This window comes from Pongo pygmaeus, chromosome 11, assembly GCF_028885625.2.
Source record: "Pongo pygmaeus isolate AG05252 chromosome 11, NHGRI_mPonPyg2-v2.0_pri, whole genome shotgun sequence".
In the NCBI taxonomy this organism is placed as follows: Eukaryota; Metazoa; Chordata; class Mammalia; order Primates; family Hominidae; genus Pongo; species Pongo pygmaeus.
In genome coordinates this window covers 119,810,699-119,871,646 of record NC_072384.2, presented here as the reverse complement: position 1 = coordinate 119,871,646, position 60,948 = coordinate 119,810,699, and the positions used below count along the sequence as shown (strand labels likewise).

Sequence of the window (60,948 nt, the reverse complement as noted above, 5' to 3'; positions counted from 1 at the left end):
ACTTCCAGCTAATTTTTATATTTTTGTAGAGACGGAGTTTTGCCATGCTGTCCAGGCTGGTCTCGAACTCCTGACCTCAGATGATCCGCCTGCCTCTGCCTCCCAAAGTGCTAGGATCACAGGCGTGAGCCACCGCGCCTGGCCTGCTCATGCTTTTCCTCTGCCTGGAACACCCTCACCTCCACAGGGCATTTCTTACCACAGTGCAACACTTCTCGTCTCCCTCTCACGGCCAGCTCCAGCCTCATTTCCCAAGTTCTTCTCAGAGCCCAGAGTGGTTTGGAGCCCAGACTGGAAACAGACTACCAGAGACCCTGGTCTCAGCTCTTCCTCGCTGTGTGACCTTGGACAAATTGCCTTCTTCCTTGTGTCTCCATTTCCTCATCTGTAAATGAGGGTGATAATGCATTTCTCAGAGGGTGCCTATGAGGATTCATTGAGTTCCTTGATGTAAAGTGCTTTGAATAGTTCTGGGGACATAGTAAGTGCTATTTAAATGTTAAATGAAAATTATCTTTCCCTGCCTTGTATTACTATGACTTTATTTCCTCTAAGTTAAGACACCATGAATTGTGAGACACTTCATTTATTTAATAACATTATTTCAAGGGAAAAAAGAAACATTACCATGTAATGTACAAATTGTAAGTCATCTTCCAATTTCAGAATGTGTAAATTGTTCAGGAACAATAATATTTGTGTGGTGTGTGCGTCTTCCTGCTTATAAGAGAGTTCTCATTTCAGCTTTGTGTGCATCTATTACTTATGGTTGGTGCCCAAGGGCTTGAGTTCAAGTCCTTACTCCCAAATTTTATTTAGCTAAGCATTCTTGGGTAAGTACTTTGACTTCTTTAAGCCTTGATTTTTTTTTTCCTAAATAGCCTAAGTAACTCACAACAATTGTAGTGAATATTAAGCAAGTTCATATATACACGCACACATATATATAAGGTGTTTAGCGCCATATTGGATATTCAACACAAAAGCACTATCATTATGGTGATGATTTTGAAACTTTTGTTGAATTGAATCACATATCTCCAAAGACCTGGGACGCCGAGACGATCTGGTATTTCATGGTCCAAGTGCCCTCCAGTGGCCATAAGGAGAAGCTGCAGGCTTCCGATGCACTTAGGGGGAGCCCTTCCTTAGCCAGCCCAGGAAGTAATTCAGCCACGCCCACCCATAGTCAGGCTTATCCAGTTTTCCTGGAATTCTTCACATTAGATTTCCTTTTACAAAGACCTTAAAGGGCTTCTAAAAAGTAGGATAAGAGACTAAAAGGCAGAGCTTTATCCCAGGAAGGCTGCAGCCTGGCCATGTACTGTCCTCAAAGCCTGTGGGCCCAGGGCCCCAGGCAGGCAGGCAGAATGGTGAAATGCCATGCCGAGCATCAGTTCTCCTCTGACCCAGACACTGTGGATCTGTATAGTGAGAGAACTCGCTTGCCCACATCCAAAAATCCAGCAGAAAATAGCATTAGCCCATTCTAAGAATCTGCATCTGTGCTTTGACATATTTGTCATTTGTTTACCCATGCACTCCTTTCTTCCATTGTTCCTTCATCCGTCAATATTTATTGAATACCGAGCTTGGCAGCCTCACGTCCTAGGTGCTGGGGGTTAAAAAGATCAATTTAACACAGACACAAACACAGCCACCAAGAGTTGTTCATAATGTCCCAGACACCACACGCAGAGTTAATCCTTGTATTCGAGTGTTTACAGCTTCTCTGTGTGGCTGAGGGAGGAGGGAACAGGCAGAGAAATGAACATCAGATCCAGGCTGCCTGATTTCCCCTGACGAAACGTGTCCATAATGGGAGCTTTGTCTGGCTAGGTCAGGGAACTGACTTCCTCCTCCTGGGCCACGCTGCTGCTCTGAAAAATCCTCCCTGATCTCAAACACTGACCAAACTCCCAGCTGCACCTATATCAGAATCCCTGATCTCTCCTTCCCCATTGCCCTTTACCCAGAGCCCAGAGCTGGGAGTCAGGGAGGAGAGATGTGTTTTTAACCCACCTTGCAATGGATGGCCTGGCCAAGGCTGTTACTTACCATGACTTAGCAGCCACGTGCAGCTTAATGCCATCTCTGGCTCACTCTCCCTTGCCAAGGACTGAAATGAAGGAGCCTCACTCTAGAGCACTGCCAGGGGTGTGCAGGGGGTAGGTGGTCGGGGGGTGTCTGCAAGTGCCCAGGGTCTATCTTTCTGGAAGATGGCAGGAGGGAGAGGAAGACCTGGTGAGCGTCTATTACTGATTGTCCCTGGGACCCTGGTGGCCTCCCGGAACTGCTGCCTCCCTCCTTCCCTTCATGATCAAACTTTTCAAATGTCCTCCCCACACCCACCTTCAGTTTCCCCTTGCAGGCTCCTCATTGTCCCATTTCCTCAGAATTCTTGCAGCTGCAGTCACAAAGGCTGGGTCCTCTACTCCTAGACCAGTGCTGTCTCACAGAAATACAATGGAAGCCATGTATGTCATTTTGAATGTTCTAGTAGCTGCAATTTTAAAATGTAACAAAAACAGGCTGGGCGCAGTGGCTCACGCCTGTAATCCCAGCACTTTGGGAGGCCAAGGAGAGTGGATCACTTGAGGTCAGGAGTTCGAGACCAGCCTGGCCAACATGCAGAAACATCATCTCTACTAGAAATGCAAAAATTAGCCAAGCATGGTGGCAGGCACCTATAATCCCAGCTACTCGGCAGGCTGAGTAGCTACTCGGGAGGCTGAGGCAGGGGAATTGCTTGAACCCAGGAGGGGAGGGTTTGCAGTGAGCCAAGATGGTGCCACTGCACTCCAGCCTGGGTGACAGAGCGATACTTTGTATCAAAAAAAAAAAAAGTAATAAAAACAGGTGAAATTAATGTTACTAATATAGCAATGATAGTATATTTAACAATGTATCCCAAATACTATCATTTTAACCTATAAGCAATATCTTAAAATGGAGATATTTCATACATTTTGTACATAATCCAGTGGTACATTGTTTTATAGGTATAGCACTTCTCAATGTGAGAGGTACTTGAAGGTGTAGCCACATGTCAAAGGCTCAATAGCCCTGCATAGCTGGTGGCTGCTGTACTAGCCAGCACAGTTCTAGAGCCTTCATTCTCTACTTGGCATCCACGCTTTTGCTGAGTCCAGTAATTATCCCATTCCCATGTGGCCTGTCTCCCTTGGGAGATTCGAAACCCCTCCTCCCCCAGGGGCAGAGTCCTCATTTTACTCATCCCTCTGTCTCCCAGGGCACCATCAAACTGTGCCCCACACCCAGGAGGCCCTCAAAGCATGTTTGTTGATGGGAGTGAGTGTTGGGGATTGATTTTTGTGGTTCAGTTATGGCTGTAAATGGTGTTTTATAGATTGCTTCTACAGAAGCACCCTGCTGCAATATTAGCAGAAACAAGCAGCAGTGGTTGTCAGCACAGGCAGAGGCCTCGGGGCAGATGGGGCTCCCTGAATCAGGTGGGGGAAATCCTGCTAGACGAGATACCATTTCTCTGGTTTAAGAGCCTGTCATTGCCACAGCGCGCTCCTCCAAGCAACCCCATCTCTGTTAGAGCTCAGAGATAGCCCCTGTCGGAGTGCATTACACAAAGGATGTGTCTCCGGCAACCCGCCACCAGGCTGGCAGCTCCTCAGGGCAGAAATGGGAGTTATTCAGGTGGACAAGAGCCTGGCCCACAACAGATGCACCAAGCATGCATTTCGAGTGAATAAATGAATGGATGACCGGAGCCAGTGAAGCCTCGCATTCATGTCTTCATGCCCCAGAAGTCTTTATTGAGCACTTACTACATCAGACACTGTACTTGATACTGGGACACAGCAGGGAACAAGGAAACAGGGAGGGCCGTGTCCTCCTGGAGCTCACATTCTGATGGGAGAGACAGATAATAAAAAAGTAAACACGGATAAGTGAAATAATTAGAGCATTGGCTGGCAGGAAGCAAACAAAGGGGCCAAAATAGAGAATGAGGGAGGAGTTCTTCAAGGAAAGAAGAAAGTCTCTATCCTTAGCCTCCCAGAATACAAGACACCCCGCCCCCAGGTCAGGTGTCAACATTTAGACGTTGGCCACCATACGGCAGCCTGTGGCTTGGGGTGCCCTGAGGATGTTACTGCTTCAAATTGCACTGGTGATGTCATAATGGGCTCTAGGAATGACGGAGAGCCCTGGAAGTTGGGGCCCAAGGCAGGGGGAGGATCCGGCAACAAAGGCACCCGGTTCAGCCCTGTTCACTCAGACCCAGTCTCCGGCCTTGGGAGGAGGCGAGCAGGTCACCATGGCTCGGAGCCTCTCCACCATGTTCGTCCCCAACAGCTGGCTCAATGCCTACCACAAGGTAACCGGGGCCTGTCTAGTTCTGTGGTCAGCGGGAGTGTCCCAGCCAGTGCAGACACATGTTCTTGGGCGCCGGCCTTCCGTGAGCTATGCACTGGCTTAGGCATTATGGGGATAAAGAGAAGAATGAGATACGGTCCCCTGCTCTCAGTCTGCTAACAAACTAGACCTCGAGCAAGTGGCTTAACAGAATAATACTCATCATCTTGGCCAACTTTGGAGGATTTAATCTTTCCAAACAACCCTGTCTGGTGCCCTATTCTCTCCACGTTGCCCAACAACTGAGTTCAAGGGCAGCCCACCCATCGGCACAAGTGTTTTTTGATAATTTAGATTAGTGTTTCTCAGGGTGATCTAAAGATGGCAAAATTACTTGCAGCACCTGTTAAAAGTGGAGATCCCTGGGCCTCAGCCCAAATCTTCCATATCAGGAGTTTCAGGTACGGGGCTCATGAATCTGCATTTTAAATAGCACTCCGGGGGATTTGCACCCTAAACACTGCCTTAGAGTTTAAACACCTGCCAGTTTCCAAGCCCCATGCCTGGTGGACCAGGGTGGGTCGGTTTCTGTTTGAGATGGGTGTTGGCCTTTGATATTTTTATTACTGATGAGAAGCCATGATTCATAAGCTGCTGGTGGCCAGCTGTCAGCTTGGAAAGGAGTCAGAGGCCACTGAGAACAGAATTTCCTATCTTTTCAACCCATCTATAAAATGCCTACCTGAGCAGACACTGTTTAAAGGCCATTAAAATAGCAGACACAGAATCACCCAGTCCCTGGAACTTTATAGACATATTTATTCAAACTCAAGTGCTTGCAAAGAGTAAATAAACGGGAAGCAAAATGAGTAAGCATCCCTAGAAATACGAACTGAAAGTAAACAGCCCTGTTCACTAAAATAAACAAGACAAATCCGCGAGGATTAAATGACCTCTAGTCAGGTTGAGAGCCAGAAATGCCCCATCTTGGCTCCCGGAGGAAGGCGAGGGCCTGTGCCTGCCACCTGGAGGGGGTGCGTCAGAAGCTGCATTCCTTGGGGGCTCAGAGCCGGGCCTGCAAGGGCAGATATTACCCTTGGGTGGTAGGAGTGCACCCCAGGCCCCCCTGGCATCCTGCCACAGGGCCTAAAAACCCTCATGTTTAAAGATTAAGAAGTGTGTCCTAAAAGTCTTCTGAAAAAGTCCAGGTTTTCTAGAGGCATATTACCCCTAGTTACTTTTTTTTTTTTTTTTTTTTTTTTTTGAGATGGAGTCTCTGTCACCCAGGCTGGAGTGCAGTGGTGGGATCTCGGCTCACTGCAACCTCCACCTCCTGGGTTCAAGCGATTCTCCTGCCTCATCCTCCCAAGTAGCTAGGATTACAGGCATGTACCACCACACCCAGCTCATTTTTGTATTTTTAGTAGAGATAGGGTTTCACCATGTTGGCCAGACTGGCCTCGAACCCCTGACCTCAGGTGATCCACCTGCCTTGGCCTCCCAGAGTGCTGATATTACAGGCGTGAGCCACTGCGCCCGGCCCCAAGTTACTATTATTTGCCATTTATTCACTAATTTAGTAAACATTCATTGAGAACCTACTACATGTCAGGCCAGGCACTAAAGATATCAAGATGAGTAGCACAGAGATCCTTAAGTTGCTCACAGTTTAAAATAAGAGATAATACTAGCTTACAAGTACTGCCCACTTAACTATTTGAAGAACTCAGTGATGAGCACCCTACATGCATTATCCCATTTACTCCTCATAACATTATGAGGTTATGACTGTATTCCTCCTGTTTACAGATAAGGAAGCTAAGGCTCTAAGTCTGTGGTGTGATGGTAGATGTTTAACAGCTAGCTCTCTGGGCCAGGTGTGATGGCTCACAACTGTAACCCTAACACTTTGGGAGGCCAAGATGGGAGGACTGCTTGAGCCCAGGTGTTTGCCACCAGCGTGGGCAACATAGTGAAACTCCATCTAAAATTAAAAATTAAAAAAAAGAAAAGCATCCAGGCACAGTGGCTCAAGCCTGTAATCCCAGCACTTTGGGAGGCCGAGGCAGGTGAATCACTTGAGGTCAGGAGTTTAAGACCAGCCTGGCCAACATGGCAAAACCTTGTCTCTATTAAAAATACAAAAATTAGCCAGGCATGGTGGCACATGCCTGTAACCCTTGCTAATCTCCAATCTCGTGACTTTAAATAGCATCTGTATCCCGACAATTGTCAAATTTACATATCCTCAGCCCAGATATCTCTTCTGAACTGTATATAGTCTCACATATCCAATTGTTTTTGCACAGTGTCCGTGTGGGCCTAATAGGAATCTCCAGTGTATGTCTTAATCTGAACTCCTTGTTCCCCAAATTTATTCCACCCACATTCTTGATCATGTGGAGGCTACTTGGAAGGCTGAGGCACGAGAATCACTTGAACCCAGGGGGCAGAAGTTGCAGTGAGCCAAGATCACGCCACTGTACTCCAGCCTGGGCAACAGAGCGAAACTCTGTCTCAAAAAACAAAACAAAACAAAACAAAAAACCAACTAGCTCTCTGGAAGAAAAAAAAAATGCCCTGATTTGTAGTGTTTGCCAATCTCAGTAGTGTAAATACTTGCAGGCCTGTCTCAAGCTTCCTGCCTGATGTCTCTGAACGTGGAACAGGAAAGAGACGGGGGTGGGAGGGGAGGGGGCTGGCTCTGGCACAACACGGCAAATACGACCCACAGCTAATAAATGCAGGAGCCAGGATGTGAGCCATGTGTGTGGATCCCGGTGTCACTAACTATACAAGAGCACTGACATTCAAGGGGCATACATCTTAAGACCTTCGTGAAGTGCCAGTTTTACAGTGTTCCATAAAACTTGCAAGGTAACAAGCACTTTCCTATACCTCTTTGTTTTCGTCACTAACAGGAGCAGTTGGTTTCCCTTTGAGGGCCATTCTGAAAACCTTTTTATTTGGAAATAATTTTACCTTCCCAAGAGGTTGCAGAAATTGTACACGGAGGTCTGTGTGCCCTCCACTCAGTTTCCCCAGATGGTTACATCTTAGATAAACACAGCACGGTATTACACTCAGGAAGGTGACATAGGTAAAATGTGTGTGCATAGGGTTTGATGCCATTTTTTTCTAGGTTTGCCAGATTTCGCAAATGAAAATACAGGAAACTCAGTTAAATTTTGTTTTCAGTATAAGCATATCCCATGCAATATTTGGGACATACTTATACTGAAAAGATTATTTCTTATCTTTTTTTTTTTTTTTTTTTTGAGATGGAGTCTCGCTCTGTTGCCCAGGCTAGAGTGTAGTGGTACAATCTCAGCTCACTTCAACCTCCACCTCCCAAGTTCCTGCGATTCTCCTGCCTCAACCTCCCGAGTAGCTGGGATTACAAGTGCCCGCTACCATGCCCGGCTAATTTTTGTATTTTTAGTAGAGATGGGGTTTCACCATGTTGGTCAGGATGGTCTCGAACCCCTGACCTCAAGTGATCCGCCTGCCTTGGCCTCCCAAAGTGCTGGGATTAGAGGCGTGAGCCACCATGACCAGCCCTTGTTTATCTTAAATTCAAATTAAACTGGGCATTCTGTATTTCATTTGGCAACCCTAACTTTATCATGGTTAGAGTCATAACCACCATTATAATTAAGGCATAGAACTACCCATCACCATCAAGATATTCCTGAGCTACTCCTTCATAGTCATACACATCCCTCCCCAAATCCTCCCTAGCCCTGAGCAACCACTAATCTGTTCTCCATCTCTATAATTTTGTCATTTTTTTCACTCAGCATAAGGCACCTGAGATCCATCCACAGTGTTGCATTTAGCAACCACTTGTTCCTTTTTATTGCTGAGTATTATCCCATGAAGGCCCTTTTTCACCAAGAACAATTATTTTTCAAAATTTCTTTAATTCAGTAGTGTTTATTGTATATCCACTACCTGCCAGGCACCGAGGGTTGCAGCAGCAAAGTAAAACTGATTACACGTCACAGGCCAGCAGGTTACTTCCAGTTGACAGAGACTTCTTCCTGTGGATCCTAAGACAGGAGATGATACTGGCGCTAGGAGGGGAGGATTGGCCTCCCTGAGCACTTCCCTCTGGAGATGCTAGGGAAGGCTTTGTGAAGGAGCTCGGGAGGCAGGGTTTGCTGATGGATCTGACATGGGGTGCAAGAGAAAGAGATGCACCAAGGCTAACACCAAGAGTTATGACCTGAAACTGGAGGACAAAGTTGTCATTTACTGAATGTATGGTAGATGCACCTGACAGCAATAACCAAAGCACACCCTGAGAATGACCCGGAATGGCAGATATACTTGATGTGTGTTTGCAGTTTTGAGCTAAGAAATCCTGGAGTGGCCAACCTAGAGATCCTCATCTATGAGGAACCTTTGAGCCCCCTTCCCATCCTGTGGAACAAGGGCCATACAGGGGATTGAGGAGCTTTGTTTTGGGTTAAATGAAGGTTGCCAGGTGGAGGTTGTTAGGGAGCAGGTGTTGAGTGAAAATGCGTGCTTTCTGCAGGTGACAGCGGTTCTACTGTCCAGCTCGCCACCACTGGACCATCTCGTATGTAAGTTCTCCTCAATAGACCTCATGTCGGCCGGGCCCAGTGGCTCACGCCTGTGATCCCAGCACTTTGGGAGGCCGAGAAGGGCAGACTGCTTGAGGTCAGGAGTTCGAGACCAGCCTGGCCAACATAGTGAAACCCCGTCTCTACTAAAAATACAAAAATTAGCTGGGCGTGGTGGTGCATGTCTGTAATCCTCAGGAGGCTGAGGCAGGAGAATCACTTGAACACAGGAGGTGGAGGTTGCAGTGAACCGAAATCGCACCACTGCACTCCAGCCTGGGCAACAGAGACTCCCTCTCAAAAAAAAAAAAAAACCTTGTCTTGTTTGCTGGCTCTGGGTCTCTTCTTTGGCCTCTTGAACCTGGGGCCTTCCTTATTGGAGTGGACAGGGGTTCAGCACAACACTGAGACGGGAAGAATGTGGATGGAATAGGTTTGGGGAACAAGGAGTTCAGATTAAGACATACTACACTGGAGATTCCTATTAGGCACACATATGGAGACTGTGCAAAAACAATTGGATATATGAGAATACATATAGTTCAGAAGAGATATCTGGGCTAGGGATATGTAAATTTGACAATTGTCAGGGTATGGATACTATTTAAAGTCATGAGATTGGAGATTAGCAAGGGAGTGAGGGTAGAGAGATTTCTAAGCACTGAGCCCTGAGGCCTTCCATTTAAAGATGGGAGATGAGGCCAGGCACGGTGGCTCATGCCTGCAATCCCAGCAATTTGGGAGCCCCAGGTAAGAGTATCGCTTGAGATCAGAATTGGAGACCAGCCTAGCCAACATAGTGAGACCTCATCTCTATTTTAAAAACATGAATATAATAAATAATAATAACATTAAAGATGGGAGATGAGGAGGAGCCAGAAGAGACCCAAAGGAGTGGTGGTGAGGGTAGTAAGTGTCTGGGAGGCCAAGTGAAGAGAGTGTCCCCAGGAGAGCAAGCGGCTATGTCAAATGGGACCCATGGGTCAAGGACAGTGAGGACTGAAAATCGACCATTGGGTTCAGCATTGTGGAGGTTGTTTTTGACCTTGACAAGAAAAGTTGTGGTGGAATGATAGCTGTAAAACCTCATTCTAGAGGGTTTACAAGAGAATGGGAGAAGAGGAATCAGGAAAACATAAGATTAGATAGCTCTTTTTAAAAGAGGAGATTTACATAAAGAGGAGAAGGAAAATGAGGCCACCGCTGGAGGGAGACTGGGGATTAAGGGAGGATTATTTTTTCTTGGGAGAAATTATAGCACATGTATATGCTAATCAGCTTGACCCACCAGAACTGTGGAGATTGATAATGCAGGAGAAAGGGAAGAAGAGTTGACATGGTGCCCTTACGTAAGCAAGAGGGGTGGAATCTTGTGCACGAGTGGAGAGGGTGGCCTTGGATAGGAGCACAGTTGGTTCACCCACAGAAATGAGGACAGCAGAATATGGAGCTCAGATCCTGGTAGGAGCCTAGGCGTGGCAGCTTAAAACTTGCGGAAATTCTCTTTTGAAGGCTTCTATTTTCACAGTAAAATGAAAACCATGGTCCTCGGCTGAGAGTGGGGATGGAGGAGAACACTGGATGAAACTGTCCTCCAGGAGAGCAAAGCAGCAAACGGTCCAGGAGATGCAATAGGACCTCTGGGCAGTACAAAGAACACACTTAGGTTAGTGGTTGAGTTTAAAGCGAGCTTGTTTGGCTGGGTGCGGTGGCTCACACCTGTAATCCCAGCATGTTGGCAGGCCAAGGCAGATGGATCTCTTGAGGTTAGGAGTTCGAGACCATCCTGGCCAACATGGTGAAACCCTCTCTCTACTAAAAATACAGAAATTAGCTTGGCATGGTGGCTCATGCTTGTAATCACAGCTACTTGAGAGGCTGAGGCAGGAAAATCGCTTGAGCCCGGGAGGCAGAGGTTGCGGTGAGCTGAGATCGTGCCACTGCACTCCAGCCTGGGCAACAGAGCGAGATTCTGTCTCAAAAAAACTAAAAAAAAAAAGCAAGCTTGTCCAACCCACTGCCTATGGACCACATGCGGCCCAGGACAGCTTTGAATGCAGCCCAACGCATATTTGTAAACTTTCTTAAAACATTATGAGATTTTTTTGAAATGTTTTTAGCTCATCAGTTATTGTTAGTGTTCGTGTATTTTATTTGCGGCCCAAGACTATTCTAGTTCTTCCAATGTGGCCCAGGGAAGCCAAAAGACCGGACACTCCTGGTTTAAAGTGAGACCGGGCAGCGCAGCTTGGATGTTTCTCCAGCCATACAGGTTGGAGCAGGGGAGGAGCCGGTTGCAGTCATGGTTGGGGTTTTGCCAGGCAAGTCCGAAAATCTAGAGCAGGCACTTGAAGGTGTGTGCAAGGGAGTGAGTACAACAGTGGAATGTATGGCTCATCCTAGGTAGGAGAGACATGAAGACAGCAGTGAGGAATAGGGAAAGGTAGGATCAATAGTTTGTAGTTCTAGGCTGGGCGCAGTGGTTCACACGTGTAATCCCAGCACTTTGGGAGGCCAAGGTGGGTGGATCACCTGAGGTGAGGAGTTCAAGACCAGCCTGGCCAACATGGTGAAACCCTGTCTCTACTAAAAATACAAAAAATTAGCCAGGCATGGTGATGCATGCTTGTAATCCCAGCTACTCAGGAGGCTGAGGCAGGAGAATCGCTGGAACCCAGGAAAAGAAGGTTGCAATAAGCCAAAATAGCGCCACCGCACTCCAGCCTGGGCAACAGAGTGAGACCCCGTCTCAAAAAAATAAAAATTAACTGGGTGTGGTGGCGGGCACCTATAAACCCAGCTACATGGGAGGCTGAGGCAGGAGAATCACTTGAACCCAGGAGGCGGAGATTGCAGTGAGTTGAGATGGTGCCACTGCACTCTAGCTTGGGCAACAGAGCGAGCCTCCATCTCAAAAAAAAAAAAAAAAAGACATATGTATCTTATCAACTCACACTGAAGTGTATGTAACTGACTGCTATGTTCGCGCCAAAGTATTTGCACTTTAATATGTGTTAAACCAAAAAGATGAATGAATAATGGTAGCATTGTAAACATCAGCTAAGATCTGCTGGGGAAGATTTTCTCAGAAGGCCAAGCGCAAGAATGATTCTCAGAAACTTTTTCTTTCTTGATCCCTAGTCATCCCATGACTTTGCACCTGAACTCCAAATTCATTACCATTCCCTTATCCAGAGGTGACTATTATCCTTCCAAAGCTGTTTCTATCCATTTACATATGTATTTATGTAACATCTAGAAATATAAATTTAGCTCACTGTGTGAGTTTTATCTAAATGCCCTCACCTTACATTCTAGAAATTGCTTTTTTTTTTTTCACTCAGCAGTATATTTGGAATTCTTTTCTGTAACAATTCCTAAAGACTGACCTCCTTTTTTTTTTTTTTATCAACTGCTACACAGCACTTTAAAATACTGTGTCTCAAGCATTCAAATCATCTAGGAATCTTGTTAACATGCAGATGCTGATTCTATAACTCTAGGGTAAGCCCTGAGGTTCTGCATTTCTAAAAAGCTCCCAGATGTTATTGATGTTGCTGGTCAACAGATCACACATTTAGTAGCAAAGATGTACAGTATGGGTGGAGTAGTATGCTGGGGCCAACTTGGACAAGCTCATGAGAACTGATTGTCAATTTTCCAGGAATTTGGTGAGCTTGTTGTTAAACAGCAATCATTAAAAAAACTAAATTATATACACTTACAATTAAATAAATTATATTACAGATAATAAAAACCAAAAATCCATCACTTTTCCAAACATTTTACTGCCTTCTTAAATCTATGCTGTTGATGTTATTTCTATCTATTGTGTCTGCATGGTGGAAATCTACATAATGGCATGCTTCCGCACAGCTCTTCCCAACTCCGTTCAGTGACATCATCTCGACAGCTTGAAATCGGCCATGGGGAACATTTATACCACAGAAATTTGGGTATAAAGGTCTTCTGGGGTGAGCAGGTCTATGCAAACATACCCCCAAAGTTCAGGGAAGCTGAAAAGCCGAAGAAAGAGGCTGACATATCCAGTCTCTCAGAAAGAAACATTTCATAGGGACTTAGGAATAGAGGCTATAGTTTCAGAGATGAAATTGTGGATTACCCTGCAAACCCAGGGCTTACATACCATAGGGAAAGAATGCGTTGAACAATTGAAGTTGACCCCTCAGGCAAAGTCATGAATGCTATGTAAATCTGCCTAAGCGCAGGATTTATGGTAATAGTAGGTAAAGCAGAAAATTTAGAGTCATTCCTGGAACAGGTTGTTGAAAAGTCAACATGGCAGATTAGCTTCCCAGATGGAGTTGCTTTAGCCTCCAGAAAATGCTTGCATTACTCCAAGCCTTCTCCAACACTTGATATTACCCATCTTTTCCATTTTTGTTAATCTGCTAAATAAAAAGAAAAGGTATCTCATTTTTATTTTTTATTTATTTTTTTGAGATGGAGTCTCGCACTTGTTGCCTGGGTTGGAGTGCAATGGCACGATCTCGGCTCACTGCAACCTCCGCCTCCCAGGTTCAAGCAATTCTCCTGCCTCAGTCTCCTGAGTAGCTGGGATTACAAGTGCCCGCCACCACGTCCAGCTAATTTTTTGTATTTTTAGCCAGGCTAGTCTCAAACTCCTGACCTCGTGATCCACCCACCTTTGCCTCCCAAAGTGCTGGGATTACAGGCATGAGCCACCACGCCCAACCGGTATCTCATTTTTAACTTGCATTTTCGTATTTAAAGTGAGATTAGGTGTCTCACATGTTCATGACTAGAAATTTAACAATATTTCTTGCTCTTGTAAATAGAGCCTTTTTACTATTTTTTCTTTTTTACCCAAACCAAAAATGGTCAATAAGAACCTTTTTACTTTTATATTTTCTAGGTGATTATTGTACAAGAAAGTCAGTGTTTTTTAAATTAGGCTACCCTTCCTATCAGTTCTAATAATAGCTTGGTCATTTATTTTCTTGGGGATTCTAGATAATCATATAATCTATAAATAATGACCAATTTTACTTTTCCACATATACAATTGTTAATTTTGTTTTGTGGTACTGGCTCTGACTACAGCTCCACATTGTCTAGCAGCAGTAATAGCTCATCAGTGTCTCACTTCTGATTTGAATAGGAACACTTCTGTGTTTTCCTCCCGAAGTGCTGGGATTACAGGCGTGAGCCATCGCTCCCGGCTCACTTTCTAAGTTATGCATTTTGGTGATATTTGAATCTCTTACTCAAGCATGTACTCTTTTCTGTGATCAGAAAGAACATTAAAGGTGGTTCCTTATTCAGGTTGTCTCCTTCCCTTATACATTGTAGCCTTGTTTCGGCCCTTTCACTGTCCTCCTTGAATGTGTCCCCTCCCCAGGAGGTGGAGGACAAGAATGCTCTCTCCATGTCCTGCTCAGCATTAAGCTTTACACATAATGGTATTTATTTATTTATTTATTTATTTATTTAGGGACACAGTCTCACTCTGTCACCCAGGCTGGAGTGCAGTGGCACGATCTCAGCTCACTGCAACCTCCGCCTGCCAGGTCCAAGCGATTCTCTTGTCTCAGCCTCCCAAGTAGCTGCTGGGATTACAGGCACGTGCCACTACACCCGGCTAATTTTTGTATTTTTAGTAGAGACGGGGTTTCACCATGTTGACCAGACTGGTCACGAACTCCTGACCTCAAGTGATCTACCCGCCTCGGCCTCCCAAAGTGCTGGGATTACAGGCGTGAGCCACTGCGCCAGGCCCGTAAAGGTATTTCAACAAACGGTTAGGGAATGCCATGAAATCAAGCCAGCACCTAGTGGGTGAATTCTTGAAAACTCCCCTGCCATATCTACTAGTTTGAAGTGAGGGCTGCAGGACCTTTCCAGCCTCTCCCCATCCCACCCTGTCACTCCCCACCCCAGGTATATAAACGGCAGGTTGCTCCATAAACCTGTGATCTCTGGAATTTTGATTGGACCCCTGGTAGCTGGGCCCTGTTTTGGATCTAGAGGCCACCAAGAGTCCTGATCAGTTCCTGCAGCTAGGAAGATGCATGGGGTTTAAACGTGCTACTCACTACTCCTGACATGGGAATACTGGAACTGCCAATAATGTGGAATTTTTTTTTCTGTTGTTTTAACAAATGGAAAGGTCACAGATATCAGAGTCAAATCCCAGATCCACCCAAACAGCTATGTGATCTTGGGCAAGTCAACTTCTGTGTCCCTTGTGGACCTTCCGTGTAACATAACACTTACCAAAGCGCATAGAAAAAGGTCCAGAAAAGACCTGAGAGAAGCCTGTAGGGTTGTTCCAGGCCTCTGCAATCAAACTGATGGAGTTCAAACCCCACCTGTGCCGTTTATTATCTCGACGGATCACTCGTCTCCGTATCTCAGCTTTCTTTGTTCATGCATAAACTGGGGACAGTAAGAGTACCTAGCTGATGGGGCAGTTGTGAAGATTAAACGAGGTAACAGGCCAACCTTTATCATAAAGCTAAAGCTCACCGTGAGCGCCCCATGGACATTAGCCTTATTGCTTTTATTGTCACAAAGGTGGCTGTGGCGAGAGACAGCACTTTGTACCGTACCCGTCGGACCCGGTGAGCTGGAGGGGCGAGCTTTTTATTGGCCTCGAGGCCCGGGGCACGGGGAGGCGGGCCGTCCGCGGCTGTCCTAGCACCTCCGCGGCAGCAGAGGGCCCTGGCGGCGGCTGCGGGTCGCGCGGCGGGGGTGACGGGGTGCGGGGCGGGGCCTAACGAGCAGCACCCGCAGGGGCGGAGACGAGGGCGGGCCGGAGGCGGGGGCGCAGCCTGGCGAGGAGCCGGGCGGGGTGGGCGGCACGGCCTGACAAGGGGCGGGGAGCGCAAGGAGGCATAACGAAGGGTGGGACGGAGCAAGGGCGGGGGCAGGGCGAGTGGTGGGGTACAGCGAGGGCCGGAGCGGATGGGGGAAACCTGGTGAGGGGCGGGACAAAGCGGGGAGGGCGTTGCAGCCTGGCGAGAGGCGGGGCGGACGAGGAAGCTTGACGAGGGGCGGGGCGGGCGGTGCAGCCCGGCGAGAGGCAGGGCGGGCGGTGCTGCCTGGCGAGGGGCGGAGCGGGCGGGGCGGCCTAGGGGCGGGGAAAGGGCGGGGGCAAGGCGGGTGGTGGGGCCCAGCGAGGGGCGGAGCGGACAGGGTAAGCCGCCGAGGGGCGGGGCTGAGCGAGGTGGGCGGGGCGGTCTGCCGAGGGGCGGGAAGAGGTGGGCGGGGCAGCCCGGCAAGGGGCGGGGCGGCCGGGGAAGCCTGATGAAGGCCTACGAATGCGGCGCGGCCTGAAGGGGCACGCCGGGGACCTGCAGGGCTAGTGAGGGGCGGGGCAGGCGGCGCGGTGGGGGCGGGCCGAGCCCGGAGGCCAGATGAGCGGACACAGCTCCACGCACGGGGCCATGCAGGTAGGTGGTTCCCGACAGCCCCACTTGAATTTCGATCCCAGACCGGGTCCGGCGCCCTCCCGGGCCCAAGCTTAGCGCGGTGCTGCAGTGAGGCCGCCTGACCCAAAGCGAAACCGAAAGCCCCGCAGAGGGTGACCTGACGACTTTCCCGGGACTGGAAGGGGGAGTCCTGCGAGAGACTGGGTGGGTGGAGAGGAGTCAGGGTGCTCCTTGGGGTACAGGGCTTTGGCTCCGGGCTGGGTACGCGCACGTGATGCAGGCCGCCTCAGAGTATGGGGCCCGCTTGGGATCCTGGAGTTTGGGAGCAGAACAGGATTTCCTAGCTGGGCAGGGACAGGGGGGTGGGACTTAGGGAGTCGGGCTAAAGTTCGGATTAAGGGGCGGGCCTGGCTCATGATCCTGGGCCGGCGGGCTGAAGCTTTCAACGGAGAGTTTCAGCCCTGGGTTTGGGTCTCTCGGTGGGGACGGGCGGAAGCAGAGGTCTGTGCCTTAGAGTGGTTACTTCTGGGGGTGGGGATGGGAGAATCCTTGGAACCTGGGTGAAAGGTCAGGGGTCCCAGACCTTGTAAAAGTCTAAGCGCCCCCTCCCCTAGGTGGCCATGAACGGTAAGGCCCGCCAAGAGGCGGTGCAGACTGCGGCTAAGGAACTCCTGAAGTTCGTGAACCAGAGTCCCTCTCCTTTCCACGGTAAGCGGTGGCCAGGGCAAGGGAGGAGGGTGGAGGCTGATGTGCCCCTCACCAGCTTCCATCGCCGTGAGAGGGTGCTTTTCCCACAGCTGTGGCTGAATGCCGCAACCGCCTTCTCCAGGCTGGCTTCAGTGAACTCAAGGAGACTGAGAAATGGAATATTAAGCCTGAGAGCAAGGTACTGGGGGTGGGGTGGGGGTGGAAAGGCAGGTCCCTAGGCTGGGTCTCAAAGCCCTGTGTGCCAGCTGAGTAATGCAACTCACACCCCTGTCTTTCCTCCCCTTCTCCTCAGTACTTCATGACCAGGAACTCCTCCACCATCATAGCTTTTGCTGTAGGGGGCCAGTACGTTCCTGGCAATGGCTTCAGCCTCATCGGGGCCCACACGGACAGCCCCTGCCTCAGGGTGAGGAACTCGGACGGTGTTGGGGTGGGAGGAGATGTCAAAGGGAGTACAGGGCAAAAGAGAACTAGGAGGTACAAACTGGGGCCTCTATCCCCTGGAGTAAGGGAGAAGGTAAACTTGTTGGCCCCTTCCTCCACACCTTGAGTCTTTCATGTGACACTAATATTCGCTGTCTGTTACTTATGAGTAGCCAAAGTCTCATCTCCACATCTCGTCATGAAGCCTTCTCTGACTTCTTCTCCATCTTTACACTCAGGTGAAACGTCGGTCTCGCCGCAGCCAGGTGGGCTTCCAGCAAGTCGGTGTGGAGACCTATGGTGGTGGGATCTGGAGCACCTGGTTTGACCGTGACCTGACTCTGGCTGGACGTGTCATTGTCAAGGTGGGAACCGAGGTTGGGGATGGCGGAGCCTCCTCAGAAGACTGACTGCCACACTCCTCAGGGTACCCGTGGGGAAGAGGGGTGGGGGCAGTCTGGTCAGAGGACCACCCTGCTTAGTCTGAGTGAAGTGAAGACTGACCACTGGGGTGGGAGGCACCCTGGGCTGACCTGGCCTGGCTGGCCGCAGTGCCCTACCTCAGGTCGGCTGGAGCAGCGGCTGGTGCACGTGGAGCGGCCCATTCTTCGCATCCCACACCTGGCCATCCATCTGCAGCGAAATATCAACGAGAACTTTGGGCCCAACACAGAGATGCATCTGTGAGACTGGGGCGGGGCTGCGGTGGCTGGGAGGGATAGAGAATGGTACCAGGTGATTATTACCTAATGGTAGCAACAGTCACATTTTACTCTTGGGACCCAGTTAATTTCTAAGGGTCCTCACAGCCTCGCCATTTGGGGAGTGGGCTGGGAATTGAAGGGCAGAGGCAGTTGCCCATCAGGAGGCACCTGAACTTATGGATGCCGCACTCAGCTGTGCCCTCCTCGCAATCCCCCCACAACCCACGTCTCCCCACAGAGTTCCCATTCTTGCCACAGCCATCCAGGAGGAGCTGGAGAAGGGGACTCCTGAGCCAGGGCCTCTCAATGCCGTGGTAAGAGAGTCCCCTGATCGTGGGGAGGGCGGCAGAGTCCCCTGAGAAGGGAGGAGAGGAGGAATGGACTCTTCCCAGCGTCTTTCTGCTCTGCAGGATGAGCGGCACCATTCGGTCCTCATGTCCCTGCTCTGTGCCCATCTGGGGCTGAGCCCCAAGGACATAGTGGAGATGGAGCTCTGCCTTGCAGACACCCAGCCTGCGGTGAGGACTGGCTGTAGGAACCTGTGGGTGGAGGGCCTCCAGGATCCTGGCTACCCCTAGCCTGTCCTGCTGAAGCACCCATCACTTCCACCAAGCCCTCAGTAACTCTCATCCCCGTTCTTCCCAGTAGACACATCCCCCACTGCTTCTAGGGTGGTGGTTCTCAAAAAGACAAGTTCCCTACCCGAGACCTGCCCACTAGGACTATCTAGGAATTGGCCCTTTTTACAGATTCCCCAGGAGTTTCTTCTACAGGTGGGCCCTGTCTGCTTTGACCCACACTGACACTGAACTGCTTAGGGAAAGAGGCCTGGATGTGGCCATCTGTTCTCTGTCTCCCGGTTGCTGATGGTCAGAGATTGCTAAATCTTTGGATGCTGTGTCCTGCTTGAACACCTACTAAGTTTCTGTTTTTTGGCTGGTTTTCTCTGTTTACTTCTTTGGCCTTTTTGATGACAATTCAGCCCTTCCTTTTCTTGACCCACAGGAAGAGGTCAAGAGCTATTGGCCTCCACCCTTTTGTTCCTCAGCACCAGCCCAGCCCCCTTCTCCAATCTCTGCTTGGTCCTGCCTAGCAAGGAATCCCAGCACTTTGGGAGGCTGAGGCGGGGGGAATCACATGAGGTGAGGAGTTCGAGACTAGCCTGACCACCATGGTGAAACCCTGTCTCTAATAAAAATACAAAAATTAGCTGGGCCTGATGGTGCACGCCTGTAATCCCAGCTACTCAGGAGACTGAGGCACGAGAATCCTTTGAACCCGAGAGGCGGAAGTTGCAGTGAGCCAAGATCGAGCCATTGCACTTCAGACTGGGCAACAAGAGTGAACCTTCATCTCAAAAAAAAGAAAAAACAAAATAGTGCCCTAAGCCAAGGGTCAGGGAGAGGTTGCACAAGAAACCAAGGAGGCCCTTGGGAGCAAAAGAAAGGTGAGTGGGGGTGGAGGGTTGAAGGTCAGGCTGACTGTCTTATCTCTCTAGGTCTTGGGTGGTGCCTATGATGAGTTCATCTTTGCTCCTCGGCTGGACAATCTGCACAGCTGCTTCTGTGCCCTGCAGGTGAGGAGCCGGGTCACCCCAGGCAGCACATAACCACCAGCAGAGGTGGTATGTTTGGGGTCAGGGGAGCTGCCTAAAGCCCCACCAGGTTGTGAGAGAGGGCCATTGTCTACCCGCTCAGTCTGCTGGTGCTGGATGGACCAGGAGGGGGCCCTAAATGCTGCAGCCTCAGCATCGCCACCTTTGGTCTCTGCCCTTGCACTGTCGGGGTTGAGGCAAGAAGAAGGCTGAGAAGTTGTTTAGGGCACCATGGTCTCTTGTCCTAGCCTTGCTCCTGCTGCTTTTCCTGAAGTTAACAACCTCTGCCTCCGGGAAAGTCTTTATCATCCACAAGGCAGTGTCATCCACCTCCTTCTGCTTCCTACTCCACTCTCTAGGCTTAAGCCCCCAGCCTTCTCCCTGTTTCTTGGGATCTCAGTCAGGTAGCCTCTCTTCCTAGTCACCTTGATATTCCCCACCTTCTCTCCACCCTAGTCAGTTCCCTTTCTTTTTCTTCTCTTGCCCTTGATCTCCCTCTGCCTTTTTCTGCCTTTCCTTCCCTGTAATCCTGTGGCTGGAGATAGGCTTCAGGCTGTAATTGAGACCAGAGCTGGACCTGGGACCTGCATCTGCTTCTGCAGGCAACCAGCCAGTCATGTCATCTTGATGGAGTCTGTCACCTCTTTGAACCTTAGTCTTTTCCCTGAGGCCAGTCAGTTTATGTGATGTGTGTAGTCTTTTGGCTTTCCAGGACTGTCAGCTCTTCCTCTCTGTCCTCCACATCTTCCTACTGCCTTTTGCATGGGAAGGTAGAGAAGAACACCCAAAGGATGGTGTCTCCTGTCCCAGTTGAAAAGGTTTCTACCTAGCTATTGATTTGGCCAAAAAAAAAAAAGAAAAAAAGAAAAAAAGAAAAGGTCCCCACCACACCTTAAAGGTTTCTACCTATGTAGCTATTTATTTGGCAAAAAAAAAAAAAAAAAACAACCAAGAAAAAAAAGGTCCCCACCACACCCTCTGCCAGGCAGTGCCCTAATTGATAAAAGTCATGGCCATGGAAGGCAGACAGGGGAATGTGCACACCCAAGGTGCTGGTGGATGGGGGAGCGTGCACACCCAAGGTGCTGGTGGGCTGAGTTCCAGCAGAAGCAGGTTGGAGATGATGCTCTCATTTCCTTCCCTGAACCAGGCCTTGATAGATTCCTGCGCAGGCCCTGGCTCCCTGGCCACGGAGCCTCACGTGCGCATGATCACACTCTATGACAACGAAGAGGTACGTGGAGGGTTCTGGGGAGGGTCACCTCTGCGGAGTCTTCCACAGCCAACTTGTTGTGCCAGGCATCCACCGTGAGCCAGGGCTCTTCTGGGGGCCCCAAAGACAGGGGAGATGCTGCCTGTGCCTCCTTAGCACTTGGTGTCTCCTCTGACTCAACATAGATCTGCTTATTCGAGGGTGACCATGTCTCCTGTATCTCTCTTTGTGCCACATGGTGAGCTTCTTCCTTTAGGACAGGGACTCTACCCAGTCCATCCTCGTAGCCGCAGGGCTCAGCACAGAGTAGGTCCTCATGATGCCTGCGTGTGTGAGGCTGCAGTCTCAGCTGCATAACAGAGCTTGAACAGATAGTGCTCTCTCATGTAACAACCCAGGTCAGAGTTAGCAGTTTAGGAAGGGTCCCTGCTGTCCTGACCACATGACTTCCATTTCAGGATTCAGGGTGGCTGCTCCAGCTCTGGCCATCATGTCTACACTGAGTTCGTAGGAAGGGAAGAGAGGGCAAAGGGGCAGTAGACACCCCCTGGCTTTAAGGGCATGATCCAGAAGTGACATTCATCACTGCTTACATTCCACAGAACTTAGCTGCAGGGGAGCCTGGAAATGTCATCTCTAGCTGGGTAGTTAAGTGCTTAGCTACAACTTGGGTGTTCTGTTATAAGAGATATCATGGACAGTTAGCAGTCTCTGTCATACACATAAAAGAAAATTGACCAGTGTGGTGGGGCACCTGTGTTGAGCCCCAGATGTGAGGGTCACGAGAGGCGGAAGGGGAGCAGTGCAGGAAAGCCACCAGTACTGTTAAGACTGCGAGTTAGTTTGGTCTCAGCCCACTGTCTGGTGTTCAGTGATGACCCCAGGTTAGGGGTGTTGCTAAGAACACCCAGTGACTCAGTGGGGTTTTGGGCCAGTTGGGCAGTGGGCCCCTCTCACTGGCTTCCAAGATCAGGCCCCTAAGCCCAGATTCCCAGAGTCAGGACTCTACTGTCGCCAGGTGGGGTCTGAGAGTGCACAGGGAGCACAGTCACTGCTGACAGAGCTGGTGCTGCGGCGGATCTCAGCCTCGTGCCAGCACCCGACGGCCTTCGAGGAAGCCATACCCAAGTCCTTCATGATCAGCGCAGACATGGCCCATGCTGTGCATCCCAACTACCTGTGAGTCTCTAGTGCCAGTCACACAGTCTTCACATAGCTGGAGACCCATAGCTGGAGACCGAGCATAACCTGCCTTGGCCCCAGCCTCTTCCTTTCTCCCTTCTTCATTCTGCCGGGAGGTTCAGGGGCACTTCCTTTTCACTACTGTGAGACCAACTTGGTCAAAGTCATGCAATGCCTAACCCAGGTGTGTGGAATAGCCTTTGTCTACAAACTTGTTTCCATCTATTGCTAGAGGCTGCCCGGAACCCTGTGTGTGGAATGACTCTGAAGTCCCACTGGGCTAGGTGGGAAAGAGTGGTGATCTATTAGTGATGTCTGCCATGTCTATTAGTGATCTATTAGTGGTGAGTGTCAACAGGCCTGCTTCTGTTTGCTATGTCTGGCCCTTATCTGTCTCTTACAGGGACAAGCATGAGGAGAACCACCGGCCCTTATTCCACAAGGTGAGACGTGCCATTTCTCCCTAGGACTTGGAGGTCTGGCTGTTCTGGGCCCCGACTCATTCCCTTTGAGCCTGTCATTACCTCTCCCTCACCTTGACACTCTCCCCAGGGCCCCGTGATCAAGGTGAACAGCAAGCAACGCTATGCTTCAAACGCAGTGTCAGAGGCCCTGATCCGAGAGGTGGCCAACAAAGTCAAGGTCCCCCTGCAGGTGAGGGTGGGCCCTGCCTGGGAAGGTGTCTAGTCTCCTAACCTTTCTGAGTCTCAGTTTCCACATCTGTAGAATAGGGGTGATAGTGATGCCTACTTTGCTGGATTTCTATGAAGACTGAAGGTACAGTGTGCTCCTGGCACATGGTAGGCCTGTCTTTCCCTGCAGCACCCCCACTTCCCCTGTGTCTCCTACACACGCTGGGGGCTTCCACAGGGAAAAAGTTCAGGGCTGGGGAGTATGGAACCCCAACTACTCATTTTCTCTCTTGCCTGAGAAATCAGCCATCTAGTCCTTTCTCCTCAGTGTGTGTGTGTGTGTACATATATATGTTGTATACATATATGTATATAACACATGACAGTATTGTGTATACACATATATACACACATATACTGTCATGAATTGCTTAACAACAGGGATACATTCTGGGAAATGGCATCATTAGGCAATTTTGTCGTTGTGTGAGCATCATGGAGTATACGTACACAAACCTAAACGGACAGCCTGCTGCACACCTAGGTTGTGTGGTGTAGCCCATTGCTCCTAGGCTACAAACCTGTACGGCTTCTTACTGTGCTGAAAACTGTAGGTAATTGTAACAAAATGGTCAGTGTATCTAAACATAGAAAAGGTATAGAAAGCCAGGCGTGTTGGATCACACCTGTAATCCCAGCACTTTGGGAGGCCAAGACAGGCAGATCACTTGAGGTCAGGAGTTCAAAACCAGCCTGGCCAACGTGGTGAAACCCCATCCTACCAAAAAATACAAAAATTAGCCAGGCGTGGTGGTGCATGCCTGTAGTCCCAGCTACTTGGGAGGCCTTCCCTACTTGGGAAGGATCTCTTGAGCCCAGGAGGTGGAGGTTGCAGTAAGCCGAGATCGTGCCATTGCACTCCAGCCTGGGCGACAGAGTGAGACCCTGTCTCCAAAAAAAAAAAAATCAAAAAAAAAAAAAAGAAAAGAAAGAAAAAGTACAGGAAGCATATGGTATAAAAGATTTAAAATGGTCCACCTGTATAGGGCACTTAGGAATGGAGCTTACGGCACTTGAAGTTGCCCTGGGTGAGTGGTGAGTTAACGTGAAGGCCTAGGACATTACTGTATACGATTGCAGACTTTATCAATGCTGGACACTTAGGCTACACTACATTTATTTTGAAAATTGTATTTCTTCAACAATAAATTAGTTTACTATAACTTTTTTACTTTATTTATTTATTTATTTTTGAGTTGGAGTCTCACTCTGTCACCCAGGCTAGAGTGCAGTGGCGCAATCTCGGCTCACTGCAACCTCTGCCTCCCGGGTTCAAGCGATTCTGCCTCAGCCTCCTGAGTAGCTGGGATTACAGGCACGCACCACCATGCCTGGCTAATTTTTGTATTTTTAGTAGAGACAGGGTTTCACCATGTTGGTCAGGCTGGTCTCAAACTCCTGACCTTGTGATCCGCCCGCCTCGGCCTCCCAAAGTGTTGGGATTACAGGCGTGAGCCACTGCGCCCGGCCAACTTTTTTACTTTATAAACTTCCATTTTTAAAATTTTTGACTCCTTTGTAATAACACTTGGCTTAAAACACAAACACATAGTACAGCTATTCAAAAGTATTTTCTTTCTTGTATCCTTATTCCATAAGCTTTTTTCTATTTTTAAAATTTTTCGCTATTTTTAAAATTTTTAAACTTTTTGGTTAAAAACCAAGACACAAACATACACATTAGCCTAGGCCTGTACAGGGTCAGGATTATCAATGTCCCTGTCTTCCACCTCCACATCTTGTCTCACTGGAAGGTCTTCAGGGAGAGTGACGTGCAGGGAGCTGCTATCTACTATGATAACAACGCGCTCCTAAAGGACCTGCCTGAGGCTGTTTTACAGTTAACTTTTTTTTTTTTTAATAAGTAGGAGTACATTCTAAAATAACAGTAGGCTGGGCGTCGTGGCTCACGCCTGTAATCCCAGCACTTTGGGAGGCTGAGGCAGGTGGATCACTTGAGGTCAGGAGTTCAAAACCAGCTGGCTAACATGGTGAAACCCCGTCTCTACTGAAAATACAAAAATTATCTGGGCGTGGTGGTGGGCACCTGTAATCCCAGCTTCTCAGGAGGCTGAGACAGGAGAATCGCTTGAACCCAGGAGGCAGAGGTTGCTGTGAGCCAAGATGGCGCCATTGCACTCCAGCCTGAGCGACAAGAGTGAAACTCCATCTCAAAATAAATAAATAACAATAAAAAGCATGATATAGTAAACACATAAAACATAACATAGTCATTTATTATTCTTAGGTATTGCATACTGTACATAATTGCACGTGTTATGCTTTTATACGACTGGCAGTAGATTTATTTACACCGGCATCGCCACAAACAAGTGAGTCATGCATTGTGCCACAACATCACAACAGCTGTGATGTCACTCAGCTCCATTATAATCTTACGGGACCGCTGTCATATGTAGTCTATCCTTGACTGAAATGTCACTATGTAGTGCATGACTGTCTATTTCTATATTTATCTATCTACCTGTCTGTATCAGGGACTCGGGCATGGGTGGTCCAGTGACAATCATAGCAGGCGTAGAACCACGGCATCCTGACTCCCAGCCCAGGGCTCTTTCTGCTGCACAGTGTTCACTCTTCCTTTCGGAAAGCTGAATTGTTCTGCCCCCAGGAAGCCTTCTCTGAGGACGTGATATTTGAGCTGAGACCTAACCACTGAGAAACAGGCAGCTATGGGAGGGTCCCAGCCAGAGGGCACAAGTAGAAAGGCCCCAGGGGGGCCAGGAATGAGCTCATCTTTTAGGAGGAGAGAAAGGCAGGATGGTAGAGCCCGGATGAGAGCAGGAGGGGGTCAGGGGAGAGGCCCAGCTCAGTGACGATACAGGAATACCCAGGCCATGGAGGGGCATTTCAATTTTATTCTAAGGCAGTGAGAAGACATTGGGAGATTTTTCTTTAATAATTTACAGCAGAAGTAGGACACATGTATTTTAGAAAATTAGAAAATACACATAGAGATGAGAAAATAAAACACTAATATGCAGAAATTTGGTATAGTCTTCCAGATTTTTTTCTATGAATAAACTTCATATACACTTTTTTAAAATATTATATTGGATATATTTTTGTGGCCTCTTTTCACTCAGTCATCTTCACCTTTCTATTTGAGTTTTTTTTTTTTTTTTAATGTTTTTTTAAATTAGAAACAGGGTCTTGCTTTGTCTCCCAGGCTGGAGTGCAGTGGCATGATCATAGCTCACTGCACCCTCAAACTCCTGAGCTCAGGAGATCTTCCTGCCTCAACCTCCCAAGTAACTGGGACTACAGATGCATGCCACCATGCTGGCTAATTTTCTATTTTTAGTAAAAATGGGGTTCTTGCTATGTTGCCCAGGCTGGTCTTGAACTCCTGGCTTCAAGCAATCCTCCCACCTTGGCCTCCCAAAGTGCTGGGATTATAGGCGTGATCCACCATTCCCAACCCCATTTCAGGAAATTGTTGTTTCAGTAAACTTGTACCTCATCTAATGCACAGATCACTTTCCATTTTCCCCAGTTATCCTCAAAATATTTTTTTACAGGTATTTGGCCCACCGTAGTATCCAACTCAGGACAATGCGTTATATTTGGCTGATATGTTGCTTAAATGTCTTCCAATGTAGCACAGTTCCCCCCACCCCTTTTTAAATAGCATTGGCTTATTCAAGAAACTTCTGGATATGTCTCCTTGCTGCCCCATGGTGTCATTTAGTTTGTCTGTAAGCACCATATTTCCTATCAACTGGAATTCCTAAAAACTTCATGGATTCAAGTTCAACTTTTTTTTTTTTGACAGAGTGAGGGTTTCACGCTGTCACCCAGGCTGGAGTCTAATGGTGTAATCTCGGCTCATTGCAACCTCCGCCTCCCTGGTTCAAGTGATCCTTCTGTCTCAGCCTCCAAAGTAGCTGGGATTACAAGTGTGCACCATGATGCCCAGCTAATTTTTGTATTTTTAGTAGAGACAGGGTTTCACCATATTGGCCAGACTGGTCTTGAACTCCTGACCTCAAGTGGTCTGCCCACCTCAGCCTCCCAAAGTGCTGGGATTACAGGTGTGAGCCACCGTGCCCAGCCTCAAGTTAAACATTTTGGGCTAGAAGACATGGCTGGTGTATTCATATGGCATCACACACATGATATCTGGGTGGGCCACCCTTAGCCTTGCAAAGATTGACCGCTGGACCAGGAATGGCCTCTTACCTTTCATTATATGGTGGTTTTTCCCCTATTGACCTGACAGTGACCCATACAAGTGATGAGTTCCCTATTAACCAGATACCTAATGGTTTTAACACTTACAGTAATCCTTGTCTAAATCAGTAATTTCATTAGAATTTACCAAAAAATGCCCACTTCCCCTGAATTCTTTCAGTCTTCCATTCTTCTGTGAAGTGGAACTTCTTCCCTCCAATCAATGAGGGTTCTTTGGTTATCGTGGAATATCATTCCTATTGATTGGAAAGCAGGATAAATGCTAATTCTTTCTCTTATCCACTTTTCAAGGTGAAATGTCATCTCAAATAGTGACAAAGAACGATTTTTCCTTTTCCTTTTTTCTTTTTTTTTTTTTTAAGACAGGGTCTCGCTCTGTTGCCCAGGCTGGAGTGCAGTGTTGCGATCTCAGCTCACTGCAACCTCCTCCCCCCAGGTTCAAGAGAGACTCATGCCTCAGCCACCTGAGTAGCTGGGATTACAGGCGTGCACCACCATGCCCGGCTGTTTCTTGTATTTTTAATAGATACAGGGTTTCACCACGTTGGCTAGGCTGGTCTCGAACTCCTGGAATCATGTGATCTGCACACCTTGGCCTCCCAAAATGCTGGGATTACCCGCGTGAGCCAGCACACCTGGCCTGCTTTTCCCTTTCTGACTATCATAGAATCATGGAATTTCATTTATTCAGTGTCCTCTATAATTATTATATTTGATTTGTGAATTGTCATGGCTTTGACCAGTGGGAGCCCCTTCAGCATAACTCCTGTGCCCTTTGACTCTTGGAAGTCTCCTTGCTTTTTGGCACAACAAAAATTGCAGGCATGTCTTGTTCATTTCGCCCCCCAGACTTGGTAGTTTTTGGTGAGCAGTGGTATTAGAGACCATGGTCTGGCACTGCAAGTGTTCATTGTTCTTGGGGGAGGGGACAGTGCTTTGGGTCCATTTCCATGGACATAGCAAGAAAAAAGTATATATTTTAAAAATCATGAAACCAGGTGCGGTAGCTCAGGCCTGTAATCCCAGCACTTTGAGAGGTAGCAGATCACTTGAGGTCAGGAGTTCGAGAACAGCCTGGCCAATATGGCAAAATCCCGTCTCTACTGAAAATACAATAATTAGCTGGACGTGGTGGTGCGTGCCTGTAATCCCAGCTACTTGGGAGGCTGAGACAGGAGAATCGCTTGAACCCAGGAGGCAGAGGTTGCAGCAAGCTGAGATCGCGCCACTGCACTCCAGCCTGGGCATCGCAGGGAGACTCCATCTCAAAATAAATAAATAAAATAAAATAAAATTTTTTAAATAAAAATCATGAGTTAATACTGTAATTCTTATTCACAAAATTATTCTTATTTAGTTAAATAGTTACTACCTATTTGATTTTGTAATTGTTTTCTCTTACACTGAAAACGTTGATATCTAGCATCATGTTTTCATTTTCTTATTTATTATTTTACCATAATATAAAGAAAATCATTTCAAAATGTCAGTAGCAATATTTTTAAAGACACTAATGCCACTGAGTGATTTTTTTCTGTGAGTGTGGATATTAAGCAAGAAGGTGACAAGAATGGATACTTTTAAAAATCCCCCTTTCTGCTGTGTGGAGAATGGATTGGAACTAGGGTGGTGGCAATGCAGATAGAATGGGACCAATTGAGAATATATTGTCCTTTGGGGTCTGCCATTTAGCATTTGCTTTGATTTTATGCTCTGAATGGACCATCTCCCAGGCCCCTTCCCGCCCTGCAGTTCTAAGATGGCATCCTCCTTGGCTTTGATATGCACACACTGCATGTTGCTCATGGGTCTCCTGCTCTCCCTAGGATCTCATGGTCCGGAATGACACCCCCTGTGGAACCACCATTGGACCTATCTTGGCTTCTCGGCTGGGGCTGCGGGTGCTGGATTTAGGCAGCCCCCAACTGGCCATGCACTCTATCCGGGAGATGGCCTGCACCACAGGAGTCCTCCAGACCCTCACCCTCTTCAAGGTAACACCCACCCCAGACCCTCTCCATGGCAGCTGGGCTCCTTCCCCTCTAGTGCCTGGATTGGTTGCTGGGACAACATCGCCGTCACAAAGTGACTGGCCTGAGTAAACAGGGCCCCAGTTGTCATGCTGGGGCCATGTAGGAAAACAAGGGTCCTGGCCAACCACGGTGGCTCAGGTGAAATGCCAACACTTTGGGAGGTGGGAGGATTGCTTGAGGCCAGGAGTTTGAGACCAGCCTGAGCAACATGGCAAGTCCATGTCTCTACAAAAGAGAAAAAAGAGATAAAACAAGGGTCCTTATTCTTCTCAAGGCTCAGGGGCCCTGACCCAAAGAAATGGAAAATGAGGGGATGAGAAGAGGGGATCAGGGCTGAGAAGACTGGGGTGGCTGTCAAGAACAGATGAAACCTCGGTGCTTCTCTTGCTGGAACATATGTTGGTGGGAGGTGGGTGGCAGGACATCTCCATCTGGTCACTCACTAATTCCAAATTCCATGTTGCCTCCCGTTATAGGGCTTCTTCGAGCTGTTCCCTTCTCTAAGCCATAATCTCTTAGTGGATTGAGCCCTCTTGGAAAGACTTCTCTGCCATCCCTTTGCACCTGAGAGGGGAAGTTCTCAGCTGAGCTGAAGCTGGATTATTAAAGTGCATTTTCACTCAGACTCTCCGTGCTATGCTTATTTGGAGACTAGAGGAGTGGGAGTTGAGCCTGGCTTGAACCTTTGGAACCGGAACAGTTGGGGAGCAGGTGGAGGAGGCCACACTCCTGGGAGCTGATGGTTTTAAATCTGGTTTTAAATTTCTTGTCTGTCTCAAGTCCATGCCTGAAGTGGGTGAAGGGTGGGCTGGATTCTCAAGCGAAAGGTCACTTCTCCCACCCCTAGTCCTCCACCTGGGAAATGGCCTCAACGGTCTTCCCTCTTTCCATCCCCAGAATGGGTGTCCCGCTCTGCCTTCAGATATCCTGTTCTGCACTGGGCCACCTTCAGAGCTGCTCTGGGCAGACAAAGCTGTTTCCCACCCTCCCAAAATCCCTTCCCAGCCCCTCTCAGGAGCTGCAAAGAGAAGGGCACAGTCTATACCTTATCACCCATCATCATCCACTTCTCAGTAGTCTCTGGTATTACTTGATTGTGAACATATTATCAGGAAAAAAGATTATCACTGAAAAAATTGGAAAAGTCAAAGTCTGGCTGGGTGCAGTGGCTCACACCTGTATTCCCAGCATTTTGGGAGGACAAGGCAGGTGGATCGCTTGAGGTCAGCGTTCAAGACCAGCCTTGCCAACATGGTGAAACCCATCTCTACTAAAAAAAATACAAAAAAATTAGCCAGGCATGGTGGCACACACCTGTAATCTCAGCTACTCAGGAGACTGAGGCAGGAGAATAGCTTGAACCAAGGAGGCGTAGGTTGCAGTGAGCTGAGATGGTGCCACCACACTCCAGCCTGGGCAACAGAGCAACACTCTGTCTCAAAGAAAAAAGGCCAGGCGCGATGGTTCATGCCTGTAGTCCCAGCACTTTAGGAGGCTGAGGCGGGCGGATCACCTGAGATCAGGAGTTCAAGACCAGCCTGACCATCATGGAGAAACCCTGTCTCTACTAAAAATACAAAATTAGCCGGACGTGGTGGCACATACCTGTAATCTCAGCTACTCGGGAGGCTGAGGCAGGAGAATCGCCTGAACCCAGGAGGCGGAGGTTGTGGTGAGCCAAGATCGTGCCATTGCACTCTAGCCTGGGCAACAAGAGTGAAACTCTGTCTCAAAAAAAAAAAAAGAAAGAAAAAAAAAGTCAAAGCCTGCTTATAAACCAACCTCCTTCCTTCCACTAAAATAATTGTGCAAACTGGTGTCCTTCCAATCTTTTTGATACCTATATAAAAGTTTATTTCTATATAAATATTCCACTTCAGCTTTCTAAAAAACTTAATATAATATAGAGATATTTCTCTATCAATACATATAAATTTAATTTAGCAATGGCAAAAAGTTAGAATTCATCTAAAGATTTCTCAGTAAAGGCAAAGCCAAATACACTATGAAATGTCCATTATAGGTAGCTATTGAGAAAAAGGTAAATTGTATATTGTATGTACTAACATGAAGAGATTACAAAGACATTGTTAAGTAGAAAAGGCAGGTTGCAGAACTGGACACAGGATAAGGAATTTGTGCAAAACCCATGTACCTTCAAAACATTATTATATGGCCAGGCATGGTGGCTTACGCCTGTAATCCTAGCACTTTGGGAGGCCGAGGTGGGCAGATCACTTGAGGTCAGGAGTTCAAAACCAGCCTGGCCAACATGGTGAAAACCTGTCTCTACTAAAAATACAAAAAAATTAGCCATGCGTGGTGGCGGGTGCCTGTAATCCCAGCTACTCGGGAGGCTGAGGCAGGAGATTAGCTTGAGCCGGGGAGGCAGAGATTGCAGTGAGCCGAGATTGCGCCACTGCACTCCAGCCTGGGCAACAGAGCCAGACTCCATCTCAAAAAAAAATTATTATATATTTTTATGTGTATATAAATATGCATGTAGATGTATACATGTATAGAAAAGCCTGGAAAAATGCACATCAAACTTTTACAGTGATTTTCTGGGTTGGGAGTGACAAAAGGGCCCTACCCTTTTTGTAATGGTTTCCTTTTGTATAACAGAATGTACCATGTATTACTTATGTAAAAAATTTTACCCTCGCACTATATTTACTCTTACAATGGGCGTACGGTATTTTATTGTATAGATGGTCATTATTTATTCAGTCTGTTAATAATGGTCATTTAATTTTTTCTCCAGTTGACAACTCTAAATAACACTGAGATAAATGTACATATATCATTGTACATTTGCCTTAGTTTTTCCCATGGGATATAGAAAATGCCAACTGAACTATAGTGACAGCAGACCAGTGGTTGCTTGAATGTCAAGGATTGAGAGAGAGTTTGGTTGCAAAAGGGTGCAAGAAAACTTCAAGATGGCGATAGAAACGTTACCCCAGAGGTGGAAGAAAAGCCACATATAAATGGACCTGTGCAGTTCAAATCCATCCACTTACATGTGAATTTTTCCCAATAAAAGTTATACCAGCCAGGTGCGGTGGCTCACATCTGTAATCCCAGCACTTTGGGAGGCTGAGGTGGGCGGATCATGAGGTCAGGAATTCGAGACCAGCCCTGGCCAACATGGTGAAACCCCATCTCTACTAAAAATACAAAATTTAGCCAGTTGTGGTGGTGGGCGCCTGTAATCCCAGCTACTCGGGAGGCTGAGGCAAGAGAACTGCTTGAACCTGGGAGGCGGGGGTTGCAGTGAGCGGAGATTGCACCACTGTGCTCCAGCCTGGGCAACAGAGCAAGACCCGTCTTGGAAAAAAAAAAAAAAGTTATACCAAGTATGCCTGGCTCTCCTGAACCCCCACCCCTGCTACCCCCTATTCTACCTCCTCCGCCTCTTCTCCCACTATTGCCCCAACCAACCCCTCTCTTCCTCCTCCTTGGCCTGTTCAACATGAAGACGACAAAGATGAAGACTTTTTATGATCCACTTCCACTTAATGAATAGTAAACACATTCTCTCCCCATCCCCCCACCTTTTTTTTTTTAAAGACAGTGTCTTGCTCTGTTGCCCAGGCTGGAGTGCAGTAGCAAGATCTTGGCTTAGTGCAACCTTCACCTCCCAGGCTCAAACGATCCTCCCACTCAGCCTCCTGAATAGCTGGGACTACAGGTGCCCACCACCATACCCAGCTAATTTTTTAATTTTTTAAAGAGACAGGGTCTCACTACATTTCCCAGGATGGTCTTGAACTCCTGGCCTAAGCATTCCTCCTGCCTCAGCATCCCAAAGTGCTGAGATTACAGGCATAACATTTTCTTTTCTCTAGCTTATTTTATTGTAAGAATACAGTGTGTAATACATAGAATATACTTCATATGTGGTAATCTGTTTATGTCATCAGTAAAGCTTCTGGTCAACAGTAATTAAGTTTACAGGGAGTTAAAAGTTATACATGAAGGCTGGGCGTGATGGCTCATGCCTGTAATCCCAGCACTTTGGGAGGCCGAGGAGGGCGGGTCACCTGAGGTTTGGAGTTCGAGACCAGCCTGACCAACATGGAGGAACCCTGTCTCTACTAAAAATACAAAATTAGCCGGGCATGGTGGCACATGCCTGTAATCCCAGCTACTCGGGAGGCTGAGGCAGAAGAATCACTTGAACCCGGGAGGCAGAGGTTGTGGTGAGACAAGATTGTGCCATTGCACTGCAGCCTGGGCAACAAGAGCAAAACTCCATCTCAAAAAAAAAAAAAAAAAAATTGGGGTATTATTTGCATATAATAAATTATACACTTAAAGTGTAAAATTCTATGAATTTTGACAGATATACCATATACACCTGGGAAACCACCACCACAATCAAGATACGGAACCTTTCCATCATCCTCTTGTACCCCTTTGCAATCAATCAATCTCTCTCTCCACTCTTGACATCCAAGCAACTATTGATCTGCTTTCTGTCACTATAGATTAGTTTACCTTTTTTAGAATTTTCTTTTCTTTTTTTCTTTTTCTTTTTCTTTTTTTTTTTTTTTTTTTTTTGACACAGAGTCTCATTCTGTCACCCAGGCTGGAGTGCAGTGATGCCATCTCGGCTCACTGCAACCTCTGCCTCCTGGGTTCAAGCCATTCTCCTGCCTCAGCCTCCTGAGTAGTGGGGATTACAGGTGCACATCACCACGACCACGCCCAGCTAATTTTTTTTTTTTTTTTTTTTTTTTTTTTTGTATTTTTAGTAGAGGTGGGGTTTCATCATGTTTGCCAGGCTGGTCTCAAACTCCTGACCTCAGCTGATCTGCCCGCCTCAGCCTCCCAAAGTGCTGGGATTATAGGCGTGAGCCACCACGCCCAGCCCCTTTTATCTTCTCTTCCTCTTTCTCCTTTTTTTTTTCCTCCTCCTCCTCCTTTCTCTTGTATTTGTCCACTCTCCTTTTTCCTTAGTCTATTCTGTGTATTTTCTAAGTACCAGGATTCTTATTTGTTTGTTAATGCTAAGTGTGGTGGTGATAAACCCTGCATGCTGTAGTGTGACAGTTACTAGACTTTCACTGAGTGGTGGCTGTCCTTTGTAGGCCAGGGTTCACAGTAGGGAATGCTACCAGAGAACTGAGCTCCCTGGTGTTAATGGTGATAGTAGGACTTCAAGTAACAGTGGCCAGGTGGCAACATTTCACCATCATAGTTTGTGGTGTTTTCTGTCTCCTAATTATGCTGTAAGCATGGACTGTGTGTGTGTGTGTGTTGTTTGTTTGTTTGTTTGTTTGCTTTGAGACAGTGTCTTGGTCTGTTGCCCAGGCTGCAGTGCAGTGATGCAATCTTGGCTCACTGCAGCCTCAACTTCCCAGGCTCAAGTGATCCTCCTGCCTCAGTCCCCCTGAGCAGCTGGGACTACAGGCATGCGCCCCCACACCCAGCTAATTTTTTTTAATTTTTAGTAGAGACACGGTCTCACTATGTTGCCCAGACTGGTCTTGAACTCCTGGACTCAACCAATTCCCCCCACCTTGGCCTGGTATTACAGGTGTGAGCCACCATGCCCAGCAATTATGTGTATTCTTCCCCTTCTTTCTGTCTTTATTGACAAAATGATTTTAGGAGCGTATCTAGAAAGGCTGGACTTATGCGGCTGCCGTTATCCTATGGGGACCGCAAATGTTACTTGTTAATGCAGGAAAATGTTGAAGGGGTTTGTAGAAGACATTACTGGCAACTTACCTGTATCCGTCACTTTTACCATTTCAGTGTACACAGTACCGTTTTCAGCTGCCAGCATCTGCACTTCTCGCCTGAGGGCTTTCTTTTGCTGCTTGACTACAGTTTTCCACTCCCATGGCAGTTGGAAGTGCTGGGGAATTCAAGCTCCATCCCAGAGCAGCTCTAAACAATAACTGGCAAGACTTTGTGTCTGAACACCACAGCTCCCTCCCATCTGGGGTGAGAGAACTCTGAGGCATGTAGTTTACACTGGCTCCCAGAGTCCCCCCAGCAGAATTCTGCTCCAAAGTTAAGCCTGATAACACATGCCTCTGTTGGCCACCTTCCCTTCCTTGTCTCATTTTCCCACTCCCCAACCAACGTTTTCCTTCACCTCCCAGTAAATTCCTGTACACAGATCCTTGTCTCCGGGTCTGCTTCTGGGAAAACTGAAACTAAGTTAGAATTCTTCTGAGATTTTTAGATAAGGATGTCTGCTATTCTATTACGATTCAGCATTGTACTCTAGGTCTTTAGCTATGTACTAAAACAAGAAAAGGAATAAAAGAAAGGTGGAAAGGGAGGAATAAAACTTTCTTTTTATATTATTTGTTATGTAGAAAATCCAAAAGTTACACTATTTGAATTAATAAGAAAGTTATTTACTTATATGTTTATTTATTTATTTTTGAGACCGAGACTCGCTCTGTCGCCCAGGCTGGAGTGCAGTGGTGTGGTCTTTGTTCACTTCAACCTCTGCCGCCAAGGTTCAAGCCATTCTCCTGCCTCAGTCTCCCGAGTAGCTGGGACTACAGTCACACGCCACCACGCCCGGCTAATTTTTGTATTTTTAGTAGAGACAGGGTTTCACCATGCTGGCCAGGATGGTCTTGATCTCCTGGCCTCGTGATCGGCCTGCCTCGGCCTCCAAAAGTGCTGGGATTACAGGTGTGAGCCACTGCACCCGGCCATAATAAGAGAATTTATCAATACAGCTGGCTGAAAAATCAACATACAAATATCAATTTTATTTCTACATACCAATAAAAAATGGGTAGAGAACGAAATTTTTAAAAGGTTTACTTCTACAAGCATAAAAATCAAGTACCTGTCAATAAATATAAAGTTATGCAAGATCTCTATAGAGAAAATTTGTGTGTGTGTGTGTGTGTGTGTGTGTGTGTGTGTGTGTTTTGAGACAGAGTCTTGCTCTGTCATCCAAGCTGGAGTGCAATGGTGTGATCTTGGCTCACTGCAACCCTCGCCTCCCAGGTTCAAGCGATTCTCCTGCCTCAGCCTCCCAAATAGCTGGGATTACAGGCATGTGCCACCATGCCCGGCTAATTTTGTATTTTTAGTAGAGATGGGATTTCACCATGTTGGTCAGGCTGGTCTTGAACTCCTGACCTCAGGTGATCCGCCTGCCTCAGCCTCACGAAGTGCTGGGATTACAGATGTGAACCACCACACCCGGCCTCTATAGAGAAAATTATATGAAAGAAGGTCCAAATGATTTGGACGATATCTCTTATTCATGATGTGAAACTCAATATTGTAAAATACATTATCCTCCAAACTGGTATATAGATTCAGTGCAATTCTAATAAAAATATCAACAGTTTCTCTCCTCCTCCTTGCTTTTCTTCTTTTTGTGTGGGAGTTGACAAGCTGATACTTTTTTATAGCCAAGATTTGAGCTGGGTGTAGTGGTGCTTGCCTGTAGTCCTGTCTACTTGGGAGGCTGAGATGAAATGATTGCTTGATCCCAGGAGTTAGAGATCAGTCTGACAAACATAGTGAGACCCCGTATCTTAAAAATTTTTGTAAAAAAAGAATCAAAGAAGACAACTGCCTTATTTGTTGTCAAAGTTTATTACAAAAGCTATAGAAATTAAGATAGTATATTCTTGGTTCAAGAATAAAACTCACCAATAGAACAGAGTAGAGACAAATGAATATTTGATACTTGGTTTATGACAAAGGTGGCAATTTGTTTTTGTTTTTTTTTTTTTTTTTTTTGAGACGGAGTTTCGCTCGTTGCCCAGGCTGGAGTGCAGTGGCGCAATCTTGGCTCACAGCAACCTCTGCCTCCTGGGTTCAAGCGATTCTCCTGCCTCAGCCTCCTGAGTAGCAATGATTACAGGCACCCACCACCATGCCCAGCTAATTTTTGTATTTTTAGTAGAGATGGGGTTTCACCATGTTGGCCAGGCTGGTCATGTACTATGCTAAAGTGGACATCCCAAGAATGCAGGTTTACTTCAACATATGAAAATTAATTAACATAATACATTATATTATAGAATAAAGAGCAAAACCCACATGATCTCAGTTGATGCAGAAAAAGCATTTGGTACAATCCCAAACCCTTTCATCATAAAAATATTCCACATTCAGAAATAGAAAAGAGCTTGCTCAACCTGATAAAGGCATCTATGAAAAACCCACAGCTGGCTAGGCACAGTGGCTCCCGCCTGTAATCCCAGCACTTTGGGAGGCTGAGGCAGGCGATCACCTGAGGTCAGGAATTGGAGACCAGACTGGCCAACATGGCGAAACCCCATCCCTACTAAAAATACAAAAATTAGCTGGGTGTGGTGGCGTGTGCCTGTAATTCCAGCTACTAGGGAGGCTGAGGCAGGAGAATCGCTTGAACCCAGAAGGTGGAGTTTGCAGTGAGCCAAGATCGCGCCACTGCACTCCAGCTTGGGTGACAGAGCAAGACTCGGTCTCAAATAACAATAATAATAATAATAAGTTCTTCATACCTTGCATACTTTGGATACAAAGTTGTTTCCCTCCATCCTATGATTTCTAATTGTTTTATTTATGTATATTTATTATAAGTTTTAACCCTTAGTGATCCTAATTTGCAGTGAAAACTAGGAAGCAGGCAATTGTGAACTGCCTGTCATATATCGACATCTTGTAGTAGATTAGTAAATTTATGAATATACCATTTTATAATTTCAGTAACATATGCTTCCTTATATAGTACAGTCTTTCAATGTGGCAAAGAACATGCTTATTAGTAGACCCAAATATATTTAGCTTCTCTATATCATATAAAAATAAGATGCCAGAAGTATATACGCTTAAATTTATGCTTAGTAGTTAATGTTTCAGTAGTTTATCTTACTTACAAATGGTTCAGACATTTAATGAATATCTACTACTTAATTTAACCTAACTTTAAGCTTGCAAGTTACCAAATAAGATTTGGAAACTGTTTCAGGCAGACATACTGTAACACCAAACAAAGCTAGCCATCATCTCAAGTTATTTTTCTTGTTGACAAATCAGGTAAGTGTAAAAAATGGCCAGGCACAGTGGCTTACGCCTATAATCCCAGCACTTTGGCATGCTGAAGTGGACAGATCCATTGAGCCCAGGAGTTCGAGACCAGCTTAGGCAACATGGCCAAACCCCGTCTATACAAAAATTGTCTGTCCATGGTGGCATTCTCCTGAAGTTTTAGCTACTTGGGAGGCTGAGGTGGTAAGAATTGCTCGAGCCTGGGAAGTTGAGGCTGCAATGAGCCATAATCATGCCATTGTACTCCAGCCTGGGCAACAAAGCTAAACCCTGTTTAAAAAAAATAACAGAAGCAAAAAACCTAAAGAGTTAAATATATGGTTCTTCTCTGTCTTTTCTTAAAAACTGCTATGCTTGATATGCATCAAGCAATTTATTTTTATTGTATATTTTATTCTCAGTTTAGATTTATAGTTTTATAACCTTAAACATCTAGTTGATATAACATTGTTTGACCAGTAAACCCAGGTAGAATAAAACTGTAGTTCTGCATTCTATTTAATGCTGACAACTCCAAAGACATTTCTGCTTTTATTTTATCAACAATTTTTTGTTTGTTTGTTTTTATAGAGCCTGGCTCTGTCGCCCAGGCTGGAGTGCAATGGAATGGCGCCATCTCGGCTTACTGCAACCTCTGCCTCCTGAGTTCAAGCGATTCTCCTGCCTCAGCCTCCTGAGTAGCTGGGATTACAGGCATGTACCAACACGCCCAGCTAATTTTTGTATTTTTAGTAGAGTTGGAGTTTCACCATGTTGGTCAGGCTGGTCTTGAACTCCTGACCTTGTGATCAACCTGCCTCGGCCTCCCAAAGTGCTAGGATTACAGGTGTGAGCCACTGCACCTGGGCTTTTTTTTTTTTTTTTTTTTAAATCTATATAAACAAGGTCTCACTCTGCTGCCCAGACTGGATTGCAGTGGTGTGAACACAGCTCACTGCAGCCTTGAACTTCTAAGCTCAAGGGATTCTCCTGCCTCAGCCTCCCGAGTAGCTGGGATTACAGGCACCCGCCACCACGCCGGTCTAATTTTTTTGTATTTTTAGTAGAGACGGGGTTTCACCATGTTGGCCAGGCTCGTCTTGAACTCCTGACCTCAAGTGATCCACCCACCTCGGCCTCCCAAAGTGCTGGGATTACAGGCGTGAGCCCCTAAGCTCGGCCTACTTTTTTAACTTTTTGTAAAGACCAAGTCTCAGTATGTTGTCCAAGCTGGTTTCAAACTCCTGGGCTCAAGCAATGCTCCTGCCTCAGCCTCCCAAAGCACTGCGATTAGGAGTGTGAGCCACTGCACCCAGCCTGCCAACAATCTTAAAACTAATTTTGTTTACCCAAAAGACTTAGCAAGGCCCATGTGTTCAGATTCCTGTCTGTGTCCCCATCTTTGGAGGAAGGACACCTTTCACATGGAGAAAGGATCAGGGAGATCCCTTCAGGGGAGAAGGATCAGGGAGGTCAGAGAGATTGTCATGCACATGCTGTTTCTCAGATCCTTCCGGCTTAAAATATTCAACATGCCAGTGTGCCATGTTTTTGGGTGGCATGTCCTGAACCCTGTCATTGGATAGTATAAATGGCTATTCACTCTAAAAATCTGTTGAGCTGTATCTTTACATTCTGTCTACTTCTGTTCATATGTATTACCTTTCATAATCAAAAGGTAAAAATACTTTTTTAAAAAAGAAAAAAGGATAAAAGCTTCTAAACACAAAAGTTGGTGTCAGAAATATTCTAAATGGAAAGAGGAAAAGAGTGGCTTCTAAGATGACTGGATTATTAGAAGTAAAGAAATGCCCCCCTTCTTGCCTAATAAACCCCAGAAGCTCCCAGAGTGGCCCTAGGCGAGAAGAGATGAGAGGGAGGGTCAGCTGGGCTCTCCAGGGAAATCCTCTTGTTTTCCCCAGGCCAGCCCCAAAGGGGCCCTAGTCTACACTGAACTCTCAACTTTCAGGCAATAGAGACCGCCCTTTCTCTGCTGCTTTATTTGACAGCTTAGGAAAGACTGAAATGTTCAAACAAAAATGAACAACAACAGAAAGCCTTGACAAAGGAAAGCCAGATGCAGAGGACCATGGATCCACATACCCTAAATGCAAGGGAGAGCCTGCTCTCCGGGCTCCAGAGCCTTCCACACATGGGCTACCCCAGGAATAATAGGGACTCCTCCCTGGGTCTCCCCACTCCTGACTCCAGGCTTTCCTCCCACAGCAGGTGACATTCCTAAGCTTGTATGCATGTGCCAGCACACATTTATATATACAAGTGCAATATGTACATAGTAATGCACACACATATTCTCAAACCTACACACATACACCTCACACACATACATAAATGTAACATATATACACCTACACACACATAAACAGACACACGCGGACTTACACATAGACATCTATACAGAAACACGCACACATAAGCATACATGCACACACACAACACAGGTGCACATGCACATACAATGTTTGCAAACATATACAGCCACAGGCATAGACACACATATACACCTGGATACATATACAAACCCATCACACACGCATACATATGCTCACTCACATACTACAAATACGTACAAAAAGGCATACACAAACACATATGCACACATGCACAACACGTACAAACACAGAGACATGCATGTAGGCATAATACATACATGCATGCATACTCATGTGCACAACACACACACACATGTGCAATACACAGATACATATACATAAATGCACACATACACATATGCAAACAATACATAGATACATGTCACACAAACATATTGCTATATATCTATCCATATATACATATGCAAAAACATACAAACACATATATACACAAACACATATATACACAAACACATCTTTATGTACACACCCGCAAACACACACCCCACATACCCACACGCACATACTGCATGTGATAGCCATCCTACAAGATGACCTCCAGTGATCCTTACCTCTTGGAATTCATGCCTTTGTGTAGTCCCTCCCACAGTGTATCAGGGTTGGTCTCTGTGGCCAGTATAATATGGCAGAAATGATGGCATGGGACTTCCAAAGCTAGGTTTTAAAAACACTGTGGCTTTTGCCTGGTTCTGTCTCTCTCTCAGGTCACTCACTCCAGAGGAAGCCAGCTGCTGTGTCATGAGGCACTCAAGCAGTCATATGGAGAGGCTGATGTGGTAGGGAACTGAGACCTCCTGCCAGCAGCCAGCATCATCTTGCCAGGAGGGTGAGTGAGTCATCTTGAAAGTGGATCCTCTAGCCCCACGCAAGCCTTCAGAAGACTACAGCCAACCCCGGGTAACATCTTCACTGCAACTTCAAGAGAGACCCTGAACCAAAAATACCCAGCTAAGCCTCTCTCAGATTCCCAATCCACAGAAACTGTGAGATAGATGTTTATAGTTTAAGCAACTAAGCTTTGGGGTAATTTGTCATGTAGCAATAAGCCATAGATATTCTTTGCTAAAACTGGATTTTTAAAAAAAGTAATAGACAATGAATACAAGTACACTACATGTACACGTATACACATTGACACACACATCCCATCTACATACACAAATACATCTCCCCCACATACAAACCTACATACGCACGCACAAACACACATGCATACAATACACATTGATTCATACAAACACATGCACACACATATAAACACATGGACACAACACCCATGCACAAACATATAAACACATGCACACACATATAAACACATGTATGCATGTGCAAGTCCTGAGAACCCACTTCTAGGGTCTTTGGGCTCTTCACCATCTAGATGCCCACCTGGGACTCCCCACAGAGCTCTGACCCATCTCGGAGGAGCTGCCTCTTCTTTTTTTTTTTGAGATGGAGTTTTGCTCTGTCGCCCAGGCTGGAATGCAATGACACAATCTCTGCTCACTGTAACCTCTGCCTCCCGGGTTCAAGCAATTCTTCTGCCTCAGCCTCCAGAATAGCTGGGACTACAGGCACACGCCACCATGCCCAGCTAATTTTTGTACTTTCAGTAGAGACGGGGTTTCACCATGTTAGCCAGGCTGGTCTCAAACTCCTGACCTCGTGATCTACCCGCCTCGGCCTCCCAAAGTGCTGGGATTACAGGCGTGAGCCACCACGCCTGGCCTGAGGAGCTGCCTCTTCTCTAGGAGATTCCCACCAGAGGTGATCCTGTCCTTGAGGGAAGACCTTGTTTCCCAACAAAGGGTGGTGGCCTGAGTCTTGCAGGCCTCAACGCAATGATAGCACCATCCCCACTGGCTATCCAAGAAGAGGCACAGTCATGGCGGCCCGCCCTCTCCCTATCAAGGTGGGCAGCCTTTGTTCCCTGGGGTCAGCTGGGCTGTCTCACACCTTCCCCCTGGTGAGCTGTAAGGCAGGTCTCCTGGATTCTGCTCCTGATTCTCTACCAGACCAGGCCTCTCTGCCCTTCTGGGTTTCAAGGTCTTTCACCTTGAAACCTTAGGGCATGGCTGAGGTCTACAAATCCCAGAGATGCTGAAGCTGAAAGGAACTAGAATTCGACTCACAATGCATTTGTGCAACATGAGGCTGCTTTATATCCATCATCTCATTTCATTTTCACAGTCACCCTGATAAGCTGCCCATCTAACAGATAAGAACACTGAGGCAGAGGTGTTTCATCTGTGCCTCAGGACCCAAAGTCTGTTTCATTTTTGAGCATCCAGGCTGAGCTAGGTCCTGAGCCAGACACTGAGGATGTGACAGCAAATGAAACAGACGTGTCTTCTGTCCTCTTGAAATTTACACTCCAGTGGGGAGACATAAATAAACAAGTAAACAAAGGAAGAAGTCCATCGGGCGAGGTGGCTCATATCTGTAATCCTAGAACTTTGGGAGGCCAAGGCAGGTAGATCACCTGAGGTCAAGAGTTCAAGACCAGCCTGGCCAACATGGTGAAACCTCGTCTCTAATAAAAATACAAAAATGAGCCGGGTGTGGTGGCAGGCGCCTACAATCCCAGCTACTTGGGAGGCTGAGGCAGGAGAATTGCTGGAACCCAAGAGGCAGAGGTTGCAGTGAGCTGAGATCGTCATTGCACTCCAACCTGGGCAACAGAGCAAAAACTCTGTCTCAAAACAAACAAACAAAAAAACAAAGAAGTCATGAACAGTGATAAGTGTCATGAAGGTAATGAAGTGACAATCATTCTTAGGGACCAGAAACTACTTGAGGAGGGGGGATTTATACTAAAACAAAGAGATAACAATGGAGGGTGGGGAGAAGCAGAAATGGCCTTTGAGAAGGACTCAGGTGTTCAAAGAATGGAAAGGAGGCTGGGAACAGAGAGAGCAAGACGAGAGAAGGAAATGAGGCTGGAGAGGAAGGCAAGGCTAGATCACGCTGGGGCTCATAGGCCCTGGTCGGGAATTTAGCGTTTATTCAAAAGTGTAAAGGAGGTGATCCATTGGATGGTGTTAAGCAAGGGAGTAACATGCTTTAATTTATATTTTGGAAAGCTTCTCCTGGTGCTTAAGAGATTATAGGGAGGCAAGAGTGGAACAACAAATATTCAACAAGAATGATTGAGCACCTACAATACACCAGACACAATCCCAGGCTCCTAGAACACACCCCAAGTCATTAGTTACTCCAGGCAACCAGATGAGATGTGATTTCAGAAACAGGTGAAAGATGATGGCCGGCTGGGCATGGTGGCTCACGCCTGTAATACCAGCACTTTGTAAGGCTGAGGCAGGAGGTTCACTTGAGCCCAGGAGTTTGAAACCAGCCTAGGCAACATAACAAGATCTTGTCTCTATTAAACATTTAAAAAATAAAAAAAAGAAAGATGATGGTGGTTTGAACAAGGGCAATAGCACTGGGTCTGGGAAAAATGTAAACTGTAGGAGAAAATTTTTGCAGGGAGAAACCTGAACAATGCATAGGAGGTGCCACTGACAGAGAGGGAGCATCAAAAAGAACAGTAACAGCCAACGTTAATTGAATGCTTCTGATGTATGCTTATGATGTGCCGGTCCCATCATATTTCTAAATCCTTCAAAGGTGTTAAACTTATTAATCCTTCTAAGAACACTGTAAGCTAGATGCTACTGTCAAACTCATTTTACAGATGAGGGAACTAGGGCACAGAGGAAGCAAAAAACTGCCTGCAGGTACTTGGATTTGGCTCCAGCACACTGTCTTTTTTGCGGGGAGACGGATAGGAAGAGAGAGACAGGGTCTTGCTCTGTCGCCCAGGCTGGAGTACAGGATCACAACTCACTGCAGCCTTGACCTCCCCGACTCACATGAGCCTCCCACCTCAGCCTCCCAAGTAGCTGGGACCACAGGTGCCTGCCACCACACCCGGCTAATTTTTAGAGACGGGGTCTCACTATGTTGCCCAGGCTGGTCTCAGACTCCTGGGTTCAATCTATCCTCCCACCTTAGCCTCCCGAAGTACTGGAATTACAGGCGTGAGCCACCGCACCCGGTCCCAGCACACTATTTTAACAAGTAAGGAACACTGCTTCTCAAGAAGGACACCCAGGGCCATTTGCCAATATGCAATTCTGCATTTTGTCAAGCCCCCCCACCCAGCCCCATCGTTAATCCCTGGTGATAAGAAGTGGGAGTGAGGGGGAGGCAATATGTGTGTGTGTGTGTGTGTGTGTGTGTGTGTGTGTATGTGTGTGTGTAGGCGGGTAGGGGGTTGGGATTCTAGATAGGGGTCGACCATATTCAGGCAACACTCCACTCTTAAAAGCAGGACTCTGACGCCAAGAAAGGGGAGAGCCGGGGTTGGGGACCTTGCTGCAGCCGGCCTCCGATTGGCCGCGCTGCCGAGAGAGGGACGCGCAGAGCCGCCTGGCCTGGCTCTGGCCGCGGTCGCTGCAGTGCAGGTGGGGCAGCGCGCGAACAACAAGATGCGGGGGCCCCTGCGCGCGCATGGGACGCGGGGCCCCTGCGCGCGCATGGGACGCGGGGCCCCTGCGCGCGCATGGGACGCGGGGCCCCTGCGCGCGCATGGGACGCGGGGCCCCGCGGGGATGCGTCTGATTCTCTGGTTCCTGCTGCTGAGCAGCCGCCCGGGGGGCTGGGACGCCATTAGTCCCCACGCTCAGGAGGAAACCTGGGGGAAGGGCAGGGGCGATCCTGAGGGAGGGCTGCAGGTTGGTGGGTGCACACAGCTCAGAAGCTAGGGAAGTGTGCGAGATGGGAAGAGAAAGCCAGAGGGCGTCTTGGAAGCCGGGTCTTAAACGTCGGAAGACGGGGTGGAAACTAGAAGAACTAGAACTCCAGTTCGGAATTGGGCAAGAGGGAGTGCCCAAGGGACCGAGATCCGGGCCATGCGAGACGCGCTGAGGGGTCAGGGCAAGGTGCCCAGCGCTGGGGGGTTGGTATCTCCGGCAAAAGGAGCCCGGACCGCGGGCATCCAGTCCCCACCTCAGGAAGAGCCCAGTCCCGGGCCGGGGCCTCCCCTCAGCCTGGGGAGGCGGCTGGGGGAGGGCGCAGCAGAGGATTGGGAGGAATCCTAGCCTTCTCCGGACCCCCCACACCCCACACCCGATGGCCACGGGTTACTCCACCTGGTGCCCGAGCTTGGACACCAACGCGGAGGGCTTCCTGCGGCGCGCTGTGTGGGCAGGGTGCCTGGTGGACAGAGGGTCACGCTTGTGCCGATGCCTGGGTGCTCTCACCTTCCCCCGCTCCGCCCTCGCCTTTGGGAGCCATCTCCAAACCAAACCCCGCTGTGTGGGTCCAGGGCGTCAGCGCTGATGACAGCAGGGGCGGCGCCCAAGGTCGCTCTTTACTTGTCAGTCCTGGGACTACTGCCTCAGTCCTGAAGTCCCTCCTCACGGGTAGGGTGCTGGGGTCTCTCTATACATGTTTATATCTTCTCTCTCTTTCTCTGGAGTTTGTCTTTATATTTTATAACTAGCTTCTACTTATGCCAAGAAACAACGGTTTTTTCCATTTACAGTAGCAAAGTTGCCCTTTAAAATAATTTCACTCGGCTGGGCGCGGTGGCTCACAGCTGTAATCACAGCACTTTGGGAGGCCAAGGCGGGTGGATCACTTGAGGTCAGGAGTTAGAGACCAGCCTGGCCAACACGGTGAAATCCCGTCTCTACTAAAAAACCAAAAATTAGCTGGGCTTGGTGGTGCGCACCTGTAATCCCAGTTGCTCGAGTGGCTGAGGAACGAGAATTGCCAAGATTGCACCACTGCACTCCAGCCTGGGAGACATTATTATTTTATTTATTATTTTTAAATAATAAATTTAAAATAATTTCACTTAAATAAAAAGCATGAATCATCAACTTGAAGAGTAAGCCAGTAATAGCACAATGGTACAAAGATAAGCCAAAAATCATGTTGGTGGTTCTCAAATAACTAAAGTTTGGGGAAAGCTGTGCTTCCATTTTGTTAAAATTATTAGTGTTTTTTTGTCGTTGTTTGTTTGAGACAGAGTTTCGCTCTTGTTACCCAAGCTGGAATGCAATGGCGCGATCTCGGCTCACTGCAACCTCCACCTCCCAGGTTCAAGCGATTCTCCTGCCTCGGCTTCCCGAGTAGCTGGGATTACAGGCATGCACCACCACGCCCGGCTAATTTTGTATTTTTAGTAAGAGACAGGGTTTCTCCATGCTGGTCAGGCTGGTCTCAAACTCCTGACCTCAGGTGATCCGCCCGCCTCGGCCTCCCAAAATGCTGGGATTACAGGCATGAGTCACCGTGCCTGGCCAGTTATTAGTGATTTTTAAATAACGTTATTGACATATAATTCAGCCATTTAAAATGGCTTTTAGTATATTCACAGAGTTGCACAACCATCACCACAATCGATTTTGTAACATTTTCATTACCCCAAAAAGAAAACTGTGCCCATTAGCAGCCACTTCCCATTCCCTCCCCCAACCACCCTCCTCAGCCCTAGGCAACAAACAATGTACTTCCTATCTCTATGGGTTTCCCTATTCTGCACATTTCATATAAATGGAGTCACACAACATGTGGCCTTTTGTGACTAGCTTCTTGCATTTAGCATAATATTTCCAGTGCTCTTCCATGTTGTAGCATGTATCAGCACTTCTTTTCTTGTAACTAATGAAGAGTATTCCCATTGTATCTTATTTCTCCATTCATCAATTGATGGACATTTGAGTTGTTTCCACTTTGTAGCTATTATGAATAATGCAGCTATGAAATTCATGTACAGGTTTTTGTGTGGATATCTGTTTTCATTTCTCTTAAGTATATATCTAGGAGTGAAATTGCTGGGTCATATGGTCACTCTATTATTTAACTTTTTTTTTTTTTTCCTTGAGATGGAGTCTGGCTCTGTTGCTCAGGCTGGAGTGCAATGGTGCGATCTCGGCTCACTGCAACCACCGCCTCCCAGAGTCAATTGATTCTCCTGCCTCAGCCTCCCGAGCAGCTGGGACTACAGGTGCGTATCACCACGCCCGGCTGATTTTTGTATTTTTAGTAGAGACAGGGTTTCACCATGTTGGCCAGGCTGGTCTCGAACTCCTGACCTCAGATGATCCACCTGTCTCAGCCTCCCAAAGTGCTGAGGCTACAGGCATGAGCCACTGTGCCTGGCCTGTTTAACATTTTGAGAAACTGCCAGACTATTTCCACAGCAGCTGGACCACTTTACATTCCCAGCAGCAGTGTAGAAACATTCCAATTTCTGCACATCCTCACCAATGCTTGTTATTAACCGTCCTGTTGATTGTAACCACTTTAGTGTGTGTGAAGTAGTGTCTCATTGTGGTTGTTTATTTTGTTTTGAGATGGAGTCTTGCTCTGTTGCCCAGGCTGGAGTGCAGTGGTGCGATCTTGGCTCACTGCAACCTCCACCTCCTGGGTTCTAGTGATTCTCCTATCTCAGCCTCCTGAGTAGCTGGGATTACAGGCACACGACACCATGCCTGGCTAATTTTTGTGTTTTTAGTAGAGATGGGGTTTCACCATGTTGGCCAGACTGGTCTTGAACTCCTGACCTCAAGTGATCCACCTGCCTCGGCCTCCAAAGTGCTGGGGCTACAGGCATAAGTCACCACGCCCAGCCTAATTGTGATTTTGATCTGCATTTCCCTGATGGCTCATGGAGTTCAGCATCTTTCCATGTGCTTATTGGCCAGTTGTTTATCCTCTTTGAGAATGTCTGTTCAGATTTGCCCCCATTTTTAAATTGGGTTATTTGTCTTTTTGCTTGGGGACCTCGCCTTTTTTGGCATCATTGTTAGGATCTACTTGTGAACTGGAGGAGGAGAAAAATTAGGATGGGAAAAGCCTGGCTTCTCTTCCACCTGGCCCCATCTGCCTGGATGGAGATGATCTGTATCCAGGAGGAGGGTCTGTATCACAGAAAGGTCATCCCCCCATTGTGAGTTGGGTATACCGTGGCTTCCAGGAAAATGATCTGGACTCACCAGCCCTAACTGTCTGAAGCTAGGTTCCATGCTGTAGTCTTCCAAGGATTCCAGAACTCCTCCCAGGAAGCAGCAGAACTTCCCCCATTATCTAGTCTGCCCACCTGTCTGTCCATTCAGCTTTTGTAGCCATCTGAGACTCTGTTCAAGTGTCCCTCCACAGGCTGCCTCTTTGCCTGAAGACTCTGTTCTTACCTGGAAGTCTGTACCAAGAGTGCATGAGACCCAGAATATGAAGAGGGTGGCCAGGGAGGGAGAGAGGATAGACAGCCGGGAAGTGGGAGGAGACCGGCAGAGGAAGGGAGACGCGGGGATATGGGAGTGACAATGGAGAGGATGCTGCCTTTTGAAGGCTTTTGGCCCAGGTACCTACTCATTTCATTCTCATTCCCTTAGAGGGGCAGACCCAGGTGGGATTACTGCAGGCCACACCCCTCGAAGACAGCATCCACGTGGCCTTCCGATACTAGCAAGGTGTGCTCGGCAGCCGGTGCCTCAAGGTGAGACCTGGGAGGGCTGGAGGAAAGGGACTGGGTTTGGTCAAATACAGGGGTAGATACTATAGAGGGAATCTCCAACTTGACATTAAAACCTCCTACCTTAAACTTCCCTGCCTGAAACTTTCTCATCATACCGCCTCTGGAGCCTCACCTGCCCTGTCTCTGCTAGAGACAGGGCAAGACAGAAGTCATGGTGCAACCTAAGCTGGGGAGTCGTTCCCACGTAGACTCTAGAGGAACACAGCAGAGGCCACCGGAAGTCCCCAGAAGAGGCCAGCATCTATCTCCTTGGGCCTGGCTCACCACCCCTGGTGCTGCCTGACTGCTCTAGAGCTAGGAATCTTGCAGTCCTCAGCCAGAACCAGGTCCCTCCCACCCCCACACACATACTTCAGACTCTGAATTAAGCAGGTGGGCAGTTCAGAGAGTAAGACAAGTGGAAGACATGAAAGGCCAGAGCGGAGGGTGGAAGGATATTTTTCCTGGGGAAAAGTATCTGACCCTTTCTGAAAGCAGAGTGTCTGGCTTCAGGCTTCAGAAGGGAGATCCGCTTTGAGTTCAAATTACTACTAATAATCATAGTGTATAATGTGTAATGTCCTAGGGTTCTAGAAGTACTTTTTTTTTTTTTTTTTTTTTTTGAGACAGGGTCTCGCTCTGTCACTCAGGCTGGAGTGCAGTGGCACTATCTTGGCTCACTGCAACCTCCGCCTCCCGGGTTCAAGTGATTCTCATACCTCACCCTCCCGAGCAGCTATGACTACAGGCATGCACAACCACACCAGGCTAACTTTTGTATTTTTAGTAGAGATGGGGTTTTATCATGTTGGCCAGGCTGGTCTCGATCTCCTGACCCCAAGTGATCTGCCCACCCCAGCCTCCCAAAGTGCTGGGATTACAGGCATTAGCCACCATGCCTGGCCTGGAAGCACACTTTGTATCTTCAACCTTATTTGATTCTCACAGCAGCATCATTTAAAAATTCCTATTTGTCCCTTCCTAGCAGGTGTAGCTAAAAAAAAAAAATTAAAAGTAAAAGTAAAATACAGTTCCCATTTGATCACTTATTGCTTGCCAAACAATAAGCTAGGAAATGTGTGTGCACTATCTCTTTTCATTCTCTCAATCCTATGAAGTTCGTCGCTTCATGAGCAAGAAAATAGGTTCAGCAAGTTTAATTGTTTCTCATGGCCACAGAGCTAGCAAGAGCAAGGATTTAAGCGATGGCGGTGGGCAGAAGGCAAACTCCTGTACCCCAGTCAGTCTCCGGACCCCTCCACTGGCCCTCTGCATTGTGGTACCTGTGCATTTTGGGGAAAGGAAAAATTCTAATCACACTTTTGTTTCTGGGATGGGCCAATCAGAGTGCCCCAAGTGTCAACTCATCCCATCCTTTCACTCTGCAGGACTGTTCTGGAAGGATGACATCACTCAAGGTGTGAGGACCCAGCAGACAGAGCACACGCCCTGGCTCTATGCCCCAGAGGCCTGTCTGAGGAGCGGACAGGCAGCCTTTCCCACCAGAGGCACCAGGGTGAGGTGTGTTGGGCCTGTGGTTGGTCCGCACTGCACCTGCCGGTAGACAGAGGAGCTGGGAAGGGCATGAGTATCAGGGCTGCAGGTAGGAGCCATCAGGAGCTCAGGGGATGGAACAATAAGAGCTCCCATCTGATTTCCACCAGAAGGAATCCACGATCCATTAGTGATGTCTGCACAAGGAAGGGGCTGGAAAGTACAGTTCCCATTTTTTATCCCTGCTTAATCTTTGTTTTCTAGGAGCAAGCACAAGGAGACTCTTGTTCCCTAAAGTGAGTTTCCCTCAGAGATTTTGAAATCCTTCACTTGGGCTCCTTCTCTTTCCTCTGGGCCTGTTCACCATTTTCTTCTCACTCTTGGCTCCTGGCTCCCGGCTCCCCTCCCATCAGAGCCCCATGACCAGGGTGAGCAGGGAGCAATGCTTTAACTCTGAAGGGGTTTCAGAGGTCCTGAACCAAGAGGTGACCAGCCACACCAAGGCCCTGCTGCAGGTAAGGGCCTGACCTTGTTCAGGAAGCCTGAGCCTAGCAAGGGCTATTTCAAGAGGGAGGCAGAGTGATGGAGGGGATTGACATTGGCAGCATGAGGACTGACAGGGCTTCACTGAGGGCAAAGCCTCATGGAGAATCTTCTGGAAGCATGGGCTTGATGGATGGGAAGGAACACAGCTTTCCACACAGACAGACCCAGGCCAGTCCTGGCACTGCTGCTTCCCAGTCATGACCTTACTGAAGCTCTACAAGCCCTCCTTCCACATCGGTGGAGTGGTCATAATGGCCATCCTCCCTGGCTGCTGTGAGGATTAAAGGCAATGTAATAAAGGCCAGTCAGCAGTTCTGGATGGAAGGAAAATTCTTCATTTCCCCACTGGAGGGCGCCCCCACTTTCTCTGTCTCTCAGAGTCTCCCCTTCACAGATTGCCCCAACTCAGGATGCAGGGACTGGGGCTTCCGATGGCTTGGTCCTATACAATCAATCATGTGCACAGAAATTGAAGGGTCTGCAGAAATCTGCTGCAGAGGTTTTCCAATGTTTTTAAAAAACATAGGCTCTCTGTGGGCTGGTCGTGGTGGTTCATATGCCTGTAATCCCAGCACACTGGGAGGATCACTCGGCCTGGAGTTCGAGACCAGCCTGGGTGACATAACAAGATCCCTGTCTCTACAAAAATTTAAAAGTGTGGTGGCACACACCTGTGGTCATAGCTACTCAGGAGGCTGAGGCAAGAAGATTAGCTTGAACTCAAGAGTTCAAGGTTATAGTGAGCTGTGACTGCACCATTGCACTCCAGCCTGGGTGACAGAGTGAGACCCTGTCTCAAAAAACAAAAAACACAACCCCGCCCCCAACAAAAACATATGGGCTCTCTGTTTTTCTGAGAATTCCAAGTGTGCCATGACTCCAATCCTAACCTTACCCACCCTTACATACACATACACTGTATACACATATATGTGCGTGTGTATGTACGTGTGGGGGGCACTTCTCTCCCTGAGTTAGAGAGGAGGGCCCAGAGCCTCTCACATCAGCCCTCCAATCCCCTTGCTTATCTCTGTGGTGTTGATTAAGTCACCTGGGCAAGGCTCTCAGGCACCTCCTTGGGACCACTGAGCCCTTTGGAGCTCAAATAGAAAACTACCCATCTTGTACCTCCAGCCATCTTTATAGATGAGAAGCTCAGGTCCAGCCTGGACAAGTGTTGAGCCAGGACTAGCCCCTGTATCCTGACTCCCAGCCTTCCCCCTGCACAACCCTTACCCTTCCTCTCAGCGACCCCAGTAGAGGTTGGGTTGTTTCACACACCTTAGGCTAAGGAGGGCCTCAGGAGGTGACATTTAAACTTAGACCTAAATGACAAGGAGGCAGCCAGGGAGAGATCTGGAGGAAGAGTCCCCAAGGCAAAGAAGCTTTCAAATACGTCTGCTGTTAGATGAGATTCCAGGGCTTGTTAGGGGAACACAGTCCTGTGACAGCAGATGAGCTTGGAAAATAGGCCCAGGACTACTTGGGGCTTGTAGTCCATAGACAGGGGGTCGGGTGTTATTCAAAGTGTAGTGGGAAGGCATTGGAGGATTTTTAAGGAAGCGAGTAGGACAATATGATAAGCATTTTATAAAGACACACTGATGCTGTTGGAAAATGGATTTTGAAATGGACAAGAGTGTAAACAGGTAGACCTGTCTGGGGCAACCAGGCTGTCCAGGTGGGATCCTGGTACCTGGGACTATGATCGTGGCAGTGGATCTGGGAAACTTCTACATGGGCTCCATTAGGGCAACCTGTTTCTCAGAGGTGCTCCAGCCCCTCAGCCCTTCAAGGAAACTGGTGGTCCCCGCCCCCCCATCACCATGGCAGCAGGGCTCCTTTGCTTGGATTGGCTGCTGGGCCACATCGTTAGTCTTGTGACTGACCCCATGATGGGGACTGGTTGCCATGGTTCTGTCAAGTATGCAAACAAGGAGCTGCTATGCCTCAGGCTCAAGCAACCTGAGAAATCCCTAATGTGTCTCATGGAAAATCCTGGGAAGGAGATGGGATTAGAGATGGGGAACAAGGGAAGGGCCTTGAGACTGCTATTGAGATTGGTTCTGCACTTGGTGGGGGAAAGGGAGGGGGAGGGGAGTGGCAACCACTGCCTGGGTGCATTAACTGAAAATCCCTTGTTTCTTCCCATTTTAGGATGTCTTTGAGCCATTCCCTACTCTGAGTCACAACCTCGTAGCTGATTAAGGCCACATGGGAAGCTTCCCATTCCTCATACTTTCCCTGATGCTCTCGGGAAGGACAATTTCAGGCTGAACCAAATCTGGATTATTAAAGTCAAAAAAAAAAAAAAAAAAACTCAGCAGACTTGTCTGGAGGCAGAATGGGTGGGCCGAGGGACCAAGCCAGAGCCTCCCAGGTGAGAGCTGGGAGAGGTGGGAGCCAAATGCAGGGAAGCCTGGGGAGTGGGTGCAGAGAGCCAGCCCCTGGTTGTCCGAAGGCCTCGTTTCAGATGCCTTTTTCCTTCCATGGGTCATTTCTAAAGCAGGTGAAGGGCAGGGTGGCAAGGCAGCCATCCCCACACAGCCTTCAGATGTGTCTTACTGGTCTTCCTTCCCCTGATAGAAGGAAATCCACCCCCTCCAGACCCCAGGTCAAGCAGGTCTGGGCCCTGCTCTGCCTTCAGAGATCCATGGTACCCGTTCAGCATGAGGGTCCCCTACACGGCAGTCATACCAGCCCCACCCCAAGAATCCACAAACAATTCCACAGCCAAAGGCTATGCACATTTAACTTTTGGTACCTATGGTCAATTTTCCCCTGGGAAAGGGGAGTCTAGCCACCAATGTTCAACCCAACCAAGCTCCAGCAGGTCCCATGCCCCAAGTTTTATGTTTCTCAAAGCACCTGCACACTCAGCTCATTTATTTTGTTTTGTTTTGTTAATTTTCAGTGTTCATTGGGTAGTCAGCTCATTCAATCCTCATAAGTGGGAGCACAAGGGAAAATATCAAGCCCCTCCACTATGGAATACAGAGAAATTACAAGAGAGTCCTTTAGTATACAGGCTCAATGATGCCACCAATATATGTCCTCTCCCCTGCCGCTTTGCTTGTAAGGACATCAATAAATATGATGCTCAACTAGTCATATTTATTTATATCTCTTTTTATTAGCTAGGTTGACCCTTACCACCCACTTTACTTTTCCCCATCAAACAGTTTACTTTCTTTTATTCAACCCACATTTGTAAAGATTTGTGCTTTACTGTGCTTGGCCTCTGCAATACATAGTTCCTGCCTCAAGGCAATTGAAGGCTAGGCAGGGAAGGAAGACATACATACGACATACTTGTGCAATAGATATTGAACACCTGTGCAGCAGACCAGGCAGGTGCCCTGCCTCATATCCAGTGGCCCATCTCTGAGGTTACCTGCAGCAAGCACGTGGACAGCGTCTATGTGCTGACAGCTTCCCACCTCGAACCCTGGAAACACTCTGATTCTCGTCCTGTGGGTTTTCTGGATTGCCAGGAGAACTTGCATACCTGTGCACCAGACAGCCCTGAAGGGCCTGGGACTTAACACCCACAGGGGCAATCATCAACATGTTAAAGGCTGAGTTAGCTGGGCGTGGTGGCTCACACCTGTAATCTCAGCACTTTGGGAGGCCGAGGCAGGTGGATCACCTGAGGTCAGAAGTTCAAGACCAGCCTGGCCAACATGGCGAAACCCCATCTCTAAAAATACAAAAATTATCTGGACATGGTGGCGGGAGCCTGTAATCCCAGCTACTTCGGAGGCTGAGGCACAAGAATCTCTTGAAACTGGGAGGCAGAGGATGCAGAGAGCCAAGATGGTGCCATTGCACTCCAGCCTGGGCAACAAAGGAAGACTGTCTGGAAAAAAAAAAAAAAAAAAAAAAGGCTGAGTTAGTGGATAAATATTCCAATGTATCCTCCCCTTGGTGGGATAAATTTGAGACAGCTTCCACAGGGATCCTCAGGAGTCCCCAGCAGGGTCAATTCCCAATTGCCCACAGCAACAACCTGCTCACCGACATTGTTTATTGGCTTTTCTCCTTTCCTTCTCTCACTTTCCCCTTCCTTCACTTGTGCTTTCAGGAATGACCTTCCACCTAGACCACCTGCACCCAATCCTCTTTTCAAGGTTCCTTTCAGGTGAATCCAAACTAAGACGATCTATTATGTTTTGGGTTCAGTCCTAGGCACTAGGGATACAGGGGTGAACAAGACAAAGTCCTTGCTTCCATGAGCCTGGAGCTATTTAATGACGCTATAACCCACAGGAAAAAGTCCAGGCTTATTTGGTCCACATGGCCCTCAGTCTCCTGCCAGCCTCTCCTGTCTCATTTAAAGGCATTCTCCTTTCTGCCTGTGTGGGTGCTTCAGCAATTCAGCCCCCCGTCATGTTTCTCAAATTGGGCCTTGACAGTTCACTGCTCAGCCCTTATACATATAGTACTCTCTACCCCTAAGTACCCACCAACACACCTTATCCATCTTATCATAAAAATATGAGCTTAATATCCCCTTTTCTATTGTGCCTTCTCTGACCTTCCAATCATTTCTCCCACCTGAGTTCATCACCCTCTTCTCCGTGCAAACTCAATGTTTGACTTTATACCTCGTAAGTAGGTATACCTTGTTTTTCCTTGGGGTCACTGTATATGACTGACTCATCTCTGTGTCATGGGTACCTAGCATAGTACCTAGGTACAGCACAGGTACTCAACACATATTTATGGAGTAGAGTTAAATAAATATAGTAAAGAGCTACAGCTGGAAGACTGTACTGCGCCATCCATGAAATTGGTGTTGAATTCTGTCCTTACAAATGGACCTCTCCACTCTGACAGTCTGTGACCCTTGATTGTACACGCAACTGGGTGATATAGAAAGGCCTCAGCAAGGAAGAAACTTTTTGAGTTGGCCCTGGAGGTCTGGGGTGGATTTCAGTAGGAGGTGATAAAGTATGGACAATAGCATACAAGATGAAGAAGTGGGAAAGCAGGAAGATTAGTGGGTGAACGAGTAATTCTGGAACAGCTGGAGGTAAGTCTGGAAAAGTAGGTTTAGGCTTGATGATGGAGGGCCAGGCTTTATAATTTAGGTCTCATTTTTTTTTTTTTTTTTTGAGACGGAGTCTCGCTCTGTCGCCCAGGCTGGAGTGCAGTGGCGCGATCTCGGCTCACTGCAAGCTCCACCTCCCAGGTTCATGCCATTCTCCTGCCTCAGTCTCCTGAGTAGCTGGGACTACAGGCGCTCGCCACCATGCCTGGCTAATTTTATATATATATATATATTTTTTTAGTAGAGACAGGGTTTCACTGTGTTAGCCAGGATGGTCTCGATCTCCCGACCTTGTGATCCGCCCGCCTCGGCCTCCCAAAGTGCTGGGATTACAGGCGTGAGCCACTGCGCCTGGCCTAGGTCTCATTTTTAAGAGGCCATGGGGAGCACTGACATTTTGTAGTCAAAGAAGTAACATATTTGAAGGATGAATGCAGGAGGAGAGGGGGGAAAATATATGAAAAGGAGGTAGCCAATTAGAACAGTGATACGATGACTTACATATGCTCTAAGGGCCTGAAATTGGGCAGAGATGGAGCAAATGGAAAGGAGACACCTTTGAGAGTTGTGCTGAAGAGTGAGTTGAGAGGCCTTGGCAACTGTCTGGGTGTTGGGAGCAGGCCCCCCAAAATCTGGCCATAAACTGGCCCCAAACTGGCCATAAACAAAATCTCTGCAGCACTGTAACATGTTCATAATGGCCCTAATGCCCAAGCTGGAAGGTTGTGGGTTTATGGGAATGAGGGCAAGGAACACCTGGCCCGCCCAGGGTGGAAAACCACTTAAAGGCATTCTTAAGCCACAAACAATAGCATGAGCTATCTGTGCCTTAAGGACATCCTCTTACTGCAGTTAACTAGCCCAACCTATTCCTTTAATTCGGCCCATCCCTTCGTTTCCCATAAAGGATACTTTTAGTTAATTTAATATCTATAGAAACAATGCTAATGACTGGCTTGCTGTTAATAAATACGTGGGTAAATCTCTGTTCGGGGCTGTCAGCTCTGAAGGCTGTGAGACCCCTGATTTCCCACTTCACACCTCTATATTTGTGTGTGTGTGTCTTTAATTCCTCTAGCGCCGCTGGGTTAGGGTCTCCTCAACCCAGCTGGTCTCAGCATCTGGGTTTCAGTGAAGAGATAAAGAGAGAAGCCACCTAAATTTAGAGAACTATTGCCTGGGAAAATAATCATGCTACTTACAGAAAAAGGGGTGACTGGAGGAGGAAGGATTTGAGAAAGAAATTTGGTTTACTCCTAAGAATTAAAGCCAGAGGCCGGCTCAGTGGCTCAGTAATCCCAGTGACTCAGGAAGCCAAGGCAGAAGGATTGCCTGAGGCCAGGCATTCAAGATCAGCCTAGACAATATAGTAAGACCCCCCATATATACAAAAACATTTTTAAATAGCCAGGTGTGGTAGCCTCTACCTGTAGTCCCAGCTACTTGGGAGACTGAGGTGGGAGGATCCCTCAAGCCCAGGAGTTCGAGATTATAGTGAGCTATGATCATGCTACCGCACTCCAGCCTGGGTGACAGAGCAGGACTCCATTTCTAGGGGGAAAAAAGTAAAAAGAAAGAAAGAAAGAGGCAAAGAGAGAAAGAGAGAAGGGAAGGGAAGAAGGAGAAAGGAGAAAGGAAGGGGAAGGGAGGGGAAGGGAGGGGAGGGGGCCGGGGGAGGGAGAGAGGGGCAAGCCAGAGGCCTATTCAGGATCATCACTCTAGAAATTCTCTCCTCTCTTGGCTGGGTGAAGTGGCTCACGCCTGTAATCCCAGCACTTCAGAGGCCGAGGCAGGTAGATCACCTGAAGTCGGGAGTTCGAGACCAGCCTGACCAACATGGTGAAACCCTGTCTCTACTAAAAATACAAAACTTAGCCGGGCGTGATGGCGGACACCTGTAATCCCAGCTACTCGGGAGGCTGAGGTGAGAGAACCGCTTGAACCTGGGAGGCAGGGGTTGCAATGAGCTAAGATCGCGCCATTGCACTCCAGCCTGGGCAACACAGCGAGACTCTATCTCAAAAAAAAAAAAAAAGAAGAAGGAAATCCTCTCCTCTCTTTTCTCTATCATTTTCTCCTCATTTCTAGACAGCTCCCATAAACATACAAACATCCTGGAATAGCTCCAATATTAAAAACAGAAGAACAACGGAAAACTTGATTTCTGCTCCTGGCAATGGTAGACTTGATAATTTATACCAATATTGCTGAAGACACCTTGTCTTAGTTTGTGTTTAGCCCCCAACTGCCCCCAAGAGTTCAAGAATTGGGCTTAAATGCACGTACCTTATTTTTGGCTATGATCCTAAAGAACAGGTGTTGGTCGGGCGAGTAAGAAATTAAAACGGGAAAGTAGGGAAAATCAATTTAAGCATGTGTAATTGAACTACTTACCACTGTGGACAACTAAGGTTCAAGCTCACTGGGGACTTCTGAGGAGCCAAGGAGAATATGCCTGTGATTTGTTTGCCTAAGACTGAGGGGAGAGCAGTGCTTATTGACCAGCTTCTGTCCCTGATTAGTCAAGGATAGCCCAAGTCAAGGAAATCTGTATATAGAGGAGGTTTGGTTTGTTCATGCATTAGGATGGGTGAGTAGATTCTTGCAGGCACCCCTCACCGCAGGGACAGATAAGTTTTAGGACAGAAATCTAGGGATTGGCTGCACAGCAGAGGCAAGTTGCTCTTATTCTGCATCTGCTCCCATCTGGCTTCTACAACAATGGCTGGAGTAAAGAGATGGGCTGGGAGGATGTGAGGTGGAGCACAAGCCATGTCTAACATACGACTAAAAATTAAGGATGAGATCTAAAGCATACCTTCTTAATGCACCAAGGAACTGTCAAGATAATGAGAAATTAATGGGGCCAGTCAGCATCCAGGAGGGGACAGAATCCAGAGGGATAAGAAAGCGTGCTGACTGGGTAGAAGCAGCTGAGAGGCTGAGCTGGAATTCTGCCAGCCTTGTGGGACTACAGAATCAAATGTGGAAATTCACAGCCTGTGAAGAGGAAGGTCTCTGGTTTAAAACAAACAAAAAACAACAAGAACAAAAAGCTGCTTCATTTTCCCTTAGGACTGCAGAGTTACACCCGAGAAGGGCGAAACAGAGGTACACTAGCTCTTGTCCATAAGGCAGTCAAGCTTCAACTCATCTGAGGAATCCTAAAGTTAGATTAAGGCGATTTTAGATTGCTAGTGCAGGTAGGTCTCAAAATTATTTCTGCTTATTTTTGTTTTGTTTTTGGTCAAACAGTGTGTCCAGCACACAATCAAAGATAAACAGTCACAAGAGGAAATGAGACAATTTGAGTGAGAAGCAGTAAAAATAACAGAAAACAAAAATAGTACTACAGTGTCGCCAGATACAGATGAAAAAACACGGCTTATTCTGCTCATAGCAATAAAGGACAAATTTGAAAATATTGTCAGAACTAAAAACCATTAGAAATTTCAAAACTAATTTGGAAAAGAACCAAGAAAAATTCTAGAATTTAAAAATTAGGCCTGGCACGGTGGCTCATACCTGTAATCCCAGCACTTTGGGAGGCCAAGATGGGCGGATCACAAGGTCAGGAGATCGAGACCATCCTGGCTAACACGGTAAGACCCCGTCTCTACTAAAAATACAAAAAATTAGCTGGGTATTGTGGTGGGCACCTATAGTCCCAGCTACTCAAGAGGCTGAGGCTGGAGAATGGCATGAACCTGGGAGGCGGAGCTTGCAGTGAGCCGAGACTGTGCCACTGCACTCCAGCCTGGGCGACAGAGCGAGACTCCATCTCAAAAAAAATAAAATAAAATAAAATAAAAAAATTAAAATAAAATAAAAAAATTCTATTACCCCAGTTAAAAAATTCATGAGATAGGATTAATAACAGATTAAAACAGCAGAATAGATAATTCATTCATAAACTGGAGTACAAATAAGAAAATACTGGATGAAGGCTGTTGAAAATTCAAAAGTGAGGGTAAGAACTATACAGGAGCTGGGAGCAATGGCTCAGGCCTGTAATCCCAGCACTTTGGGAGGCCGAGGTGGATGGGTCACTGGAGTCCAGGAGTTCAAGACCAGCCTGGGCAACATGGCAAACCCCTGCCTCTACAAAAAATACAAAAATTAGCCAGGCATGGTGGCACGTCCCTGTAATCCCAGCTACTCAGGAGGCTGAAGTAAGAGGATCACTTGAGCCCAGGAGGTTGAGGCTGTGAGCTGTGATTGTGCCCTCTAGCCTGGGTGACACAGAGCAAGACCCTGTATCCAAAAAAAAAAAAAAAAAAAGAAGTATATAGGATAGAGCAATAATGTTTAACATGCACTTCACTGAAGACTGAAAAGGAAAGGTGAGACAGAATGGGGAGATACAATACTTAGAGTTAATGGCTTAGAGTTTTACAAAAACATATGTAAGCCTTCAATGTAAAAATTCCCGGCCAGGCGCGGTGCCTCACACCTGTAATCCCAGCACTTTGGGAGGCCGAGGTGGGCGGATCACCTGAGGTCAGGAGTTCGAGACCAGTCTGGCCAACATGGCGAAACCCCGTCTCTACTAAAAATACAAAAATTAGCCAGGCATTATGCCAGTCGCCTGTAATCCCAGCTACTGGGGAGGCTGAGGCAGGAGTATCACTTGAACCCAGGAGGCGGAGGTTGCAGTGCGCCGAGATTGCATCACTCGACTGTCTCAAAAAAAAAAAAAAAAAAAATCCCCAAAGAAACACATGCAGGATTAAAAAAAAAAAAAAAAGAAATCCATACCTAGAAACATTATAGTGAGACTGTAGGAAACCAAAGACACAGAG

The 60,948-nt window shown here is 47.5% G+C and overlaps 1 protein-coding gene and 1 long non-coding RNA gene across 6 annotated transcripts; one reads left to right on the top strand and one right to left on the bottom strand.

Annotated features, from left to right (window-relative positions):
- Nucleotides 1-570: 570 nt before the first annotated feature.
- LOC129031843 (uncharacterized) lies at nt 571-15,658 on the bottom strand. The gene is made up of 4 exons (XR_008501135.1): nt 15,432-15,658; nt 15,180-15,341; nt 3,804-3,885; nt 571-1,615 (listed from the first exon to the last, which is right to left on the bottom strand). It is a non-coding gene; the product is annotated as an uncharacterized LOC129031843 (long non-coding RNA).
- Nucleotides 4,153-29,725, top strand: DNPEP (aspartyl aminopeptidase). 5 transcript variants are annotated; one of them, XM_054478648.2, is made up of 15 exons: nt 4,153-4,354; nt 16,951-17,044; nt 17,134-17,222; nt 17,337-17,450; nt 17,707-17,832; nt 18,020-18,150; nt 18,410-18,485; nt 18,582-18,689; nt 19,670-19,747; nt 20,916-20,999; nt 21,997-22,157; nt 22,564-22,603; nt 22,713-22,814; nt 28,894-29,061; nt 29,577-29,725. In XM_054478648.2, exons 1-15 carry the CDS (start codon nt 4,172-4,174, stop codon nt 29,625-29,627), a joined length of 1,605 nt encoding a protein of 534 aa, XP_054334623.1. In that variant the 5' UTR covers nt 4,153-4,171; the 3' UTR covers nt 29,628-29,725. The 5 variants fall into 5 exon arrangements, with proteins under 5 accessions (XP_054334623.1, XP_054334624.1, XP_054334625.1 ...); XM_054478649.2 differs by lacking the exon at nt 4,153-4,354 and adding an exon at nt 16,190-16,357; XM_054478650.2 differs by lacking the exon at nt 4,153-4,354 and adding an exon at nt 16,399-16,540.
- The last annotated feature ends 31,223 nt before the right edge of the window (nt 29,726-60,948 follow it).

Bases quoted from the DNA above. Each gene is read 5' to 3' on its own strand.
- DNPEP (XM_054478648.2), top strand. From the start codon at position 4,172: ATGACGGAGAGCCCTGGAAGTTGGGGCCCAAGGCAGGGGGAGGATCCG. The intron at 18,486-18,581 runs GTAAGAGAGTCC...TCTGCTCTGCAG, and splicing joins CAGGGCCTCTCAATGCCGTG to GATGAGCGGCACCATTCGGT. The intron at 19,748-20,915 runs GTGAGGAGCCGG...TCCCTGAACCAG, and splicing joins GCTGCTTCTGTGCCCTGCAG to GCCTTGATAGATTCCTGCGC.